Source organism: Scomber japonicus, chromosome 14, assembly GCF_027409825.1.
Source record: "Scomber japonicus isolate fScoJap1 chromosome 14, fScoJap1.pri, whole genome shotgun sequence".
Classification (NCBI taxonomy): domain Eukaryota; kingdom Metazoa; phylum Chordata; class Actinopteri; order Scombriformes; family Scombridae; genus Scomber; species Scomber japonicus.
The window spans coordinates 8,414,410-8,486,498 of NC_070591.1; the positions used below are offsets into that span (position 1 = coordinate 8,414,410).

At 39.5% G+C, this 72,089-nt stretch overlaps 1 protein-coding gene across 1 annotated transcript; it reads left to right on the forward strand.

Annotated features, from left to right (window-relative positions):
- Nucleotides 1–14,296: 14,296 nt before the first annotated feature.
- Nucleotides 14,297–42,783, forward strand: cdh11 (cadherin 11, type 2, OB-cadherin (osteoblast)). The gene is given in 15 exon segments (XM_053333607.1): nt 14,297–14,512; nt 15,247–15,276; nt 15,279–15,388; nt 16,148–16,442; nt 19,394–19,513; nt 21,493–21,660; nt 27,503–27,690; nt 34,301–34,414; nt 34,501–34,640; nt 35,650–35,786; nt 37,830–37,951; nt 38,105–38,222; nt 40,561–40,812; nt 41,646–41,797; nt 42,243–42,783. Coding segments are annotated over 15 exon segments (2,466 nt in total). The 5' UTR covers nt 14,297–14,358; the 3' UTR covers nt 42,609–42,783.
- Nucleotides 42,784–72,089: the final 29,306 nt, after the last annotated feature.

A 72,089-nucleotide genomic window follows, 5' to 3' on the forward strand; every position in this document is an offset into this window, starting at 1 on the left:
GTCTCATATTCTAATATCTTTAGTCTCTATTCATCATGTTGGAACAGACTCGCTGAGCTCGATAAAGCATGAACACACATGGCTAACCTAGCTGGACACAAATCCCTCTCTGTTGCTCTCTTTCTTCCTCTCTCTCTCTATCTCTCTCTATAGTTCCCCACTATTTCGCAGTTGATCTCTTCATTTCTCTGCCACCGTCATTTGTTTCCTCATGATTTCACGTGTTTGTTGTGGGGCTTGAAGGCAGCATCAATTCTTTTTTTTTTTTGTTTTTTTACCTGCCTCTTTTCCCTTCCATCTGTGGTGGTTTGGCAGCTGTTTAACTGTTGCACGGGGCCAATAACGCACAACAGCGCTCATCATTGTTGTGGTCGGTTTAACGAGCTTTGCTAATAAGATGAACGAGTTTCCTGCTGATCAGTTAATGGTGATTTCGCTGGTTGTCCGCAGCGCAGTAATTCACAGTTTTTTTTACATGAGAAACACTGGATTGAAGGTTGATTTTTATTATTAGTGTAACACCATTTGAAATGTCAGCCAGAATGGACGTTTCCAACCAATGTAAAGTTTGCCAACACAGCCCCCCCCTGCCCTCCCTCTTCACCCCATGTGACTCATGATCACATTTGTTTTTGATTATCTTAAAGGGCTTTTTGCTTGACTGCAATGCTGAAATACAAATTCTCCAAATGATCCTCAATCTGAAGGTTGTCAACTGGAAAATGAGAGTTATTTATGGCTCAACATGCTTTACTTGGTTTCTTTTTACGCTGTTATAAAGATCTAATTGCTGAAAAATAACTGATTTACAATCTTCTATACGACCACATTCATTGACTTGATGCTCAAGCTCAACTGACAGGAAATGCATCTAAAACGCAGCTATTGTATGATGAATAAACTGAGCGATTTGAAGTTATAAATAAGTTTTATAAGCAAAAAAAAATAAAGTTTCTGGTTTTGGCCCTTCAAATATAAATAGTAGATGCTTTTCTGTGTCACACATGATTGTACACTTAATGCCTTTTGATTCTGGACTATTGACTCTAAGAAATAAGAATATGCAGGGTTTTTAAAATATGATTTAATAATGACAAAATGATTAACTGATAATGAAAATGGTCATTAGTTGCAGCCCCCATGTCATGCCTTTGCTGTCCTTATTGTCAGCCTTCCAATGTTGTTGTCTACATCTAAAATCTAGACTAGTAGTGGAAACAAAGCAGAGCCATCATAATTCCCTCCATGTCCAGGAGGCCTGTTCAACCCTTTGTGTTGCTGCATTTTTCAAGAGGTACACATAAGATTCGGAGTCGCCCCGAGTGTACTTAAGGCGACCTCACAGCTACCTACAGACTTCAGTGCAGAAGTAGAAATACTTCTTTATGTTTACTTTATGTTCCCCTTTTTCTTTTTTTCTTTTTCTGTGGCTATGTGGCCTCACTATTTTCTTTCTCTCTCTCCTCCCTTCCTTCATTTCTTTGTGGTTGTCTGTCCCCGCTCCCCGAGCCTTTAAGAATCTCAAGTATTTTATTTTTCCTTTAGCCTCAAATCAATTCCAGACGCCACCGTTTCCTGCCCCCCCACCTCACTTCTTCTCTCCCTCCCTTAGGGGCTATAGATCAAAACCACACACACACACACACACACACACACACGCACACACACACACACACACACACACACACACACACACAGAAATGGAGTGATAAAGACAGACAAGAGGCATAGAGAGTCTCAGGTTTTGCTTGCTTTTCCATAGCATAAATTCCTCAAACTTTCCTCTCCCCCTCCATTATTCCTATTCCAGGAACTGTGTGTGTGTTTGTGTGTGTGTGTGTGTGCGTCTGCTCTTATGATTGAGTAGCATCTTTTCCCGATGACTTTCTTTCTTTCTGTGTTTGTCTTGGCATATCGCCTGTCGTACTCATCTGTCTTTTTATCTCCCTTGCTCCCTCTCTCAGTTTAAAAGGTTTAGTGACACTGTCATGAATCTCTTGTGATGGAGAGAGTGTGTGTGTTGCTGTGAACTCTGAACCTCTACAGATGTCCCCAGTGTGTCGTTTTCATTCGTACACTGTGCGTAAATGCGTACACACACACGCACACACACACACACACACACACACACATACGAAAAAGAGAATTTTGGACATTTCTACAAGTAGTGGAAGAAAATGGCTAGCTGTGTCTGAGGGTCATGAGCCATTTTCTCAAAGTGAGAGATTTAAAAATAAATAAATAAAAGTCACTCAAGGATTAAAATCAAACCTGTGATCTGCAGCACTGTGTGATTATCACTATTCATTTATATTCTTAAAGTCTTCCCACTTACGCTGTCATTCTATTACGAGAGATGAAAAAGAAATAAATCAGGAGAAAGTAAAAAGAAAGAAGACAAGATAAAAAAAACAGAAAGAGAGAGGAGAAAGACAGGAGAGAGGAAGATAGAGAGGAATAATTAAATTGCCAGTTAATTAAGGATGCCCTTCAAGACCACATTCATAAGGTTTCCATTAAAGTCAATAAAGCGTCAATTCTAACAGCCTTCACACAACACTTTTTTTCTGTAATTATCACACTATTAATTCGACTGTGGAGCATTTTGGAGATTACTCGCCGTAATTAACTGTGAACGTCTCTAATGTGGGAGTTCGTCAGTCCAATTGTCCAGAGTGAAAAGGCCTAATAGTGGCAGAGTTAAAGCCCTTAAAGAGGACATTCCCGGGCGAACCAATAGCATGTACTGTGGTCAGCAGGCTAATTAGAGCTGCATTGTTTTTGCCTCCAGCTTGACTGCATCTCATCAGCTCACCCGTTGTTTTACTGTCTATTTCAGCTGCTCGTTTTAAAACGCAACACAGAGGGCTGATTGTGCCGCTCATCAGCTTGTTTTCAGCCAGGGAGATTTTCTTTACGTATTTAAACGGTAAAAATCAGGAACAGTAGGGTGACGCACCCCGCTGAAACACTTACCCCATCAGCAGCTTTATGTTTTTATTATGTTGATAATACCAAAAAATATATTTCTCTTCCCTAAACCCATTGTCTGAGCTTCTTATAGAGGGAAGATGATATAAACAGTTTATGAATGGATTTTACTGTGTGTGCAACTATTTTCAATATATATGAACTATGAACGGTGAATCCATGCAACCCCTCTCTCTATGTGACAACTCATCATCCTGTCTTTTGAGTGACAGCAACAGGACTTTCTGCCCTCCCTGAGAGATGGTATGAGAAAACACTGTATCATTATACTTTGATGTTGTGTTCAAATACATATCCCGTAAGGTCTTACTAGTGTTTGCATGTCTCTTGCAAACCCACCTCCACCTCCTCAGGACGAAGACACAAAGCCAGTCCAGGCAGAGAGCAAGGCTAAAATGTTCAACGACAACAACTCAGATAATAGAAAATAAAGTGTCAAAATTAATATCAGCAGCAACGTCTGTTATTAAGCACAAGCTATGAGTGAGATCATATGCAGTTGGTCAGCTATAAACCTAGTGGCATTACTTGCTAGCTAAATAGCTTGTAGCTAACGTCTGCCGTCCAATCATAAACACCGGCAGCCAGGTCAAACACAGACAGATGTTTCACTGGTTTCTCTTCAAACTGACTTCCTGTCTTCAGTATGCAGTTTGTGGCACAGGCTGAAGCTGATAATAGGCTAGTTTTCCTTGCAAAAAACCTGTATTAGATATTACACAGCTGTGTACTTTATTTACCTGGAGAGAAGTACCTGTAATTATTCTCTATTTTAGTCAGTCTGTTATTGTTTTAGGCTTACTCTTATTAAATAAAGGCCTATCCCCTCCATTCCCCATTAAAAAGGCACAAAACATGCCTCTTAAATGATTTTACAACACTATCTCTATATCATTAGCAGAAAAAAATTGTTCTGCTTGCACATAATTTACCATAAATTGCATACTATTTCCATATCATTCTCTGCAACTGAGGAAGTTAATCAAAATGAGCAATATAAAAAACGTTCTCCAAACACAAATGTAAAGCCTGTTTATTTGTATGAAATAAAGTACTTTAAAGTGAATGATTCAGCTCTGTGTGTGAATTAGACTTCCCACAGACAACAATGGCAGTTAATTACACAGTTAATAAGGTGCTAGTTAGCTGAATGCAACAAATGGAAGTTTATGTGTGTTGTCAGCACATTGTTTGTCTTCTTCCATTATTGGCTTTGTTTATTTAGCATTCTTCAAATTAACATAACATGCTATAACTTTTTTGTTGTGCCAATAGCAGTGTTGGAGAAAATACTCGTTACTAATTACTTTCTCTTAATTGTAGGAATGGCTTTACTGTAATTTGTGCCGCCCTCTGAAAGTCGCTGTCCATAAGCCTCTGATCCGACTCGCATTTTGACAGTCAAATTACTGCCTTTTTTTTCTCCCAGTCGTGTCATTATACGCAGAGGAATGCAGGGTGACAGCATGACAGACTGTAAACTTTTACAGATCCTTGTCTGTAAATGACCTAAATACATTAAGGAGGATAACACGACGCAGAGCTAATGTGCTTCCTGCTCCGAGCTCTCATCGCTGGTGCTAAAATGCAGCGAAGTTGGTTAAACTGCTGTTTAAACAGGATCTCAATCGTCAAGTGTGATTGACTCTTCAGCTGACAGCAGGAGACGCTTCGTGCTGATTGTACCACTTAACTAATACTATGATGAAACACTTTTTATGTCTCACACTGTGTGGAAAATTTGAGTTGTTCATGTCACAAATGATGAACAAAAGCTTTAAAACATGACATTTGAAGGTAGAATTGGAGACCCATGCTGGCTTATATCGGTTTAGTGTGGAGCATGGATTGTACTGTAACTGTATGCATATTTCTCACGGGTGGTTGTATTGAACAGAGGAGCAAAAACAGCCTATAAGAATAAAACATACTGTGTGTAACAAGAGAAATATAGAGAAATATGGAAAGTGACAAACACATCCAGCATCCTACACAGGAAGTAGTGAATGGTGCCATATCTTCTATAGATGAGATTATAAAAAGGTCTCTCCCTGCAGCTGAACTGTCCCTGTGAGTAACTTTTCATGAAATCCCTGACCAGTTTTTTATATGCGTTAAACACACACACACAACTGTACTTATCTCCGTCCACGCTAACTGAGTCCATATCCACTCATGACGATCCACATAAGGGCATCGGTTTCGTCAAGGGAGATGTTTCTGTGTCTCCCAAAAGGGGAAACTGATCTGCTTCACTGAGGAAACTGATCCTCTTCAGACTGTTCACTCCATCACCTAAAACCTATCAAAGTGCCCCGGACACAAGGCACATTACCTTCACGAAAGATGTCTGGCAGGTGAGAGGATTTGGTTGTGACTAATGGTTGTCCCCATCACATCTACCGGTGGCGTTTCATCCAATAACCACCATGTTTTTCACTGACCTCTGCTATTAAAGCCAATAATCGCCAACTATTGTGACCATCAACTAATCATTTTGAGTAATCTTGAAAGAAAAATATCTGGCTCCAGCTTCTTAAATGTGAATACTTTATAGTTTATTCAGTCCTCTCTTGTAGGAAACTGATATTTGGGTTGTGGACTGTTGGTAATGTCAAGTTGGGCTTCAGGAAACAGTGAGCAACATTTTTAACCATTTTCTAACATTTTAAAGACCAAACAACTGATCAATTAATAGAGACAATAATCCACTTATGTATTCCACTCACTTCTACATCGTTTCTGCCCGACAAAGCAGGTAAACTGCACAGAGATTAAATCATTCAGCCCAGATTTCTATGTTCGGGACATTAAACAGAACATCTAGTACTTCATTCGTTTTCATGTAAAAGGATACAAATGATGTTAAACTGAGGTTGATGAGATTAGTACATGAAGAGATTGTGCATGTGCGTTTGCATGTGTGTGTGTATGTGTGTGGGTGCATGTGTGTGTATGTGGGTGTGTGTGTGTGAAAACAGCAGACGTGGGGTCTTGCGGGTGGTAATTAGCACTTGAATTTCACTAATGGTTTAACAGGAATCAGCAACCTCTATATATATACACACACTATCATTCTCTCACACACACACACACACACACACACACACACTGCGAAGACTAACTTTGCAGAAACTGTGAATCTGTGAGTGTCTGCGTGTGTGTGTGTGTGTGTGTGTGTGTGTGTGTGTGTGTGTGTGTCAGTGTAGCTAGCCTCTCATTAATACCTATTTTCGCAAATGCTGAGAAAGCTTTGTAGCGCTTTCTTTGTAATCGCTTCACCACACACACATACACACACACGCACGCACACACACACGCACACCTATTAGTTCCTCTAATTGAAAGGCAATTAAGCCTCAGGTTTCGTGGTGTGAGCTAAACGCCGGGTGTCTGTTTTCAGCGCCGCTCTGTTTTTAAGCTTTTAACAGACCACAAAGAGCCGGCCACCGAAACGAGACACCCCGAGTGAACTTTAATACTCTCCCACTCCCAGTCCATCAGTACATCTTTGTGTCTTTTACTTTTCTGCGTCCCACTCAATCCTTCACTCTGCAGTCACTTTTCCATCCTATCATGTGTCTCAGAATAAGAAAAAAGATCTGATAACTACTATTATTTCAGCCTGATCTTCCAACAATCGATTCAAACCCAGCGGATGGAAACAAAAACTACTTATGGTTAAATCATTGCAACATCTCAAAAAGTTGTGGAAAATTCACTTTGACAGTTCACAACAGACTAAAGCATTATCACTCTTTGTCTTTACTTCCGTTGCTAGTCGTCTCTCTTTCTTCTTCTTATGCTTTTGGTTGGTTCATTTCTCCCTCCCCTCCCCTTTATCAAATCTCTCTTCCAGAACATATCATCACTTGAAGGAACCAGACATTTAAAAAAAGGAAGAAGAAGCAGAAGAAGAAAAAAACGCTTACAGTCCACAGCTTTGCATCTACAGCAGAGTAGCTTGGGGATTTGTTTTGGAGAGTAGGAGTGGATTTCTACAGTAACAGAAAATCTCATTATAAAACCTCATATGACCCCCTTTTTCTCATCCATCCCAGCAAAAAAAAAAAAAATCACATCTGGTTCAAATAGTGTGTTGAGTTGTTGAGAGGTCCAGTGGTTGAAGGAGCTCTCGTGTGAGTGAAGGGTTACAGGTTTTTTCGGTCCTGGCAATGGGCCGTTGTTGTGTGTGTTTGCGGTGTCGTTGAGTGCATGTCTTCAGGCGGGAGCTTAAACCTATACGGCTTCATTTACTGTAAATCGCTCTAAGTACATTTTTAGCTCAAGACAGAAACGGCCTCATAACATCTTCACGCAATGATGATGAAACACTCTTTTTTTGTGTGTGTGTGTGTGTGTGTGTGTGCACTCTGATTCTTAAATATACAGATTTATTCCCATCTCAGCTTTCTTATTTCAATATAATACATTCAAGTCCAAACCAACATGGTGTTCCACAATTCCCTGCTGTACTGCCATCTTGGTTGATGTCAGAACAGACTCGCCACCATGCCGAATGACACCAATGTGGCGGGAACAAACGATGATACAGTGGCTGTGAGAACACAGACGGGACAAATGTCGCCTTCAGGCAACGCTGTGGGAACAAGCAACACATTCTGCATCCATTTCCTGCTCATGTCGGTCGCTAAGCTAATTCAGACATAATCCTTTAGTTCCACGGCTCGGGGACTGTTGATGTTCGCCGTGGTCATTTCACAACAGTGACAGCAACTTGCCAAATGTGTGTCAGCATTTGAATTGTGTAACAAACTGGGGGGAGGGGGGATTGAAATCCACTTTGTTGTCATTGTTTAGAAAGGTCAACATCCATTATATTGGCAGGGATAGAAGTGAAAATCCGCCTTTGAGATATACCAGCTTAATGGATAAAAATCTCTCCAAAAAAAACACCTGACAAAGCCGAATTCTTAAATAATAAACACCTGCAGCTTTGCTTTGTAGATGAATGTGAGGATGATGTGGGATCATGTTTGGTTTTCAAGATCAGACCAAGTCTATGTTTGAAGGGTTTTATCCAATGTGAAAAGAAAAGGGGTTGCACAGGAAAAAAAAAAAAAAAAATCACAATATACCCCCACGGATCCTTTCTCCTTCATTCCTCATATAGGCTATGTATTATTCCTTTTGTACACATTGTGCAAACAAGGTACAGTAAGACCATTGTTTGCCTGCACATCCCTGACACAGGCAATATGTGGAGACAAGAGGGAGAGAAAAAACAGTGAGAAAAGACACACACACACACACACACACACACACACACACACACACACACACACACACACACACACACACAGGTACATGTAGTACACAATCACACAGTGTGCCGGGGCAGACGGGGAAATATATCACATTCGCACATGAATGAACCACCTTTATTACCACTGACCCCAAGAGAGAGAAGGAGAGAGAGAGAGAGAAAGTTGGAGTGTATGGTCAAGTCTGTTTTTTTTTCCCTCTCTCTATAAAGTTTCCAGTTCTTTTTTCCAATGTTTTTTTAATAGCTGATGATTGTTGAAGGTTTTGGCTCACAAGGAGAGAGAGAGAAAGGGAGAAATGAAGCCGCAGTCCTGGGAAAGACACCGACAGAGTGAGTGCTGAGAGATTGATAAAAGACAGAGGAGGTAGAGAGAGGCAGCTATAGATCGAGATCAATAGAAAGACAGAGAAAAAAAGCAACAGTCTTAGAGAGAGAGAGAGAGAGAGAGAGAGGTTTAAATGATAATCCAATGTATGTTTGGTAAACATTGTTTATTGAAATCTGGGTTTAAAGAACCATTTTGATCTATTTTTGAAAAGGGTTTTCGGTGTCTTTGTATGGAGCGGCCCCCTGGGGTCAGCTGAGGAAAGAAAAAAAAGATCCATGTGTAAATCTGTACTCTGTTTAGAAATCTGTGTGCAGATTCATAATCCTTGCCCTCGAATGACGAATCAATGCCTTACGATCTTTTTTAATTTTTTTTTTTATGTTGTCAGTTTTGGACAGTAGAAGGCTACATTACCTGTGATCCTCAGCCACTGTTGCTATGGAGATGAAGCCAGTCTTTGCTTTACCCAAAACCGTAATTAATGTCAAACTGGTTAAGATTTTATGTGTGTGTGAGCGTTCATGGAGTCCCCTACACACACACACACACATTATTTTATTGGATAACGTGGCTCAATATGATGACAATGAGGAAGACTCTGTGGTGATGAGAATGATAAGGAATGATGATTTAATATTAAATATCCTCAGTCACATATTCTTGGAGATATCAAATTAAATCTGTGACTTCCTGTTTTGCATTTGAGCACATGGATTGTAAATCCAAGGGCACAGTTTACAAATCCATGGGCATGGATTCATAATTCGAGGGCACGGATTATAAATCAGAGAGCACAGTTTATAAACTGAGCACACAGATTTCTAAACCCAGAGTGCAGATTTACACATGGATCTATTTTTTTGTTTTCCACAGCTGATTTCTGCACGCTGCATATCTTTGTTAAAACGGTGTATAAGAAAAAGTTCTCACATTTAAATCAAATTAAAAAGTACAGTCTAGACCTGCTTTATGTGAAAAAGTGAACTGAGTTAAGTTTTGTTATGATTTTGGTCTACATAAATAAGATTTAATTGAATTACCATGCAGTTTCTAAGAGATTAAGTTCAAATATGTTATTAGTACTATTTAATCCGATTAATTTAAAACAGCAAGTTTTTAAACAACCGCAACCTGTTAGGAGTTTACTGCAGACATAATGTGAAACTTTCCAGACTTCAGCTTTTAACTGCAGAAATCTAAACCACAGCCTTTGATCATACACACCAGATTGTGCAACTTAATGGGTTGGAGAAACAGATTAGTAAAAAAAATGGACAGAATAGAAAGGCGCCATGAAAGAAAGCAAGAGTATAAGGTGGTGGTATACATCTGTGTGCTTTGTTCTGGCTCTGGAGATAATCACTGTGATTGCAGATTACAGCTCTTACTCTGAGTCTGAAGAGAGGCACAAGAGAGAGAGAGAAAGAGAGAGAGAGAGAGAGAGAGAGAGAGAGAGAGAGAGAGAGAGAGAGAGAGAGAGAGAGAGAGAGAGAGAGAGAGAGAGAGAGAGAGAGAGAGAGAGAGAGAAAAAAATCTTCTATCCAACTGCTATTTTCCTACTCAAACAGTCATTCACCGCAGACCCAGATTCTCTGTTAAACACGATTAGAGTGACTGTTTGCTAATCATCATACATTCCATATTTTAATAGGTTTTCAGAGCAAAGTAAAGGAATACAAGACGGATGAAGGAGATTACACGACTATCTGTCAATATCAGAAGAAATGAATAATTATATTTTTAAGAACAAAATCTAAAAATGAACTTCTTAACTTCCGAGGGTATCCTACACACTACCTTACTCAGTGCAAGAAAAGAGGATTGGTGGGGAAATCCACGTCTGTTTCTTACATGATAAACCCCCCCCATTCACTTACATACTAAATACATACCATATGAAACCATATGAAAGCTACTTAATCATACACAGACTTATACATTGACGTATACAGATGCTCACATGTAATATATATACTGAGTCACATGTAAACCACCACATGTTCAAAGACACGCTCAGACACTCTAAAAACAGCAGTCATAGTTACTCATAAACCAATACACACATGTGGAGTTGATTGGTCAGTTAGTAAAGAGGAGATATTCATATTTTAACCCTGCTGTACTGACCTCTACACCTCCTCTCACACACACACACACACACACACACTCACACACACACACGCATAGCTACCCTCTAATGTTAGCCAATGAATCACAGCAGTCTAGTCCAACACTTGACTCATGGATTCACAGCACTGCGACAAGCCCAAGGGACGGACACACACACACACACACACACACAGACAGAGACACACACACACACACACACGGTACGTACGCTGTTCTCTATTCTAATGTGACTCTTGAGTCATGTATTCTGACTGAGGAAGTGGTCTGGCCAAAAGGCATGTTCACCCCCGGGAGTCATTATTGCTGTCTGCTCAGTCTCTTGGTTGCATTTTCTGTCTCTTTTTGTTATTTTTTTTTCTGTCTCCCTCTCTTTCTCTCTATGTTAAGCTCTCTCAACCACTGGAAGTATCAGAAAAGAAGAAGAAGAAGAAAATATGTGGTCATGATCCTCAATCCATCATGGAAACACTGGCAAACATATTAAAACTGACTAAATGTGTCTCTTTGAGTGTATGAAAAAGAAAGTGAATGGACGGGAAGTTGTGTGTTTTTATCTTTTAATTCTTTGTCTTGCGCGAGAGAAAAATCATTTAGCGGTTAGCTTAATTTGAGTTTGACAGCGCGGTTATTTCATTGTCATCAAGCAAGTCCCACGATATGATATTCACAGTCACACTGAGTGTTTCTGAGCTGTCTCTGTACGCTGCTATCAATCTCCTTTATTATTACTAGGGTTTTTTTTTTTATACATTTCATTTGACATATTACACTGACAGTTCTTTTAGACAGATGACCAGTACAAGGATATCAGAGTTTTGGTGAAAGCAATTTATTTTGGACTTGCTTTATTTCTACTTTATAAATAAAGCTGACACTTCATCGCTGCCACAAAAAATGACAGTTTGAGAGCCCGTTAATAGATTCTGCATAGCAGGTGTCACAACCAGTGCCCATCAGGGTTTATAATTGTTGTGTTGGTGCTGGTTTTTTTAAAGGTGTCTTTTGAAGTTTTAGCTCATTCTCTGTTCAAAATTCACAAAATGATTTTTACCTGAAAGTGACAACTTCCAAGAAGATATTTCTACATTGTTAGCAAGTTATATATTTCTCGACCGTCAGCTTTTTATGGAAGTTAATATAGTTCTGTTCAATTTGTCACAGATTTATCTTCAATCCTTTTTTTCCCCCCGTTTGGTTAAGGTGATTTCAGTTTAGTCCCAGATATGCTTTGTCAGGCAGTCATCTTCCTATAGCAGTGGCAAGGACAACATAGCTTTGATGTTTTTTACAGATAGGTGATAGGCAAGCACAAACACACCCACACACATACCCCCCCCCCCCCCCCCACAAACAGGTTTATATATAGTCAGTCAATCAGGAGACTCAAGGATAATTAGCCAGATGATGATCCGGTATGGGATTTACTGTCAACACTGCTTGGTTGGCTGGTCATGTGGTCAACAGGAGGCCGATGAGCCCTGAGGGAATTTTCTACTGAAATACTGAATATTAACCACACACACACACCCACACACACACACACACACACACATAGAAACGCACACAAAAATGGTCCAGGCAGGGGGGATAAATAGCAGAGCACAGGTCAAGATGAAGGATAACCTGAATGAGAATAAAAGAGTGTACCCAGCTACAGCTAGAAAAAAAAGGAATTTGTTGTTGCTGTAAAGGGATTTGTGCCCACAGTTACTCTCTGTGTTTTGTACCAGAGACACATGTGAGGAATATAAGATGAGGTATGTGCAGTCATGTCCCAAATCTCCTGTCATGTCAACCACATCTAGAACCATAATGGCAGGTCACTGAAGGTTCAACAGCATTCAAAAAGATGTATCAACACATCACCACCAGGCTAGGAAAAGAAATACCTGATATACAATACAAGTGTGAATGTAGGTCAATGCAATGGATGTACTGCCTTGAATTAAATGTAATTAGATGAATTTGGGTCAAAGTAAAATGTGTTTTGTAAAGTCTTACCTTAACAAAAGTCAAAACAACTAATGGGAGTTATCATGATGCTCCAGTCATAATACAATATAACTGTGACTAATGTCTTGAGCTTGAATTGAGCCAAATAATTTACATATGTTAAGTCACTCTGCACGGTTCACTATTTTTTAATCTTCCTTCCAAGCAATCTCTCACATTTATGTAAAAAACTAGACAATTATTTATTTTTATTTTTATCGCACAGTAGCAAAGGTGGAAGTAGCGTGACGTTGATGTACTTCTGCATACAATTTTTGGGATGTGGTTTTATGGTTGGGTACACAAAGCATTTGAAAATAAAGGTTCACATTCAATCTCTAACCGATATTTAACGCTGCTGTCTTCTTCACTAATCTTGACCATGTGGCTTAATCGTGTGGCTTTAACTCTTAAACTTGATGACACCATGACCATGAGGATAGCAGATCAGGAAATAAAGGGACTGACAAACAACTTGCTGGTACTAAAAGCTTTCAACAGGAACCAAAAATGCCTGCTCTGTTCTGTTGAAGCAATCAAACTGTAGGATAAAAAATGCAGAGGAGTAAAGCATGCAACCTTTTATATAGCAGCTAGAGGCCCAATGACCTTTAGTCCTCTATTCACTGGATTGTGGCCATATTTGATTAATTCTAATATAACTAATTCATTATACAACAAGCTCATATGCTTAGACTCATCATTAAAGTTATTCTTTCTTTTCTTTTTTTTGACACTGACTGACAGAGCAGCTTCTTATTTCACAGGTCAGGGCTGCTGATGGCCATATCACATTTTGTCTCTGCATGCTGATTCATTCACTATAGATGCTGCAATCATCACCTGTGCAATGATCAGTGTGCTGTTTAATGGATCAAATTAAAAGCCAATTAAAGGGGTTTGAGGGAGAGTCGTGATACAGTATCTGACTTTAATGACTTCCATACATTCCCATGTTTGCTTTATGTTGTTTCATTTAATTTGAAAAGGGCTGCAAATTGAGGCGTACAGCGACCTGATGTCGTACATGAGCTGTACCTCCCACACCGAATCAGTCTCTGTCTAATTGAATTAAAGCTAATGAGTTTACAGACAACATTGTCTGGCTAATTAGAACAATGTCCTAATCAACACGACAACCATTTAAGAAGTCAGATCTCCAACTGCGGTCGATGAACATCACCCTCCGTAACAGGCGGGAAAGAATGATTACTAGACTGTTTGTGTTGTTTTTGCCGCGAGTGTTAGACGTCACTTTTATAAAGATTAATCTGTTTACAAGACAAAAATTTCATTAAACTGAATGTAAATTTGCTCACTTAGACTGTCATTGACCAAGCTGCTTTCTTCTCTGCTTTCATTTTTAGGCCGTGTGATCAGAGGAGAGAGGGAGTGAACAAACTGTGAGACGAAGGAAGGAGAAGAAGAAGAAGAAAGGCAGTGACGTGAAAGTCGGTGATGAGTATCCGCGGCAACAGGCACAATCTCAGCTAATGAGCTACGAAGTTCATCAACAAACATTTTGTTAGTAAAAACAGTGTATCACCTCAGTGGGGGCGGAGCTCCACTGAGAGGAACCAGAAAGAAGGGAGGGGCCGAGTGAAGCGCACGGTCGCTCAGGTTGGGCAAGATGGCGTCGCCGACAATGAAGCGGCACGGCGGCCTGGGGCTGCTCAGAGCCTTCCTGGTGTTACTGGGAGTTTCTGCGCTCTGTACTGTTGCATTAGCAACCCGGAAAGGAAATGCTTCCATGGATCATAGAGGCCACAAACACAGACATCCAGGTATGACAATAATTTGGCTTTGACATTTATAAAGCTGCAAAAATGTGTGTATTAAAAAAAAAAAGGACCACTGAGCCTTCTCTAAAATAATGCCATTCATGAATGAGTCACAATCTCTTACTCTAAAGATCTCATGAGATGATTTAAATAATCAGATTGTAAATTCATCTGGATTCATCTAGATTTAATGCAGTTGTGTTCTATGCATTTACAATTCAGTCACCTAGGAAAATGTTAATTCTCATCTCTTTCTTTTATTACCTTGACTTGTATGGCATAGACTTACCTTAGTTCAAAAAAGGCCTCCTTCAGAAAACACACTGCAGCTCTTCACTACAAATACAGGTTAAGTGCTTTGCAAAGACCCACCTTAAATAAAAAAAAAAGTGCTATTTGTTGACGAGTGTGCTATTCACATCACCTGACCACATCTTCTCAGCTGGGATTTGAGCTGGTGACCCATAATTTTTTCTTTGAAAGTAGGCCCTCTCGATTCAGGAGTCCCATACCTCCCACCCACTTTTGAATTCAGTTTATTGAATTTTTTTTATTGAACTGCAGTTAACGTGAATCCATTCATTCAACATAGAGTGACCGAAAAGAGCCCTCTCATTTTGCTTCTAGCCATTAAATAAATTGAGTAAAAGCCTGCAGGAAATGTGGAATTGCTTAACAGATTTTTTTTTTTTACCTTATTGGTTTAAAGAGATGTGTTGATGTGCTTGTGCCTGTAGGTCACTTGTCGCTGCACAGACACAAACAAAGAGCGGGCAAGAAGGACAGGTCCTCCACAGGTCCAAACGAGGATGGGTCTGGAATCAGTTCTTTGTAATTGAGGAGTACACTGGGACCTGACCCCCGGTGCTGGTGGGCAGGGTGAGTATAAGAAAGGCTTAAAAAACTAGATTTAGTTAGCGTAACTTGCTTTTTTAAATTGTAGCCCACATTGACTCTGCGGTGACAGTCATGGTGGGGTTGTGGAGGGTTGACAGGAAATGACTTGAATAGGTGTGCTTTTCCCATTCAGAGAGAGAGAGAGAGGGAGGGGAGAGAGAGAGAGAGAGAGAGAGAGAGAGAGAGAGAAGAGGAGAAGAGAGAGAGAGAGAGAGAGAGAGAGATGAGAGAGATGAGAGAGGAGGAGAGAGAGGAGAGAGAGAGAGAGAGAGAGAGAGAGAGAGAGAGAGAGAGAGAGAGAGAGAGAGAGAGAGAGAGAGAGAGAGAGAGAGAGAGGTTCATATTCACATTCAAGGGTGAAGATGATTGGTGATGCTTCTCCACAACAACAACATCAGTCAAAGCAAGCAGCAGCTGTCATAACAAACAACAAATGATGTTTATAATGCGTCATATTTCATAGTCTCGCGGTTGTAAAGGAAGAACAAGAGTTTAATTGAATGTTGAACATTCTTCAGTGTTTGGGATGACAGCGTTTTAAATCTCTTACTTATTAGTGTTTGCCTGTCTCACTCAGTACATCTACTAGCAACGTCTATCCCGATCTTTCAGCCGCTTTAATTTGTAGACTCGAGGATTAAAAGTCTTGCTCCGTCTTAGTTTTCCCATCTGGTTTGTCTCACTTTTTCCCCTCACCTCATCTCACCTCACCTCCTCCTCCTCCTCTTTCTCAAAATTCAGCTCCACTCAGATGTAGACTCAGGCAACGGCAACATCAAGTACATCTTGTCCGGCGAAGGTGCGGGAACGATCTTCGTTATCGATGATAAGACGGGCAACATCCACGCCACAAAAACCCTGGACCGAGAGGAGCAGGCCCAGTACACTTTAACGGCTCAGGCTGTGGACAGAGATACAAATAAGCCTCTGGAGCCACCATCGGAGTTCATCGTGAAAGTTCAGGACATCAATGATAATCCTCCTGAGTTTCTACATGGGCCGTACTATGCCAGGGTGCCTGAGATGTCCAATGTCGGTGAGTAAAAGAATGGGTTCAGGAAGAGTGGGGAAGGTGGGGGAAACTGTTTGAAAGTCTTAAATGTTCAAGGATAGAAATGATGACAGTATATCTAAACAGAGGATTCAGGAGTAGTTACAAATGGACACCAGCAATTTAATTATAATTATAAATATTCAGGTTTTGGACTGTTGGTCAAGCAAAAATAGGAAATTGAAGACATTTCCACAGGGTCTTAGAAACTGTGAATGCCATTTACAAAATGAATAGTTGATTAATCGTGATCAGTAGATTATTGATTACTTGATGATGAAAAACATCGTTAGTTGCAGTCACATTAACTTTTGAAATAATCCTTACTAAATTTCTTTTAAATGCTCTATTTTAGTTAATAGTTAAAAGTCTGGTTATATGTGTAAAAAACAGAACAACAGATTTTTTTTTTCTTTCTGCATATAATTCAATAAGTGATTCAGAAGAGATAATCACATCCTCATCGTACATTGAGTGACGTTTGTTAATGAACTCACTGATGGAGTTCATCATCAGTGAGTTCATTGTCAGTCTTTTTCATACATTATTAATTATCAGCGAAATCTGAACACAGGAAGTGTGACCGACAGGAAGATAACAGACAGCTCCATTAGCAGATGCTTTCACCTCCTTGAAAGACCTTTCTTATTGCACCTAAAAGGAAATAAAATGGGCTCGACGTTGCAGAAGGAAATATTTAACATCATACTGGCACAGGCAACAACTCCTATCATCTCCTTAGAGTCTCCTTACTTAGGGCCTGTGATCTTGATAGATTTTCTTTCCAGATTTTATGCGGTCTTGGAGAGTCTTCAACCCCTCCAGGCTGGCCTTAAATGAACCACACTGGCAGCGCTGCTGCCCGAAACTCTGAAAGCTGGAGAATTCCCTGCTTTGAATGGGCTGGACTTTCAAAGAAAGAACTTATCAAAGGACTTCTGAATGATTTCTGTTCAGGCTTTTTTTTTTTTTTTTCACTCATCCGCTTCTTAAAGCTGAAACCTGAATACAGAAGTCCAGCAGGGAGAGGCCACCGGTTGCCATCAGACTCGAACCGCAGAAGTGGAATAGAAAGAAAAGCTGTAATTTGACTAACGAGGTCCAGGTTCCCTTATGGATGTCAGAATGAGAACAAATTAACATTCCTGGTAATTTATCCTGTACACTTAAGGTAGCTGCCATATTGAGACCAAGGCTGAATGAAGCTTGATTACAGTTAGATACCCAGTGGATTTCCTATGGAGTAGGATGGTGGTGTTCACGGAACGGCAACTGGAAAATGTCCAACAAGCATATAGAGTATTGAAAAAGATTAAGTAGATAAAAGAACAAGTATACACTGCGTAATGATGTGGGGCAACCAAAGTCAGGCCCAGCCGATATCAGCCAGTTGCATAGAAACAGCATAAGCAGTTTCAGATCTAACAGCTGCAGTTCAAACTACAGCTATAAACTTGTTGATATTCATCTATTCAGATGAAAAAAGAAAAACTTGCACCACCTGCTAGAAATGAGCCAATTGCAATTACAGCTGCTTTTTTTTTTTTTTTTTTTTTTTTTTAACAGTGGCTGGTTTTGTGTGTTATTATGAGGTTTGGTGTTTTACATTTTTATCCAAAGCAAGTTTTCTTTTGTTTTGGGTTTTTTTCCTGAATACTAAGAATAGTTCATGCACATTTTTGAGTGTTATTATAGGTCATCTGTCCTCACTGTGCTGTTCTCTTGGTTACATCACAGGAAAGAGGACAATTTTATTTGTCTAAAGAATAAAACAGGAGTGCAGAAGCCAAGTGAGGGAAAAAAAAGAATAATAAAAAAAAACAGTAACTAGGCTGACTAAGATCTATCTTTGATGGTCTGATGGTTGAGTGAGTGAAAAAGATGTAGAAAGAAAATTGAAGGATTCAAAAGTTAACAAGGTGGTGGATTTCTCCAGGCACACGCTAGAATATGTTTTGATTAGAGTGAATGCTATAATGTTATGTTGTTTATTTTTAATATGTGCTGGTGAAGCCTTATAAAACTTCTAGAAATAGGAGAGATCGGCAGCTGCAAGTGTTGAGGGGGTATAAGCTGCTATTACTGGCTATAAGAGATGACAGGAGAGGTACTTTATACTTTCCTATATTCTTATTGATGAAGCTTAACACAATATGTGATTAGATATATATGTATACAGTGAGACAACATTCACATGACTAAGATTTACAACAGACAAGGGGAGACGAATAAGTGTGAGTTGACTTTAGTCTTTCTAACAGGTGGTGCAGGTTAAGAAAAAGTGATTTTGTGAATTTGTTAGTGACTAAGTTTGATGAGTTGTGTCACGCCTGAAAAAGGACATTTTAAACATTTATGCAAACTTAACAGAATGTATTTCAGGCTTCTGCTAATTGAATCAATTTGCCCTATTTGCTCAGTTTACCTGTGTCAAGTTCAGTTAAGAGAAATTTGCTGGAAATAAATTGCTGTTGGGTAAAAACAGCACATCTTTAAAATATCAATGTTTTGGGGGAGGACTTAGATAAACTACCTTGTTTTTGAGCCTGACAGCCATGCATTTTTCAGATTATCCAATTGCTTTTGAAATGGTTTCATAAATCCAGGGGTTGCACAACTATGTCAACGCATGGAGGAAATGTAATGTTTTATTTAAAACGTGAAAAGCTCCAAAATTGGAGAGTGGATGTCTTCACCCGACAATGATGAAATGTAGAGAAATAATAGCAGAGACCAGCCTCACAGGAGCAATTGAGCCGCAGTGTCTGAGAGGAGGGGAGTGTGTTTTTCATTTCCTTTTCCCATCCAGACGGTGCACGCAGGTGAATTGGCACATGCTCCCTGACAAGCTTGTTTGTCAAACTATTCTTGAACCGAATCACTGAGGTAGAGTCATCTCCTGACTTGTCTGTCGTGTCTGTGTGCTTGTTCCGCAGGTACGTCGGTGATGCAGGTGACAGCTACAGATGCTGATGACCCCACCTACGGCAACAGTGCCAGACTGGTGTACAGCATACTGCAAGGACAACCGTATTTCTCTGTGGAGCCTCAAACAGGTGAGGTTCAAAAACAGAAGCCTGATCTCAGTCGAGAGACATCTGCAGCACAATCTAACACAGACTTACAACTTACAATAAGGCTGATGTTTCATCACAGAGGTATAGAAATCACATGATTCTTCTGACACATGCAGCCACACTAAACAACATCCTGCAAGTAGACAGTATAAAGTCAGATGTTCAGCTTGTGCTACTACACATCCACACTTTGTAGCCAGATGGATGCTGCATGTTACATAAACCTGCATAATCAGTGGTGCAAACTGTGAGATAGTTTTAGTTTTAACAACTTCTAATCATCACAACATATTTCAAATGTGTCATGTTCATTTAGTGTCTCTGCAATTGACTCAATTTCATAAACTTCTCTCTTTGGATTTGCCTGCAGTTAGTAACTCAACTAGAGGTATGCAATGAGGAGAATGTTAATATAGTTAATATAATTACTTCTCAGAGCTGATATTTAGACATCTTGAAACTAATACTTTATTTATTAACCATCTTTAGTCCAACTAATAAATTTATCTATTAATTTAGTTTTTCAAATATACACAAAAGGTAAAACTTGAGGGGTGCACAGCAACATTATGTGCACTCAGCTCAATGTGCAAAATACAAACAGCTAAAACACGAAAAAACACGAAAAAACAACATGCATGCCTGACAGGAGCCAGAGTAGCCACTGCTGCCACCATCATTATTATTAAATGTATTCAAATGTATGATTTAAGCAAGGTTGTATATCACAACATAGTCATGCATCATGGGGAATAAATCTCAGCCTCTGCTCCATTCATTTGAACTATTTTTCTATTATATATTTGTTGTCCACTTCAGCTAGCAGCACTTAACATGTCCTTGTGGGAGCTGCTTTCTAATAAGACCCTACTGAAAACCAGCTTCTTTCTGTCATATATTTTTTTACTTTCTACCACTCTTGATATAAAATGCAAAGAGCTCACTGCTGCAGGGATCATGTAACAGCACAACATTTTCACTGAAATTGGTGAGGAAAAGAAGGCACTGCTGTAAGAAAAAAAAAGAGAAAAAAAAGAAGTGTCCCTAGAGGACATTCAGACTGGTCTCTGCTCAGCCCAGGCCTAATATTTGGGTTTCCATAGAAAGAAGAAATTGGATGTAAGGATAGAGGTTAGGGCAGACAGAGAGCTGAGTTGGGTCAGAGAGAGTGAAGAAGAAGAAGAAGGACAGAAAGACAGAGGTTAAGGGAGAGAAGGAAAGAGAGAAATTGGTGTAGAGAGAGTGAGTTTGTGGAAAGAGAGTGGTGGTTAGGGCATGGAGAGGGAGAGAGATTTGGGCAGAGTAAATCTGGCTAATCAAACCAGTGTTGGGTATTTGACTGGCTCAAATCCATAGCTCACATTTCTAATTGGTTTGGAGATTATCAGCTTTTCATGCTGTCACACACACACGCACACACACAGACACACACACGCACACACACACACACACACACATATGCAGTTGGCATAAAATGACAGTAGAAAGCCCCAGACTCCCTGAAACTGCAGCTAGACATGTGGAGAAAGAAAGAGAGAGATGGAAAGAGAGCAGTGGGTGATGAATTAAACAGAAAGAAAAGATTACTGGGGCTTGAAATGGAGAAAAATAAGACTTCACACATGTTTAACTAGAGTTCTTATTTGTACGGATGATGAGTGATGATGTGCTTCATCCAAAAATGGGCTATCTTGAAATAAATGGCATCTAAATATAACATATTAACTTCAGAAGTACATATGGAAACGCACACTTAGCCTATAGACAGGGTATACATACTGTACAGATACAAGCATGTATTATTAATAAATGTAATGATATGTAAGATTTCATTCATTAGCCTCCAGTTTTCCAGTTTATGTTTTCAGGTATTGACATTTTATTCAAGACTGCATCGATCAAACAAATAAGTACGATGAAAAACGAGCATTAATTCAATGTTAAATGTGTCCATCCAGGTATCATTCGTACGGCCTTGCCAAACATGGACCGCGAAGCCCGCCAGGAGTACGACGTCGTCATCCAGGCCAAAGACATGGGTGGTCACATGGGCGGGCTGTCGGGCACCACCGAGGTTAAAATCACCCTCACAGATGTCAACGACAACCCTCCAAAGTTCCCACAGAGTGAGTCTAATCACAGATCTATGTGTGTGTGTGTGTGTGTGTGTGTGTGTGTGTGTGTGTGTGTGTCATTGCCTTTAAAAGGTGTGAAAGTGTCAAATCTTCCACATTATAGACACATTATAGTCTATATTTACTCCCAGCACACACACTCACTTTTTGCGTGCGTGCATATTTGTGTGTGTGTAACCCAAAAACAGACTGCTAGCCAACAATATAGAAAAAAAAGAGGACATCACCGTAGGAGGCACAAAACATAACTTAACAGATCAATTATTAAAGCTTCTTACTGGCTCCCTGCAGTGTTGTTAGGCGTATGCGCATCAGTCGGTGTGTGTGTGTGTGTGTGTGTGTGTGTGTGTGTGTGTGTGTGTGTGTGTGTGTGTATGTGTGTGTGTGTTAAAACTCTCCCTGGGACATGTGTTAAATTACATGATTTGCTGAGCAATAAAAAAAAGTAGTTGAGATGTTTATCCTGGATTTGTCAAAATCTGTAAATATGATGGTTAAGGAGGAAACGAGACAGAGGGGGACACCACATGAAACTTTTTTTTTGTATTAGTAGTTCAAAAAATGTTCAATGAGTATGTATGAAAAGCAAATATGATGCTTAATATTTCTGACTCTCAACAACAATGCAATTAAGTAGGGCTGAAAAGTAGTTGTCAATGATTTTGTCAATGTGAAATTGAAAAAAAAGGAAAACTATATTTAGAAAAGCTGATATTCTCTGGTTCAAGCTTCTTAAAATTTGAATTTTCTGATTTCTATAATTGCCTATAACAGTAAAGTGATTATCTTTGAGCTGTGGACTATTGGACGAGGACTAAACAAGACATTTTAGGTTGCATCTTGGGCTTTGGGCAGCCCTGTAATCAAATAGTCAAATGGTGCTTTTCTGATTGGATTCACAGAGGGATTTGTTTCTTCCCTCTGTTCGGTTGGCTGCCCTACATGTCGCTCAATGTCAACGGTTACTAAAAAATAAGGTGCCAAAAAATCTAAAATATAGGAAGGAGAAAACTGAGGTTGTTTGTGACCCCAAAGTATAAAGTCTGTAGCTGCTCAGGTGAAATTCAGCTTCTCTATTTCACCTGATAGAACCGCTAAACTTCAGCAGTGATTTGCACCACTGCAGTATCCAGTCCACCTCTCTGTCCAGCACCCCTCCTTTCTTTGTATCTGCGTCTCTTCCCCCCATCTTTCCTGCTTAGACTTTCTTTTTTGCCTCTATGTGTTCTTTTTTTTCCTCTCTCTCTTTTTTCTTTTTGTACTTCCTCACACCACCCCTCCAAACCCCCCCTACCACCCTCCTTTAGCTCTGTGCAGAGGGAGTCCTGGCAGGGATTCAGCAGAGTAGCTGCAGAATTGGATGGCGAGAAGAAGGAAGAGAAAAGAGGAGACGGGGGGCTCAGGATTTAGCCCGGGGAGAAGCTGAATAGGCGAGAAAAGGGAGAGACACGAGCAGAAGCAGTGAGGGAGGGAATGTAAAAAAAAAAAAAGACGCAGAGATGCAAAGAAGGAGAGAACGAGACTGTCAAAACCATCACTCCTCTTCCTGTGTACTCCAACACGCAAACTGTGCATCAGTGTTTTCCACTGCAGTTATAATCTGCTTCTTCAGGCCATCACAAAAGGGCATTTTGAGGAAATTCTGAGTCTTTATGAGCAACAGAGAACACGCTTGTTTACGTTCCATCATAAAATATTCACATGTATATACTGCCACGTGCTCATTAATGAAAAGCATCAAGTTGGAACTTGTGTAAACCATCTCAAATAACTTCTGGGTACACTATGCACTTACTTGCATAGTGTGCATTTGTCGACAGGTTAGTGTTGTCTCAAATCAAACAGCCGTTGCACTCTGACCGGAAATGACGATTAGCTAGTTAGCTAGTGTTAGCAAATGTGTTGTCATTTGGGGTACCAAATCATTACAAACCTTTAAATTAGCCCAAGCATCTACTCATGGCTTATATGTGACAACAGTATAGTGGTGCTTAGTCCATTAAAAGCATGTATAAAGTGGGGATGTTCACCATACTTAAAACATCCTCAACTGACATTTCCAGATTGAAAAGTGGTCTCTCCCCTTCTGCTACGTACCTGTACAGTAGCCAAGATGGCGACTGTTGAGGCCCAGAAGCGTCCATAGTTACAAACTCAACTTTTTGAGTGCTTTGAGTGCACTGGTTACTTACAGTGCACTGCATTTTTCACACTTATGCACTCAAATTATTAAGTGTGAGTACAGAAGTGTGAGATTTGAGACACAGCACGAGTCAACGGAGCCTAAAATCGTGAAAGTTTGAGTTTGGTGGCAAATGATCAACAATAGACATAGTATTTATATTGTATTCATTTATATTAAGTTGCATTTACGGCAGCAGTTTTTTAAAATAACTATCCGTGAATGAAACAACTGTTTAGTGAAGAGGAACGGTCCCAAAGTTGCTGCTGTGGCACCCAGTAGATTTCTAGTAGCTTATTCTAAAAATGGTTCTAACCCAACGTGGATAAATATAAAACATTTTTAGAATAACATCACAAGGACAAAAAGAAGAAGCAGACCAAACGTTTTCAGTCTTAAGTGTTTACAAAGTGCCTCCTTGCATTACTTAAATGTCGGCTTTGCATCCCTGGCACTTTACATCTGTGATACAAGACAGCACACCAAATAGCAATATGTTGTTGTGGTGGTGAGGATCTTTGTTAAAATGAGGGGAAAAAAGTACAGACAGTACAAACACCTGCAAGAAAAGTGTCCCAGATGGTGTGAATGAGGACAGTGATTACTTATTTAGTAGTTGGGCAGACTGAGGGAAAGCAGAGAGAGAGAGACAGAAATGGGAAATGAGAAGTAAGAGTCAAGAAAGAAACAGGAGAGGCAGAAAAGAGACAAACTTATACAAAGAGAGAGAAAATAATGAAAGACATAAGTACATACAGAAAATGATATATGATAATCAGAGTATGACTCCCTCTGATGTGTTACAGCAGCTTTTCTTTCTTTCTCTCACTCCAAAGGCTTGATCTCTGTCTCTCCATCTCTTCCATGACTTTCTGTCCTTGTAATTCTCTTCCTGTCTATTCATTATCAAACATCAAATATCCACCACAGCACAGACAGAAGGAGGAGCAGAAAAACAAAAGCAAATAACAAGCTATTGTTTTATTGTTGTTTTGTTTTAACTCTGTCGGATTTTTATCTTTATTAGATTGACACGACAGAGATGTTTCTGTTAAATACTGTTAATATATGTCAGACAACGTTCTTCACAGCTAGCTGCCTCTGATTCTTGTTTAAACATGAACGAAAGCAAAACATCATAAAAAGCCATTTGAAGCTGTGAAAGATAATATTTTTCGTTGATATCTGCCGGCTTTTATTTGCATATATCAATTACCTGCAGTGTCTTTTAGGTTTGCTATTACAGAACTGTCTCTTCTCATCACCATAAAAAACATTAAAAAACAAACAAACTGGGATCCATCAATGAAAGACCCCTGACTTGACTTAACTTGAAAAGATGATTACCTTTCGGAGGTCATTTCTGTGTCACTGCAGGGATGTTAAATCCATCCTCAAAATTTGAGTTGAAGTTCTTCTCCCAGTGTTACAAATGAAAACAGATTAAACTTAGTGACTGAGACAACACATAGTGTATCAGTGGGCCAACAAACAATAGTCATAAGAATTGACTTCATGTATATAGAACTTTAGTTATTTCAATGATAACATGTCAATTTTGTGTTGAAAAGTAATGCTATGTCTTCATATAGTACCTCATTTTAAGTGTAATTTACATTGTTTTTACATTTACATGTAACTATACTACTGTAACTCTTGAATTATAATGTTGATATCTGCATAGTGACGTAGGGTCTGCTTAATGTACATTTTGCCATCACATGCTTACAAGGACCCATACAGTTGTCTTAGAGCCCAAAATCAGCTGTTCAATACTGCATTTGGTAAAATTATGGTAAAATCACCAAAGCACTGGTAGTAATGTTAAGTGTTTCAACTTTTAACAGCGTTTAAGTTACTACAAAAATAAGCTCCCAATGTTCCTCAAGTAACTTTTTTAACATAAGTTTCTTTAAATAATATGCTAACCCCAAGACCACACCCACCACAGTAAATAACACACACCACAGAGATATATCAGCTCTATGCATTAATAAACAACTCTCCAGACAACCACTCAAACTAATAGTCATTTAAATAAATTACAGGTTAACAGGTTATAGATGTGTTTTAATAAATTGTTGTACAGGATGAGCTAAAACTCTGCCTACCAAGTTCAGTTGCTGATAAATTCCCCACATTTAATATAAAAACACATTTGCGGTATTATCAAGCATCATGACACAGCAAAGACACCAGCGTGAGTAGTGACACATTACAAAGTAATGCATGATCACCATTATTCATTTTCCTACAGAAGAATAATATAATGTATTATTCTTCTAATTTCAGTCCTTACTTGAAAATTACTTATCTGGGTGAAAACAAATAGCACAATCATTCATGTTGGAGTTTAATGAAAGCACTTTCTCATTCACTTTCTCAAATAAACCGCTGTTTTTACAAAGTATGCCTGATTCATTAGGTTATTACTTGTTTTTTTTTAGCCTCACTGAAACTCACATTTACTTCCACTGTGGTCCCTGCACAAAAACGTACATTTCCTGTATGTGCTGTGCTTGATTTTAGCCTGCAGCCAGGTGTGCCGGGCTGCCTGTGTGTTCTGTCATACAATGTTTAACTCAGCTGCCAGAAGCCATTGAAGTTAAGCTACTTAGGAAAAGCAAGAATGGAACGACAGGAGAAGAGAGGGAGGGAAAGGGGCAGAGGGAGGGCAGGGATGAAATGAGCTTTTTAGCCAGAACAGGCATGCAGGGGAGAGAGAGGAGGAGGAGAGGAAAGATAGCTGTGAGACAAATAGGGCGGGGAGGAGGGAGGAAGAGGATGGATGGAGAGATTTGGAAGGATATTGTGGAAAAGGGGAAGGTGCAATTGAGAGTATGGCGAGGAGTTTAAAATGCAGGGACAGAGATGAAGAAGGAGGGATTTGGTGAGGATCGATACAGATGTGGCAGACAAAAGTGGAGGTTTTGGGTGGTGACAGGAGAGACCTAGGATGGATGGATCAAACCGCTCCTCCTTTTCCTCTCGCATCTGCCTTGAAGCCACGTGACAAAATGAATTTCATGACTCACAGGATTGCTAGACCTGGACGTGAAGGATAAACATGCTAACAGAGTACAAGTCATAAAATGATGAGTGCTACTCAAAGCCTAGAACCAGAGGAGGAGGAGGAGGAGGAGGAGGAGGAGGAGGAAGGGGATTGGGAAAAGAGTGGAAATAGGATGAAAGACAGAGGTGAGACATTGAGGAGGAGGAGGAGGAGAGCAGAGAAGGATTTAATCATAAAATGAGCAAAGACAGAAGACAGATGAGATTAAATGAGCAAAGATTTAAAGAGTAGTGAGGTGATAGGCAGAAAGTACACAAGAGAAAGGGAGAAAGGATAAAAGAGGAGAGAGAGAAGACATATGGTCCTACTGCTCTCATTCTGCAAGCCAGGTGTCTACTCCCTCAGACACACACATACACACAAACCTGACACTATAGGGGATATTAATATCCTTTAGGCCATATGAGACAGATGGTATAGTTCATATTAATCCCTCTCTGCCCTCCAAAACTGACCCTGCCTCAGATAGTAAACACAGTGGCAGACGGCCAGAATTCTCTAAAGACTCTTTGAGAGTGTTGAATACCAACTATACGTCGACTCCTAACATCACCATATACTATTTTTTATTTTTTTAGGTGTGTATTCCATGTCTGTGTCAGAGGATAAAGTGCCAGGAGAGGAGGTGGGCCGCCTTAAGGCCAAAGACCCTGACCTTGGAGACAACGGGATCGTCAACTACCGCTTGATAGACGGAGATGGATTGCCCATGTTCGAACTATCAACTGACTCCGAGACCAAGGAGGCCGTTATTAAACTAAAGAAGGTAAGAAAGAGATGTGGCTAAACTTAAACCCGCCTTAGTTGATTTTTTTTTTTTGGCCACTTGGGGGCAGCGTACACAAGTTAAGTTGATATGTTGAAGCTGCTAGCAAACAATTGCTAATGATTTCTGTCCACCTGGTGAATTCACTCTCTTTTTGCTCTGTGTTTGGTCTCTACCAAGTCCTGAGGGAAATATCTGGCTCTTTAAGCTGCTGAACTCTCTATTATGTTCACCAGCTCGTCTACAGCTAACTGTTTCTGTTTGCTAGTGCTTAGCAAGTAGCATACAGAGGATTTTTAGAGCTTTGCTGCAGCCAAAAACTTACCTATGAGAGTACTGACAGTGAACCAAAACTGTACATTTGCAGCTGGACAGTTAAAAAATGAGCTGAAACTCACTATAAAGCTTTATATAGCTGAGGGGAGGTGCAGACTAGCTGATAATTATGTGTAGGTTCATCACTACGAGCCACAACCTACACACTTTCATTTGATACTGTTGCCAATAAAATATTAATTACAGCTGCTTTAAGGAGAGGATAGTAGTAAGGATGGAATTGGGATGACAGGACAGATATAGTCAAGGCTAGTAGAAGTTGCTTGAATACAGTCATCATAGTGCACAATGTCCTTAATAATAAGTTTTAACACGTCCAAAGGAAAAGCGAGGTTTCCTAATTCATAGCTGACAGTTCACGGTGATGAAATCCACAATGGAGAGGGAGAAAGCAACAATAGAGATGTTGGTTATTGTTGCTGTGGTCGTAAAAGTGCAGAACATTTGATCAATTGAAGCACTTTCTGGTGAAAAATGTTGGTGTTACATACTGTTAGCTGATAGCAGCTGATTTAACAGCTACAGCACTTGTAAGGGGGAAAAAGTGTACATCATCACCCACTTTTTTCATTTTATCAGCAGCGAAATGTAGTCGAGACTGCACTTTTCCTTTAGACCAAGCAGTTCAGAGTTTGAGCCTCATCCAGTCCGCATTTAGGTCTGTGTCCATATTTCTGTGTTAATGTAATGTGTTCGGAAAGAAAGAGAGAAAGAAAGGAACAGAGTAAAGAAAAGGAGGGATGGCAAAAGACAGAAATATGGAGCAGTAAGGTGGGTGGAAGTTATGTTGTGTGTTTGTGTTTGTGTTTGTGTATGTGCGTGTGCGTGTGCGTGTGAGAGAGAGAGGGAGAGGGAGAGAGAGAGAGAGAGAGAGAGAGAGTGCATTAACTTCCATGCTTCCTGAGGCCAGAGAGCTCATCTTCTGCACTGTGACTGTAACCTACACCCATCACACACACACAAACACACAATAACTATGGCTTTCAGTGATGCAGCTCAGCACACGCAATTACTTTTTCATACTCTCTCTCTCTCTCTGTCTCTCTCTCTCTTTCTAATACACACACATACCAGACACATAGTCAGTCTATATCATGACATTTCTTTGCCAGATGATAAAAAAATAGCATTATGGTAAGATGCTTCTACTGGTTTTACATATTGTCTTTTCTTTTTCTTTTGTGTATGCTTATGCTTGCTTGTGTGTTTTGTGTTTGTGTTTGCATTGTTTGTTTGTTCTGTTTTGTTTTGTTAATACGCCTTTTAGGCCTACTCCCCTTCCTGTGCTATAATTACTCTATTTTCTATTGAATACATTTGTATCCTCATTACTGGGCAAATAAACTAAAATAAAACTAAACTAAATAAAATATGTTAGGAGGAAATGAGATTCAAATCTACTCCAAAGTTGGTCAGTTTTTTTCCCTCTCTTTTGGTTTGTGTCTAAGAAATTTGAAAGAGGATATTTTGTAAGACAATTTGAGGTTAATCTAACTTTAAACTTAATCAAGAGCCCACAAAATACCACCTGAGCCCGCATGTTAAACGGTATGAAAGATGACCAAGTGGAAAAAAACTGCAACTCCTTATTTGGTGAAAGAAAGTAACTCTTGGCATTCAAATATGTAATTATGTGCATGAAAATATGTGGTATTCGTGGCAAGTTACATTGCCAGTCCAGACAGCAATGACGTTACTCAAAAGAGGAGCCAGACTGACAAACCCACAGCTCGTTTTTACTGATGCTGTGGGAAAATCTCCGTCTGAATCAATCGATACCAGTCTGTTTCTTGCTTTTTTCTCACAGCCGCCTGCATGAGCGATTCCTCTGCTGCAGCTCAGTACTGCAACATGGCATTAAGACTGCCAGGGTCGGGGCTCTCTTCCCACTAGTATCACCAGGGCTGAGCAGGGAAATGATTTTAATGAATAATGTTCCCTCTCCTCTATTAGCAATGCCAATTTGTTTGCCCTGGAGCAAGGTGTGTTAACCCCTGTGTTCAGGCATCAGTCAACAGTTGCACAATATGTGGTTGTACTGGCCAGCTCTAAGGAGGGAAATGTATAAATGGACCAAATTTGAAAAAGAACTGAAGTACAGATAATACTATAGATAAAATGTGACAAAAAACAATGGGATCAGTTAAAAAAGAAGTTGTTAAAATATTCCAACTAAATGTGTTGATGAGCAAAAGAGAAAAGCCCAGTTAGAGTAATGAGAGCAGCTGATGACACTCAAGTGGGACACTGCCTATATATGTGTGCATATGTGTGTTGTGTGTGTGTGTGTGTGTGTGTGTATGTTTGACTGTAACACAGCCAAATGTAGAACTATGTACTTTAGAGGTATTGAATGCATATGTAAACATCTTCTGCTAAACTTAGTCAAACTGAAACTAGACAGAGCTGGTGACCTCACTGCACACACACACACACACACACACACACATACACACACACTTATATGCAGCTGAATGAATTTGACTGTTTGAAATCAAGTCAACCTAAAAGTTTCTAATTACAGTCCAAAGCTCACAACATGCAATCATGACTTAAAGTCTTGTGATTTGCCGATATGTCAGCACCACAATAGAACAACTGAGGCCACATCCTCATTACTGGCCTTAAAGTCCCTGTGAAATGGAAGTTAGCGTCTTTAGCTTTGGCGCTGTGACGTATTTGCAAGTGAAACGGAATATTTGAGCGGTGCACAGTTACAAGAGGGCTTTAAATCAAATCTTTCGCATTTTATTGGGCCTCTCTAAAAGTGAGCAAGGCTTAAAGTTAAGCGCAATACAGAGCTGCAGAGAGAAACACAACTATAGACGACTGTTGGCTCCACACACACACACACAGACACACACACACACACACACACACACACACACACACACGCCTCTTCTTTTGTTGATCAGGAAAATATATAAACACACATCTCACTCTATCTCTCTCCATATTGCTCTGTTAGCTACTTAGACCCACGGACGGTCGAGTGCAGGTTTTATATGACCGGTGTGGTTAGATACTCACATTTGAATGGATGAACTTTTGTAAACGCCCTTGAGTGCAGGATGAGTCATCAAAGTGCTTTAACAGGAAAAGAATAGACATGTAGAAATATTCTTATTCTGATTTTTGACATATAACAAGAGATAAATGAACAAACATTCACATAACTAGAGATCAGATATGAATCAGATCTAGGACCACATATCCAAGTGACCCAGATCTGATATGAAAAAAATCAATCTGATTGTGGTTTGTCGACACTTTTCTGAAGAAAAAAAATCAAATCTGAGTCATTTGGGGGAAAAAGATTTGGATTTGGGCCACTTCAGCATGTAATGTGAATGTAGCCTAATTAACAAACTCAACCAACTATTCAGTACTACTTCAGTTAACAGCTTGCTTATATTTTTAACTTGAAATAACTTGATGTTTTTTTTTATTGTGTGTGTGTGTGTGTGTGTGTGTGTACGTGCCATTGACTGACACCAGGAGCTATCACACAACAATCCTTCATCACGGATCCCTGTGTCTCTTGGAATAATAGCTTAATAGCCTGCGGCTGATTTGAAGTATGTGTCTGTGTGTGCACATGTGTGTGTGCGTGTGTGTATGTGCGAGAGAGAGAGCAGAAAATGAGAGCTGCTCGCACCATGCAACCTACTTGTACTACTCTCAATCTGATTATTGCATCTAAACTCGTGTGTGTGTGTGTTTGTGTGTGTGTGTGTGTGTGTGTGTGTGTGTGTGTGTGTGTGTGTGTGTGTGTGTGTGTGTGTGTGTGTGTGTGTGTGTGTGTGTGTGTGTGTGTGTGTGTGTGTGTGAGATTATTGTGTTTTGATTCCTCTCAGGGGAAATCATCACCTTTTGCCCCCTGAAGGCAGTGTCACGCAAAATTAAAGGCCAAACACACACTACATATGCACACACACACACACACACACACACACACACACACACACACACAAACATGTGTACAGGCTCACACCTAAACACACTTTCAAATCAGCATCAGGAGTAGCCTTCACTAATCTCTATTCTCCAACTCTCCTTCTCACAAACACAAACACACTCGCTCACACACACACGGGGATGAGCTTTAATCAGCTATTCTCTTTCAACTGTGTCCTGACGAAAGCAGTCCACGGAATATTAAGGAGCTGCGTGTAAGTGTGTGAGTGTGTGTGAGTGTATGTATTAGGAGCACAGGGGGGTGCGGGCATTATTGTGAATATTATTATCTCACACTGATTACAGAGGGAGGGAATGAAAGAGAGAATGCTCTGTAGAAAGAAGTGAAAGAAAGAAAGAGGGAGAGAGAGAGAGAGTAAGAGGGCCAAAGGAGACAGAGACAGAGAGAGAGAGACTCAGAGACAGAGGGAGCGTGACGAAAGAGGGAAAATGAAAGAACTGGGTCACATCCATCCTATTAGCTTTGTACCTGTCATCAACATGTTAAACACCTACACAGACACCAGAGTCAGATGTTGCTGCGACTGAATGAGAAGTGGAATAATCCATTGAGAGGAATCATGACTCCAGTATTGAGTCATTTGGCAGCTGCGTCGCATGAACACAGATTTAAATCTGATAGATTAAAGAGCATCGCCAGCTGTTTTTAGAGGAGTTACCTGTAGATGAAGAGGACTGGCCAACATGATGGATAAATGATGGCAAAAGGAAAGAATAATATAATATCCTTGCCTCCACCTTGGTCTTTATTACCTCTGCATTGGTTTAATATTGGTAGGACTTTTTTATCATGCTAAATATTGTCAATCAGCAGCTTCCATTCATAATATCTGGAGTCTTGGTGAGCTTCTGGATCACTGGTTACCGCTGATAAACTCATTCATTAATAGCAGCTTCACTCTGCTGCTTTTATAACACTTTACACAAGGCTTATGAGTCCTCTCTCCTCCCTTTGGGATTTCATTAAGCAATGGTAGCCTGGAGATGAAAAAGATCAAGTGTGCTCCTGGGACTTTGCCAGTTCAACATTCCCACACCAGCTGGAAAAAGAAAAAAAAAGAAAAAAAGTGAAGAAAAAAGTGAAACTTGTCATTATCTGGGTTTATAATATAGCAGCGATACCAAAAAGAGAGTGTTATTTACTGTGATTATGGCTACGACGGAGCTGCGGATGAGCCAGAGTCGCAGCCAAGCGCTGCTGGCAATGCTGTAGTCCTCATAATCGTGGCAAGGAGCGTCTCTTGGGTATTATGGCTTTTATAAAAATGACTGCCGACACATTTGTTGACTTAAAAGTTTCCCCTGCAGTAGCATATGCTGAGTACATAAGGATAGAAGTCAAGAGAAGGAGGAAGTGTCATAAAACACCCACCAGTGAGCAAGACTATCTAGCTGAGGGTCATCACTTTGTAATTGCTGTGCCATTTTCTTTATTGAATGAAAATGTGATGAGTGGAAAGCGTGTGATGGTTTCGATTTTGGCATTGACCAGCATACCTTAAAAACAAACAAACAAAAGGAACAACACAATTCAATAGCAAGCCTGTGATGAGTCAATAGGTTTTCTCCCAATATAGAGTAAGTGAATTGAAGCTCGGTTCAATCGGAGTAAATTGGATCTCAGAGTTTTACACTAGCCAGCCTGCGATATTGAAAACCCATGCTAACGATTTTAAATGATAATGAATTCCTAATTTACCTTTTTCAATTGTTAAGGTGTAGAAATGAAATACCATACAGGAAAAAGTTGTCAGCAGTTCCTGTGGCCTTGGACTTACATTTCATCCCCCACCTTGTGATTCTCACGGAGCCCTAAACCCTCCAAACCTAATCCTAAAAATCAGACTAGTGTTGTTTTCATCTCATAGTGAACAGAAATAACCAAATGTTTCATTTTTGTACCAAAATGATCATATCATGTAACATGCAATGCATAGTACCCAGAGGTATAAGTCAGTATTTGGGTTACTCTCTGGTTTTGTAGGTCTGTCATAGTGGTGGTGCTGCAGCTGTCAACACAAGTGATAACGTGCCTGTGTTTAATTCATGTAGCAACAGCTCCCCCTACCAGAAGACAAGGGTACAGAACTGGTCACTCACTGTATTCCACAAGGCCATGACAACCTCTGCAGTGGACATATGGCTTTTTTTCCCAGCATGCAGATATTAAAATATAATACACCATTTAAATGAGTTTCACAGTAAATGTTTGACAGGCATTTAATTTGAAGATACTGATCACATGACTTGTCCCCTCTCGCTCACTCTTGTCTGTCTGTCTGTCTGTCTTTCCCAGCCGGTTGACTTTGAGACTAAAAGGTCGTACAGTTTGAAGGTGGAGGGATCCAACCCTCATCTTGACCCACAATTCCTTGCTTGGGGGCCTTATAAAGATGAAGCCACGATAAAGGTATGTATGTGTGTCGATGTATGCTTAGATTTGTGAATGGGAGGGTTTATTGGCATCAGAAACTGAGTGTGTGTGTGTGTTCATAGATATCAGTGGAGGATGCAGATGAGCCTCCTGTGTTCATAGCTCCCAGTTACACTTTTGAGGTAGAGGAGAATGCGCCCGAAGGCACCCTGGTGGGTCGAGTCCACGCCAAGGACACCGATGTCGCTAACAACCCCGTCAGGTAACACAGACACACAGAGACACACGTGATGTACACACTCACACAAACACATTCACTCAGACAGGCTTGTACTGAGGATTTACACTAAAAATTTCATGGTACATCCCCAAAGAATAGACAAAAAAAAACACTATTTTTAAACAGTGTTCCTTCAGCTACACTGAACAAACAATATGACTTAGACAAGCTTGGCTTTACACTCATATGTTTTTCATGCAGAAACACAGATTACATAGAACAACATTTTCAACAGAAAGAAATGCACAATAGGATTACAAAAGCATAGCTGACAACATGTTATAAAAAAAAACATAAAAACAATCATTGGTTCTTTCAACATAAGTCCAGACACTGTAGGATTTGTGATGGAGAGCAAGTTAACCCAAAGTGAAGAACTTGGCAGGAGTTCAGGTCAGGAACATTTACTGAAGCTCCATCGAGGAAAACAGACAGTACAAATAAAACACTGCAGTCTTTAAACCCTTCACCAAATCCTCACCCTTACTACCGCCAGATATGGCTATGCTTCACACATATATGCCTCTATTGGCTACTGAACTATAAATAAGACACTATGCTGACTCACATCAACGAAAGTCACACATCACTTGTTATCTAAGAGGAGACCAATGTGACCGTCTGCACAAAGCACAGCATATCTCCACCTGACCTCAGTTACCACAGGATACAGCCAGCCTTATCGAGATAGCTGCTTAACCCAAGCTGACAGAGAGATGAACCGCTCTGAAAGAGACAGGTCATGACCTACTGCTCCCAGTATAGAAAATGCTCAGAGAATGACCCGGAGAATACAAATATTTCCCCCAACAGACATGCCTTACCGAATTATTTTCACTTTAATGCAACTGAAAGCTCAACAGATCCCTCCATAGTGCAGCTTCAGCTTTTTTACTCAGAAAATAGTGAAAAAATAGGGTGTAAGGGTACAAATCTCTTGATCCTAATGTGTTATAGCACTGTGATGCATGTGTGTTAATTCTCTGTACAGGTACATGATCCCTCGGTACACCGACGTTGAGCAGTTCTTCAGCGTAAACTCGGAAGACGGCATGATTACCACGACGAGACCGCTGGACAGAGAAGCACAGGCCTGGCATAATATATCTGTGTCGGCTACAGAGATAGGTACGTTTGCAGACTGGTACAAACCAGACACACACACACATCCAAATCTAGAAACATTTGGAGAGAACTGGGATTGAATCTATGTGTGATGAGTCTATCTCATCAAACATAGGCTATAAACACACACACACACACACACACACACACACACACACACTTCAAATCACAATCATGGTACGAGCTGGGAAAATATTGGGGATGTGAATCATTACTGTTATGTCTCCACACTCAAACCTATTACGTTTGAATGTGAAGTGACACGACGGCTATGAGGCTGTCAATGCTAATTTACTGATATTTTCAGATATTTCAGGAGAGCAGTTAGTTAAAAAGCTACAGTCTGCCTTCATTTTTTTTTCTTTCTTTTCCATCCTGGCTGCTGCGTGATTCGTGCTACTGAAATTAAATTAAATATATATTCTGATGTAGGAAAGAGAGACAAAGTCAAAGATGAACAAACAGATGGAAAAATCCCAGATAGCCACCAGGCTGTACATTTGCTGGCATCCAGAACCCAACCTGTCATTCTGCGGTGCTGGATACACTCCATGACATCTTATGTACAGACTCTAAGTGGATTCAAGCTGCTGCCTTTCATTTTTTTTCCCCCTCCGGGTGAGACCAAAGTCAGCATTTTTGCTGTGAATGTCAGTGAAGAACTGCCTAAACCTTAGTAAATTAATTATATGCTCGGTTTTAGCCATTGGCTTTCTGCAGACTGATATAGAGAAGACGCTTAGTGGTATTATTTTTGTTGCATGTGTCCAGCTCTTATCCTGGTTAATGTTCAGTGTTCAAGGCCAGTGTTCATTTGCATGGCTGCGTGGCATATCCTGTAGTCTTCATGAGACGTTTTTTGACAGAAATACAAGTTTAGTCAGTTCAGCTGCATAACTTAAACTTCTTTTTTTTAAACATGAATATATTTTTAAATCTGAAGACCACCAGAGAGATTTTCCCTTTTCATAGACTTGAAGAGTTGACTTTAACTGTTTATTACTGAGTAAGTGAGTCAGTTACAACACAAAACCTAAAAAGAAAACAGTTGAAGCAGAACTAAAACTTTTTAACTGTATCTCCACCACAAACACTCTTGCTAGCTATGGCAAGAAAGACAGGGAGAGAAGAGGGGAATACCAGTCGACCCACAGACCCTCTGGAACCCCACAAAGTCTTCAGCCAGCGAGCCACAGTGGCCCCACCCTGGTATTCTGTGGTTGGGGCTCAAACTAGCCGAGCGCCACGTGGTTTCCCTGTGGCATGCTAGACGCCAGACAGCCAGATGGAAACGGGCTCGCCGCCCACAAAGCTAGGACTATTGCAGGCTATGCTAACCGCTAACGGACTCTGGGAAGCTAAATACATGCCTCGTAATGACAGGGTAGTGGAAAAATCATACTGACTAGAATTGCAAATATGCAAGGCAGAGAGAACAGTGAAGAAATTGATGTTTAGTTCTTTTTTTAATTAGTTAGTACTCTTTTTTTAACAGATGAATGGACAGAAAAATAAACTGTTATCTCTTAGTCTTTCTTAGTTGATATTCTGAATGAATCAGACTCTCTCTGAGTTCATGTTTGCTGCATATGCGTGTCTGCTTTGACTGTTTAAACATCACTCTGTGTGCTTCACACCATTTTCTTCTTCAATTTATCTCCAGCGGGCATAACTTGACATTTGTCACTTTTGTACATCAAAATGGTTTCAGTGAAAAAGCGTGGGAGCAAGCTAACTAAGTGGCAGACTGCCTGACTGAATATTTTGATGTTTCTCACCCTCGTGTCTATAATTTTTACAAATCATAAATAACAAATAGCTGGGTGAGTGGCTGACTGACTGACAGGGAAGCTTGCTGGAAAATATTCACAGTTACTGTAGCTTTGTGGTCAGCCAGTGTTAAACATAAATTAGAATGCAAAACACACAAGCACAACACAAATGGCATCCTCTCTTTCATAATTTGACTCTGGTTTGAAATCCTGTATGCAGCACAATGCTAATGATTTTGCACTGTATATTTTGTGTGTGTGTGTGTGTGTGTAGGAGGCCACCATCAGGACACCAAAGTACGTGTTAACATCAAAGTGAAAGACGTGAATGACAACGCCCCAGAGTTCGCTACCAACAATGAAGTCCTCATGTGTGAAACTGTTGCACCAGGAAAGGTACGTCTGTGTGTGTGTGAGTGTGTGTTTGAACATGCATGTACAGAATAAGCATGTAATTGGGAGGATTATAGTAAACAAACCCAAAAATGTACCAAAAAACAGTTTAATTGATGTGTTCCTCTGTGTGTGTGTGTGTGTGTGGTGTTTTAGGTAATTGAAACCATAAGCGCAGTGGACAAAGACGAGATGGCTCACAGACAACACTTCACGTTCAGCCTTGCTCCAGAAGTCGCCTACAACCACAACTTCTCCCTCAAAGACAACAGAGGTAGATGACATTTCAAATTATATCTCCTTTTATTTCTCCCACTTTGTTTCTTTTCCCACTCTTTCTGTCTTTCTCTCTTTCTGGTTCCAGCTCTCTCTAGCAGCTAGTCAACACTGTTTCTCTCTCTCTCTCCCTACTCAGATTAGATCAAAGCATATCCAGATGGAGACTTACAGTACCTTGTAGAAAGCAGCAGGTGCTCTGAAATATCTCTCTCTCTCCCTCTCTCTCCCTCTCTCTCCCTCTCCCTCTCCCTCTCCCTCACACACACACTCATACACGAATGCACTCGTCCTTGGGGCTGTATTAATTGCGGTGGGGTCTCTGTCCGTCTGTACATATATCTTAGGGGGGCCCACTGATTGAATTAAGTTCTGTGAGTACTGGGAGAGAGACTTATAGAAAGAAAAAAAAGAAAAGAAGGAGAGAAAGAGGCTAGAGAAGGGGAATATAGAGAGAGAAAAAGAGGCTGTAGGAGACAGACTACAGAAAGAAAATGAGGAAATGTTAATTGTGTTGAGTTGTATATCATCAACAGGGATTTGAGGGAACTACTGGGCACTATAATAAAATCAGGGAGTGTATCTTAAGTAAACAGGACCAGATGCACCTCCCTGTTACATTACACATATTACAGGGAGAATATCAGAGCAGTTATACATTTATACAGACATAACAGGCAGATACATAGAGACAGACAGATAGATCTCACACAAACATGCACGCACACACACATGCACACAGACAGCTGTCAGGGAGTACCAGTGTTGGCAGGAGGCTGATAGCGACAGATGACAGTGACATCAGTATCAGAGAGATACAGGGTGGGGTTACCTTCTCGTTACCCTCTCGTTCTTCTGGGGTGAAAAGTTTTATTTAACCCTTTTTTGAGTTTTTTTGTTTCTTTCTTAGAATTGATTACATTCTGTCCTCTTTCCTTTCACCTGTAGTGCGAGTTAGTCATTTACCGCTTTGAATTGCTCAAATTTTGCTGGTATTTTAAATTGTACTTCATAAATAAAGATGGTTATTGCTGCTTTATGACAGGAAGTCTTACAGAGAGAGGTGGTTTGATCCCCAGCTGCTCCAGTCTGCATGTTGAAGTGTCCTTGTGTGTGTGTGTGTGTGTGTGTGTGTGTGTGTGTGTGTGTGTGTGTGTGTGTGTGTGTCTATGTGTGTGTGTGTCTATGTGTGTGTGTGGGTGAATGGGTGAGTGAGCTTTACAAACATCTGTAAAGCACTTTGGATAAGAAACACTATAACCACGCTCCTGGTAATGAGCAAGTTGCCACCTTGCATGGCAGCCTCTACTATTAGTGTATGGATGTGTGTGTGTGTGTGTGTGTGTGTGTGCATGTGTGTGTGCGTCTGTGCGTGTGTGTGTGAATGCGTGAATGTTAGCATTTGCTGTAAAGTGCTCTGAGTGGTCGGTAGACTAGTGAAGCGCTATATAAATGCAGTCTGTTTACCATTACTGGAGTATAGGGTCATTTGAAGGAGGCACAGTCATTACAGACTCAATTCTTGGAAAAGAAGAAAGTCATTCAATTTTTCTAGGCCTGTAGATGTGTGGTTATACTGTAGTTGCGAGACATCCATCTTCAAGTGAATCTCATACCTGCAATAAATAGATGAACTGTGTGTGTGTGTGTGTGTGTGTGTGTGTGAGTGAGAGAGCAAGAGAGAGAGAGATAAAAAAGCAAGACAGATAAATAAAAAAAAGCCTGTAACACTGGATGATGATGTTGAATTTGCAAAGAGCTCCAAAGCTAAAACATTATAGCTTTTGAATTTAATTAAAATTGAAATTAAAATTGGAATAAAGTTTGAGTTGAGGTCGAGATTAAAAGTTGAAACTAAAAGCTGAGAAATAAAAAAAAAAAAGCAGGACAGCACAGTAGCTTCTAGATGTATCCGCCTGATATTGCTCTGTAATGTATTTTTAATGTAAATGTTGAAGACTGTTTGCATGGTGATATGATCTTCTGAAATGCCTTCCAAGTTCCTCATCATCTCTTCCTGTGTTTGCAATAAAGCTAATGTGACAGTAGAAAAGAAGAGATGGAGACAGAAGGGAGGGGGTCTTTTTTTTTTTTTTAGGAAGGAGGGCGGTGGCTTTTGATTACATTTCCTCCTCAACTGATACATTGACCCACTGACAGGAATTTTAATATCACCAAAGTCACACCTCATTGGCTCTTGTGTCTACAATATATGTGTCTGTGTGTGTGTGTGTAGGAGGATGACAATGGTAAAGACAGAAAAGATGTGTATGAGTTCTATCTCATTGTTCTATCAACTTTCTAACATATATATTTCTCTCTCTCTTTCTCCACAGACAGTACATCCAGTATCTACGTGCTCCGTAAAGGATTCAGCCGCCTCACCCAGGACGTTTACTATCTCCCCATCGAGATAAACGACAACGGCGTCCCCGCCTTGAGCAGCACCAACACCCTGACCATCAGAGTCTGCTCCTGTGACAGCAGAGACACCATCCTCTCGTGTAACGTGGAGCCCTACGTCCTACCTGCCGGTCTCAGCACCGGGGCGCTGATAGCTATACTGGCCTGTATCGTCATCTTGCTGGGTAAGGAGCTAAAATGTGGTTCGAAATTGGAGATTTTTGTTTGGTTGTGAACACCGAAAAAAAAAAAGGGATTACTGATTTACATAAGATTTCCTGGTTGCTACATGGAATTTCAATTGGTCGAGATTATCTAGCGGTGTGTTTACAGAATAAGTCTTTTAACCCAATCTGTCAAGGCACTGTCCCAATAATAGCAAACATGCCTGATATTTGCTTTAGCACTGAGGTGACACACATTAGGAGTCAGTCTATCTCCTTTGTTGATGTCTTTCATGTGTTTTTGCACTGCGTCATTTGAGCTCTGGTTAAGATTAGAAGTCCTGGAGTCACTTCCTCCCTCTTAAAAGCAATCCTTGAATAATAATTCAGTGTGGGTGGATTATTGTCTGGGGGACTATCAGTCTTTGTTGTTATTTTTTCAAAAGTCTTCAGCCTTAGTTTTCTTCCTTAGCCCACCAGGTAACCCACATTGCAGCTGTTATCTGTCACCTTTTTCCTTTTTTTTAAAAACAGTATTGTATTTGCACATTGTATTGTCACAGCTGGAGACTACTCTGAATTTTACTCACAACACCACACAACTGAGAACATTTTAGAAGACGTGTTTATAACCACCTGCAATTAAAATGGCATGTTTGTGTAGCACAATACAATAATGATATTAATTAAACTGTCCGAGGTCTAATTACAGTATTTCCCACAGTGTGCGCTAATTATCTAATGCTCACTTTTTCTCTTTTTTTTTCTTTCTTTTTTTGCATAGATTGTGTGAGGATACTTATGTAATAACTGAATCCAGAGCAATATTTTAATTGTGTGTTTCTCTTTGGCAGCTATAGTGGTGTTGTTTGTTGCACTGAGGCGCCAGAAGAAGGAGCCTTTGATAGTGTTTGAGGAGGAGGACATCAGAGAGAATATCATCACGTATGATGATGAGGGAGGTGGCGAGGAGGACACCGAGGCTTTTGACATTGCTACGTTGCAGGTATGCAGAGGGGCATGGTGACTTTTAACACCTTATTGTTTTACAATAATAGTAAAAACAAATGTAGGTATCAGTCTTCATATGTGGCTTTGTCTTTTGTTGATATTTGGATGACATGATACACCTCATCCACCAGCAAATAAGCAGATAACTTTCTCAGCTCTCTCTTGTTCTGTAACACCTCTGAAAGTGTCTTTACCACCTTATCTGAGTGTTAGGTTTTAAAGCAATGTATGAAAAGTGGCATGGTGGCTTTTTAACATCTTATTTTTTTAAATAGTTAGAACAAATATAGCTATCTGTCTTCATATTTGGGACATCATGCTATACCTCATCCACTTGCAAATAAGTAAATATCTTTCTCTGTAACACTTCTGAAAGTGTCTTTACCACCTTATCTAAGTGTTGGGTTTTAAAGCAATGTTCTCTCTGTCTAACTATTCAGAACCCAGATGGTGCCAACGGTTTCCTGCCGAGGAAGGACATCAAACCCGAGCTTCAGTATCCCCTCAGGCCTGGTCTGGGCCGTACGGCAGCCAACAGCGTGGACGTGGACGACTTCATCAAGACTCGAATCGCCGAAGCCGACAGCGACCCTACCGCGCCGCCCTACGACTCCATCCAGATCTACGGCTACGAAGGCAGAGGATCACTGGCTGGGTCGTTGAGTTCCCTCGAGTCTGTGACGACAGAGTCTGACTTGGATTATGACTATCTGCAGAGTTGGGGGCCGAGGTTTAAGAAGCTGGCAGATTTGTACGGGACCAAAGACTGCTGCATTAACAATGATGATGACGGTGAAGACTCTTAACAGTAGTCTTAAATGAGTGGACGCCCCTGATTTCTGATGTATTGATTCCATGAGGATTTGTTAACCGAGGGTTCAAACCCCTCGATTCACAATTGTTACCGACTACCAACTGATCAGTTCACGCCAATTCGTCAAACCGACCGTTTAACAAGCTCTCCCTCCCGTGGCGCCTTCTTTGTCCTCCAAGACGATTTGTTTTAACGAACACATAATGAACGCTTGGACTCAAACTGCTCCCAAGTTATCCCCGAATCTATCCTTCCCCCCCTCCGATGTCTCTCTCTCTCTCCCCCTGTCTTTCTACAGACTTGAGCATTGCAGGGCTGGGAAAAAATCTGTTATGTCACCAGTTTGTCTGTTTGGAAGTAAAAACGTTGCTGTACGATCAAGATGACTTACTTATAGCAAACTGTTTAGTTTATTAGAGGTTCTATATACTTTTTTTTTGTGTGGACTGGATTCACATACTTCCTTGATGGTCCCTGAGAGAGATTGTATTCCCACAACAGCTTTCTTGAGCGGGGTGTATTTCCCCTTAGTTGCTCTCTTAGCGATGTACGTGGGGGAAAGAAAAAAAAAAAAAAAAAACACAAGAGAAAGAAAGAGAAAGAGATAGAAGCAAAGTCAAAGACTGATTAAAGTTAGTATGGGATCCAGCGACTGCGTGATGTAAGAAAGGAGAAAGGAGCAGTAATGACTCGGTGTCAGGAAGGTCAAACGGTTGAAACAGAAAAACGCTTTTTATCCACGTGTTGTTGTGTGCGCAGAATTCAGCAGGTACTGTGGTTTTAGATGGCGTGACAAGACTCTGGGTTGTTGATACTTTGAAGACGCTCACAGCATCTTCACAGTATGGTGGCCTTATAATAAATAAACAACAACTCCAGGGGTAAACACACAACAAGAAATAACAATGTGACGATTGAGACCACTAGCTTCAGTAGCTGCCCACAGACAAAATGAACACATGAGGACTGAGTATCTGTGAACAACGCTACTCAAATTATTGTTTTTGGTTTTTCTTTTGTGTTTTTTTAAAAATTCTACTCCCAAAAAGAGACAAGACTCAACAATGGATTCAACTTTTAAAAAAACAAAAGAAAAAAAAAACTGTGGATGATTCTTTGTTTTCCTTCTTTACTGCAGAGAAGACGTGAAAAAGAAAAGCTGCCCTTCTTCCACGCCACATCCCCCCCCGCCCCCCCTATGTCCAACCACCCATTCCCCTTCATTTTACAATCACTATCCCATAACCAAGTCCACCAATGAATGATCACTTCCTCATTCGGAGTCCACCAATGATGATCAATCACAACGAGTAAAAACCTGTGAGCTCTAAAAATCGCCTTAAACTTAAATGGACACTCTTGCAACGCAGTGCATTTTCTTTTCTTTTTTTTCTCCTTTTTTTTTTGTTTTTTTTTTTTGTTTTTCTTTTTTGTAACTTGAAAACTATATTCGGAAAGCAAACTACTCTCCATGTTAGGTATGTACAGAGCAATGTGCAGACGTGTGATATATCACTTTTGAGGATCCAACTTGCGCCAAGTGCACTCTTAAAAAAAAAAACAGGATGAAGCTGTTTCTGCCAGCACGGTAAATGTAGTTCAGAAAAAATATGATTGTGTTATTTCCCAGCAACCAAAATATGTTGGCAGCGACATCTGTTGTATCAACATATGTCGCTATTTAAACATCTTAAAAATACAAATGTGCACACTTGAAAATAACACAAGCTGTTTTTTTTCTGAGCCACATATACAGAGAGGCTGAAACCAGAACATCCTTTTTTAAGCGTGTTGGTTCTTGTTCAATCTCTTTTTTTTTATTGTTATTATATTATTATGATTATTATTGTTGTTTTTTTTATATTATTATTATTATTATTAATTATTATTATCATTATTACGACAAATAATTGTTCTTTCTTTTGCTGCAGCTACACAGGAACAAATTCATGTTTAACTCTTTGCGGTTCATATTTCATGTTCTTACGGTTGTCAAAACATGTCAGATACTACCCACGGTATTGGATTTTCATCTTTGGACAGCTTTAAGTTTACTGCCAAAAGTTAAACATCAGCTTCAGTTTCTGCCTGTGTACATAAAACCTCTCATTTCTTTTTTGCTTTTGTTTCTTTTTTTTCTTTTTTTTTTTTTGGTTTCATTATTTGGCGTTTATTTGTTCTTTCTCCCTGGTCAAGAGGAATACTAGCAATCTGTGTTTGTTGCAGTAAGAGAACGCCTCGTTTTTATTCTCTGTCAAGTTTTATGGTACCGATTTGTACAATTTTAAAAGTTCTTATTTTAGTATACATGCAGAATATTCCAGTATTACAACAAAAAAAAACATGTTAAGAAGATTAAAAAAAAATGTTACAGCATCACACTTATATTTTCTGAACATTTTACTGTTGCTTTACTATGTGCTTCAATCTCCGAAGCGAAAAAAAAACTTTGAAATAAATGCTCTTTTTATAAAAAGATTTTCAACTGCGTTTGTGAGTGTGTGTGCAAATAAACTCTGTATTAGCTTTGTGCACGACACTGCTTACATTTTTGTTGAAAGGATGCGTATTAGTAGCTGAAGGTGAAAGTCAGATGATCTTTCAGGAGTAATAATGTGTTAATGTTAGCCTAACAGCTAACTTCCACTGGATGTGTCTGCAGTCCGGCTCCGCTCCGGCAGTGGATCCGATCCGTTTCCATTCTAGTCAATGTGTGTACTTCCACCGGCTGTGGAACGGCTCCGTCATGGCTGCGGAACAGCTCTGGCAGTCCCGAGGCCTCCGGAGCACATACACAGCAATTCAGCACAGAGCAGATCGTGGGGGACAGGAAGTCAAGCACAAATACAAAATAAAAATGTCCGGTTTCAAAATAAAATACACCGGCAGATCAACAGGTCAGCACCCCTACTACTCCTCTCAATGGATGTGTTGGTTTTGTGGTTATCTATCTAGAAAGTACATCCCGCTATATCGTGCAATTATCCGTGATTTCGGGGGGTCTCGTGGGTCGTCACGGCTCCCGCTGCCCGCCGGAGCCGCAACACAGACGGAGGCGGTGCGTCTTGACGGACGGCGGAGGACGGAGCCGGAACGCAGCGCAGCCGTTCCGGAGCGGATCCAGATCCAGTGGAATTGAGCTGTAATATAATGTTGGGCGGTCTCCACTCTTCCCTCTCACAGCTAACATGAATTTTGTGTTTTAACTGAAAAACTCACATTTTAATACTGTTGTTCATCATACGTGATGCAAAAACACCAATTTCCAGCCAGTCTCCTGCCAGCTGCTGACAGCTCTGTCAGCCAAAGAGTCGATCAAACTGAGCAGTAAAAACACAGATAGCGTCTGTTTAAACAGTAGTTTAATTAACTTTGCTGCATTGAACTCTGGAGCTCACAGCAGGAAAGAGTTGTGTTGTTCTCAGTTTCCATCACAGTTGTGTATTTATGTCATTTAGAGGAACGCCTGTCCTTTGATGCTATGTTACTCTGAGTATAATTACGTGCCAAAAAAAAGGAAATGATTCAACTGAGAAAATGTGAGTCAACTCAGTGATTTTTAGGCACTATATGCGGTTTGTCACATGTGGACGGAGATTCAGTCAAATATAAGTTTATACTGTAAGACAAGCAAACACTGGGACTTTTTGGGACAGTTTCTTTGGTAATTATAAAGTGTGTGTTCAGACAAAATGTTCAGCTTATTGTAAAGGCTGTACAAATGCATACAAAGTTGACTGAAAAACTCAAATAAACACAAATTCATCAAACACACACAGACAAACTTCCTCACATACACAGCTGGTTTGTCGTTAGCTAGCTTAAAGCTGGCTAATGTCTGTACAGATGTTTCATTTACTGTTTGGGGTGAATAAAGCAATTAAATTCACATATAAGAGGTGAAAATGAACTTTGCTCACACATGTTGACGTTTAGTGGGTATAATGTTTAAAATTTTTCAAATGTTGCTTTTTAACTCATGCTTAATGACATTTTCTCAGTGTCACAGAAGCTTATTTCTTGCTTATCCAGGTACAAGAGATACAGGAGGTAAATGATTCAGGAACCTGTTTTTATTTGATTACTTCACTTTTACCAATTAAGTACTTTTGTCTGATTTCACAAACACACCTTTGAGAAGATATTACAATATTTATTCACCCTCAACCATCATACAGAAATGTCACGAGCATGTGCAAACACATTCACCCGAGTTATACCGACAGACCACACAGATTTCATTCAGTCACTCCGAGGGGAACAACACTGAGAAAGGTCAGGCTGCACTTTGGATGAACAACAAAACAGGTGATGTAGAAAGGGACAGACAGTGAGAAGACACGAGGGAAGAAGTGGGAAGAAGGAAGGGAAAATAGATCAGTGTGTGCAGGAAATGAAACATTGATGAAGCTAAATTATACCTTATAAGCTTTTATTACTCTAATGTGTGGAGGACATGAGGATGTGATGTTAATATTTATACTGAGCTCACTTTAAATACATCTTTCTCATCTGGCTTGAATTACAGTATTTAATGGAATTACAATGAATCAGGCCTGAAACTAATAAGTATTATTGTTTTATCTTCTGATTCTTTTCTACATATATCACTCTATACAAATGTCAAAAAGATATACAGTATAACAAATTTCCAACACAATTTCAATTTGCTTTTATTTATTTATTTGGTTATTTATTTTGTCCAACCAAAACTCAGTGCAGCATGTCTCGGCTAAAAACAAAAACCTGTCCAGCTGGTGAGCATCAAACAACCTGACTAGCAGCACTTCTTTCTTTCTGACTTTTTCACCTCATCTCCTCACATCTCCTCCTCGCTGTGACTGACTGCACTGTTTCCTTCTTCTCTTTCCAACTTGTAAGAAACTTTTTTTTTTTTTTTTGGGATGTTGCAACACTCTGCTCAAATTTCCATCATGAATGACTGAGCTGAATCAGATCCTGTCGTGACTCATCTTACGGTCAACGTAGTGATGACAGTGTACAGGGTCTTTGTTGTGTCTCTAAGTGGTAAATGGTATGGTAACTACTGAGGTTGTTCCATTTTTTAGTGAGTGGACCCAGCACCAGTGCCTGATCCATACTGGAGTTTTGCTGATACCGATATTAGTGAGTAAAACGATACTTAAAGACACTTTTTTTGTGTAATGATCCCTCAAATGTGGTTATCAAATGCTCATGAGAAAGATATGTAATGAAAGCAGTTTAACAATTAACTTCAATGTAGAAAAACTGCATCAGAAACAGTAAACTTCATTTAATTATATTACTTCATTATAAATAAAATATAAATTAAAAAAACAGAACAAAAAATGAATATGCATGCATATATCAAAGTTGAAGTTAATCAAACATATAAAATATTGCCTATATAACTTTAAGAAATACAAATATATGTATTGGTGAATATCGGACAACATATTTGATACTGATATATTTGTGACAGGCCAATATCGATCGATATTAGGTGATCAATATATTGGATTGGGCTCTAGTTTCAGTCATGTGTGTTGCTCTACATCAACACATCACAACACAGTTAATATCATAATATGCTAAATTCTTTATCACATTAACAATATCATTATGAACATTATACGGCACAGCCTTATTACCAAACTATGTGAGATGGAGGAAACAGATATTTAAATTAAAGAGGCAGATCAAAAGGAAAGGAGAGAGAAAGAGAAATGAACTGGTGCACCTCCTGCTAACTGTGTTCCCACAGGGGAAGGAGGAGGGAGGAAGTGGAGGGAGGGAGGAAGGAGGAGGGGGGAGAGGTGAACTTCTGCACCTGACTGAACCTTTTTTACTGTTTCCCAGTGGGAGAAGGAGAGGAGCGACAGAGGGAAATCGAACAAGAATCAATCAAGAAAAAGGAGGAGGACAGGTAGACTATTGTGTGTGCCAGCTGGAGGTGACAGAGTGAAAGGAGGGGGCCACTGAGGAGACACAGGAAAGAGGAGGTGTAAAGGAATGAGTTAGAGAAGAGAAGGGAGGGAGAAAACAGAGGATGCAGTGAGCAGGAAGGAGAAGAGGTGAACTTATGCACCTGTTTATGCAAACTTAACATCTCTAGCTGGGAGACAGACACATGTCAATGCAAGGACAGTCATGTTTTATTGGTTCAAAACAGTAAAAACAGAATGTTTTAATAGTTAATGACCAAAAGTGATCTTCTTAAAGCAGGAAATCTGATATCTTGCAACTTTAAACAGCCATCATAACATCAGCAGGCTGTTGGACCAACTACAGTACATATCATTTAAAGATTAGATTAGTCTGTATGGCTGAGATAGAGACTATTCATAGAGGTCTGTTGATAATGTTTTCAGTTATTCTGTCATTTATGGTCACACTTAGTTTCTCTCCTCTCCTCTGTTTCACCTCAGGTAGGACGCTCCACCCACACATGGAAGACAGACAGTGAACTAGGTAAAGTAGTCAACAACAATTACACAAGTTAAGTTACTGCATGTGCAATAAAAGCCAAGAAGTTTAATTTAATTCCAAGTTATAAGTCTTGAAGAAGGGGGTGGAGTTGTGCAGATGAGATCAGATGATCCAAATATTTTCCATCATTGACTGACTTTTTTAAACAATTACGGAAAAACCTTAAGGCTGTCCATCAATATGACCGATAATACTAAGGATGATCTACTGTAACTGTAAGTAATTCACACCCCTGTCGAGTTGTTGTTTAGTGGGCACATTAATTAATTATCACCTAACCTCCTCTTTGGTCTCACGTGACACTACTACTACTGTACTACTACTACTACTGTAGAAAAAAGTCACAACAGCTGAGTGTCAAAGTACAGTGCCAAATAACTGTGACGATTTTGACAAATGAGGTGAAAAAAGAAGGACTGATGCAGTTGAGGATACAAAACACAACCGTTAATGTGTGGCCAGAGAAGACCTGATGAATGTTCCAGGTTACAGCCATCAATCAATCAATTAATCAATCACTCAATCAATCAATCAATCAATCAATCAATCGGACAATGAGAAAGTTTGACTCAACCACTGACGCTGCCTTATAATCAGGGTGGTCTTATATTCGGGTCAATACGGGAATGTTTCTTTCATTGATTTTTAGATATGATACCAATACGAGTGGTTCCATATTTCTCGTTGCACACAGTACGTTTTAATAGCATATTCAATCAAAACTGTTGCACTGTACAGTTCTGTGTGTTTGTGTCAAATAGCGCGCAAAAGAAAAATCATTCAAGCCAAAATCATTTTGCACTCAGGTTGTTTTCTTGTGTTTGCATTGAGTATTTATATGTGCTACATCCTACACTCAAGCGGCATAATCAGTATTCATGTCAAAAATGTGCTGTGAGGCAGTTGAGAGAAATTTGCAGATCATGCTGTTTTTGCCGCCTCACGTTGAGAAGGCGCCGCTGCTTCGTCCCCGTTCGGTAATTCCAGTGTCGGAGTGTGTTTGAGTTACGGCTTGTGTGTTTCTGCATCCTGTTGTGCTTCTGCCTTCGTGACGACCGCTTTTACACAATAAATGTGAAGACACTTTTGGAAAGTTAAAGACTTCAGGCCTTTTTCTCAATCTGTATTCTTGTTTTTAACTTCTTGCTAAAAGTCATCAGTCAAACTCCTGAGTACTATTCCTACCAGAGCAAGAGTTTTATCAAAGATACATCAGCATCTGACCTGTGTGTAGTAACAAATCCAAACTAAATAACATAATTGACTGTCTGACTCAATTATTTTGTCCCAGTACAGTCAGGTACATGTATGTTGAAGCTTGTGATGTAAAGAATGCTGTAGTTTCAATTATAAATGATTGTAAGGTGTCCTCCAATTGGGTGTTGGGACTTGGAGTTAAACATCCATGTCTGAACTTGGCATACTCTGTATTGTTACACCATCTCTCCAGTTATCAGACCATCTACTAGGGGTGGGGGAAAAAATCGATTCATGTACATATTGTGATGTTTTTATGGGGTGATTTTAAAAATCGATTCTTCTCCCCAGAATCGATTTTTTTTCTATTTTAGAGGCTCTATTTTGGCCAAGTGTTTTATTTTATTATCTTACAGCACTACCTTTTCAGCACCACTGCATGGTGACTGTGACGTTAACTAGCAGCTAGTTAACCATACAACTTCGCTTTTGGCTTTGGTGTAGGCTTCATAACACAACCAAAGAATTTTGTTACACCATCTCTCCAGTTATCAGACCATCTACCATCCAAACTTCACTGTGTATGAGGGTAGAAATTTATAGGGTAAACAAGTATAATAGTACAGATGTGAATGCTTTTATTGCTATCGCTGAAAGGGCCAACTTTAATTTCAATCCATTGTATTTGATGCTGTGAGGACATTTTAGTTGGTCATCAATACGTCAAAGTGCTGTTTGTACTCCTTATCCTCTTGTTAAAAGACTACTATCCCAATCCCAGTTACAGGACCATTATAGGACCAGACCGACTAAATTACATAATTGACTGCATCTCAGTGTCAGTCAGAGGGTGAGTTGAGATAATTTTGTCACAGTACAATCAGGTAAAGGTATGTTGAAGCTGGTGGTGTTTCAATTACAAATTACCATACAGTGTCCTCCTGTTGACTGTCTAGACTTCTGAGATGAGCCTGAACATGGTATACTCAATATTAACCAAATGAATTTAGTTATTGAGAGCCCTTTCATTCAAAACCCCAATCAAGACTGCACTTATCCAGTTATCAGACACCTACCATCCAAACTTCACTGTGTTTGAGGGTTAAAACCTGGTTCTAGGGTTAGAAGTTACATATCTACCTCCTCTGTGTGTCTCTCTACCTCATTTCCTGTCATCTTATCCACTGTCTGGCTGCTTTATAACACCCCTTAAATACTTTGAGATGAGGCTTGTGTGGTTGTTGTTAAATTTGGGATAAGGGACTACAGAAGGTTCTTAAAAGTAACATAGTACCGACTGTAATTGGTGTCTCTGAAAGGGCCAATTTTAATCTTAATCCATTGTTTTTGATCCTGTGAGAGCATTTTAGTCAGTCATCAATATTTCAAAGTGCTGTTTGTGGATTAAAATTTAGTTTTGAGGTTAAGGTTAGAATTAGGTGTGTGGGTTAATTAATCTGCGTCTCCTTTAATGAGATGCTCTCGCTTTCTGTCTGTGTTTTTCTCTCTGATGTCTGCTCACCTGCAGCCTATAAACCTCAATATGATACCCTGACGCAAATATTATTTGATTATTCTCATCTTTACACATAAAAAAGCCCCCCAAAAGTATTGTTTGATCCTAATGAATAAATCACAAGCACTAAATTGTCAATTTTCTAGATGTAATGAAAAAGTAATATAACAACTATGTGACAAATCACTTCTCCCTGGAAGAAATAATTGCCATTTTGCCACAGTCTTTTTTTCCCCAAACAGATGCCCTTGTGCTATAATACCTTGTGCACTTGAGCATTGTAGGAAGAAACAAAAAAAGCATGATTCAGCAGTTTGAGAGAAGTAATTTGAGCTGCAGTACTTTTTAGCCTCACAAATCTGTTTTTTTTTCTTCTCTACCTTCCGTCTTTCTTACTCTTTAAATCCACTTTTAAACTTTCCAGCTGAGCTTGTGACCAACAGGAGTAGATTAAGTTTTTTTTTCCGCCAGGGGTCTTTTAAAATTAACAAATATATGATGTCACATTTGATTCATGTAGAGTCACAACTTGTGGCTTAACCGAACAGAAAGCAGCCTCTGCTAATGCCAAATTAATAAGGCGAGGCTCAACTCTCCTGCAGCTGAGAAAAGGTAATATACGCTATGTGGATTTACTGAATTAACAGCTATTAACAGTAGCAGCTCTTTGTTTATGATATTTATGACACTGCTTCCGTTATCTTTCTTCCTTCTCCATTTACTCTATGATTCCCCACCTTCCCTTCACTCTTGTCTTTTCCCTCTTTCATCATCCCTCTCTCTTTGTCCATGTCTCTTTCTGTCTCTCGCCCCTCACTCTCTGTTAAGATAATTACAGTTCATTCTGTGTCAGTGTGTAGGGGGGGATCCCAGGCTGGCTGAAGCCTGATTAGTTTTTAATCATGAAGTGGCACTTGAGTAAACAGGGAAATATTCTTCCCGTCACTCGAGAGAGGATGTGTGTGTGTGTGTGTGTGTGTTTGTGTGAGTGAAATAGTTTGTGTACAAGCTGGATGGATGTCCTTGGGTGCACTACAAACAGACAGTAAGTTAATTAACCAGTCAGACAGCCAGTCAGTAATGTAGTTATTCATTCAGTTTGCCAGTGAATCTGTAAGTTGGTTAGATGCATGGGGGAATGTGTTTTTGTATCAGCTGGATGTCCTTGAATGCACCGCAAACAGAAACACAGCAAGCGAGCGCTCACACGGTAAATTAACCCATCAGTCAGTCAAGGTAAGTTAATTAGTGAAATGGAAAGTCAGTGGTTTATTTAAGGAGTCAGCCAATCTCACATTAAGCGAATAAGCTTCTATGTCATTCAAGTCATTCAGTTTGGTAGTTAAGAGATATCTTTCAGTGTGAACCTTGAATTCAACAGGCATTTGACAGATGGTCAAATGTGGGAGGAGAGGGCCGTCATTCAGTAAATTCAACTTGAAACGTGTTGAATTTGAACTCATCACAAGGATGTTTATGAAGGTCCATCATTATTTGCCAACCTTGTTCATTCATTCAAGTATTTCAGTCTATGTTTTACACTAAAGACACGAAGGTGCTTACAGACACCTGTGGAGTCAAATAAAGAAAATGTGACCAAACATTATGTATTTATTAATATAATATCAATCTTAATTGTTTTGTATTTTGTGTATGTTTTATTTACAGGATAGTGTGACAGCTGTATAAATTAAAGGGCTAGACCACACACATTTATGCAACCCGTGTTTCTACAATACGATAAACTGAGATCAAAGCCGATTCAATTCAGCGTGTGTGGCTGTTTACCGATGTAGCACTATCTCTGACTTATGTATCAGTTTATATTTAAATCCTTATATAATGAAAGCATAGTTTGCCTGTGTGCTGTATGTTTGGAAAAGTGTCATTTTGGCAGTGACTAAAAGTTTTGTGTTTTTTTATTTGTCAAACAGCAGTATAAACTGAACAGTATATTTTTATTTTTATTTTATTATATCAAGGGTGCCAAACATAAGGGCCAGAGACGGCCTGTCAAGAGGCCCGCTGGATAACTTATCTTTGTGACTAAGCTTTTTTTCTGTGATGAACATTGAACAAAACTGGGTTCCAGGCAACTGTCTTTTAATCCAATATTGATGCACTTGTGAAGGCAAACAATGAATACATAAATACATATTTAAACCATTCATATACTTAAGAATTCTCAGTCTGTTAATCTGTTTTGTAAATAGATGGTTTATTATGGTAAAGTTGAGCTCAAATTGGGCTGTATGTGTCCCTTCAACTAAAATGAGTTTGACAGCCCTGGTTTATATATTTTCATTTGGGGTTAAAGTTTGCTGGAATTTGAGTTTGTGCTTTCTTTTTAATGTACTGTGAATTTCCTTCAATAAAAGGTAAAGGGGATTATAAAAAAATAAATAAAAAAACAAAAGATGAGCTCCAGTTTAAGTCTCGACCAGAAATGCTCAAACTAAACAAAATCCATCCTTAAAATCCAGTCTGGTTGATATATGATTTCTTGAATGTATAAAGTTTTAACTTGAAAGACAGAAATGTTTACTGGTACTGATGTTGACTGCAGACACTGCCAGGTATGCCTTCAGGTGGGAAACTTTTTTTTTATTTATTTTTTTATTCATAGGGATCATCACAGCAGCCAACTACTGCAGAGACTGAATCTCAGCTGTGTGCTGCACCTGCTGCATGTCCTGGGGAAATATGAGAAAGTTAAAAGCTTAGTACTGTTTGAAGCCACCAGCTGGACTATTATATGTCAAAAAATGAGTTGTTACTCAAAGCTGTGTCATGGGAAGATTAAATAGGTCCCTGGATGATTGAGGACAAATTGGTATTCAAGCCTACTGGCAGAATTATTTTGAAAATGGTGCAGTGTGAAGGAAAAGCCCACTTTGTTCGAAATGTGTCTGCAAGTGAGAAAATGGCTGTGAATGTGCTGCAAAGCAACTTTACGTGGAATCAATGTCATTATGAGCGTAATGAGTGATGAGTTAATTCTACAAGACGTGGTGTTGACACGCAGGGTTTAGCTGCACAAGGAGGAACATTTAGTCATGTCATTTAGCACGTCTATCTGCAGACAGGTGACACATTTAAGGACAAACTGGGAAGCGTCTGAATACTTGACTCGTACAGTGAGGGGATACAGTGGCTCTGTTATATTGACATGATTTGGGTCTACTTGTCAAGGGTCACTGCATATCGCTTTTATCCTATGATGAAACACTTCTATCGTGATGGGAGTGGACAGTGCCCCCCATCCATAGCGTACGAGGGCTCACTGAATGGTTTGATGAGTATTAAACATGATGTGAATCATATGCTATGGACTTCACAGTCACCATACTCAACCACCTATGGGAGACCACAGTGTTAGGCAGTGCTCTCCACCACCATCACCAAAACACCACAAGACAGAACATCTTTTTGTCTTTCATCCCTCCAGTAGAGACTTCTCGAATCAATGCAATCTAATATAATCTCATCTATCAATCTATATGTTAATTTGTCTTTCTTCTGGTGATCCTCCATCTCTAATGTTACCTGTGGACTCCTCTGTTGTTACGTTCAGGGTTCTTGTCACACAGAGACTGCTTCACCTTCATTATATTAGTGGTAGTTCGCCAGCTGCCAAACCACAGCTGTTTTGATGTCAAACGATGGGCAACTCCATCATCTTTGATATTTTAATACAGCTTTGTCTTGTCTTTCCTAGGTTAGGGTTAGGTTGGTCTCACATCATGTTACTTCCTGTTACTGCTGAAGCTTCTGTAGATGCTGCTGCTGCCTCCACTTGCTACATTTTGAGCTTGTTAACTCAGCAAACATTAACAGACAATATACAACGTAACTGTCATAAAGCAAAGTGATGAAACTGTTTATGCATATGTTAACTAACTGTACAGAGACACTCAGCACACTTTCTCTATAAAAATAGTTTAATTACAGTCACAGCACATGCCGGATGTCACATCCAGACTTCATTAACTCACATTATGGGTTGAATGTTTGTCGTGCTAAGATTAGATCAGTACATAAGGGACTGTAGTATGTTTCTCAAATTACATGTTTTTCTGTTTTATGTAAAGCACATTGAGTTGCCATTGTGTATGAAATGTGCTATATAAATAAAACTGCCTTGCCTTGCCTAGTAAACAGGCTTATAGTGTTTTACTTTTTACACTCAAAGCGGTTTCATATTATAAAACTAAAGATTTGTATTGTAATCTAATTTTCTATTCGTTGAAATGGATTTTATAAGATTGGTTTCAAGGAAAGTATCATTCAGGAACCAGTATCAAAGTTAAGGTAATAGTACCAGTATCAAACATTTTTGGATGATATCCAGCCCCATGCACACACACACACACACACACACACACACACACACACACACACACACACACACACACACACACACACACACACACACACACACACACACACACACACACACACACACACACAGAGAAGCACCAGCAGGCTCTCTGATGGAGAGGTATTGACCTCTGGGGTCTGATGAATCAAACCGCAACTCTGGTTTTGTGTGCATGGCTGTGTTTTGGCATGTGTCTAAAGCTAAATGTAACAAAGGAAAGGTTGTGGAGAGGGCACTTTTACACAAGAGAGACAACAGACTGAGCCGATGTGCCTGTGTGTGTGTGTGTGTGTGTGTGTGTGTGTGTGTGTGTGTGTGTGTGTGTGTGTGTTTGGAAGTAAAGGAGAAAGGGACAGAGCAAGCCCGAGTGTCAGTGAGTGAAGGTTATGTAAAAGCAATCAGTGGCCTGTTTAATCTTTCAGAAAGAAGAGCTTGCTCATTTCCATAATCATCATCTCTCTTTCCCTGATCCCCCACACTGCTTTGCAGCAGAGCCACCAGTCCAAGACAGTGAAACAAGTCTGTGGAGGGTCTAGTGAGACCATCTCATCCCTCCCCTCCTCATCTCCTCTGGTCCTCCGATGTGCACTCATAATTCTCTTCTGGTCTCATCACCCGGCTACGCTTAAAGGCGGGGTGAAAAGTCTGCCTTCATATAGAGGGGGACACGCTGCAATAACTGTTTAAAGTCTGTGTAAAGCAATAATAAATGCGTGTTCTGACTTTGTCACACCACAGAGAAAATGTGCAATTACCACCCAGCCATAGTTAAATGATTAAAAAGATCAATTATATTAATTTAGGTTTCAAAAGCATGTAAAAATAAGCAGCAACTGTGAGTATGTGTGCTCTAGTGTATAGTATATAGTGAGCCACCATTTCAAATCTTACTGTCATAATAAACTAGCCCCAACTTACAACAATAACATAATCATTTTAGTTTAAATGTAGAAATACATTATGTCAAGATAGATATTTTATTCTCTTAAATTAAAGGATTTCAAAAAAAAAGAGAAAAGAAAAAAACACACATTGTGATGAAATGTGACATGTTGCTCGTGTATATTTGTATGATCTAAAATAAACACTGGATTTGTTTATGATTGGACCAGTTTCCTGTGCCTGGATGAGTTTCTCGGCATGCAGGAGTTCATTTGAAAATGTGTGCGAGGGAATGACCTCATTGTCTGCCGCCGGTGCCGTGCACGAAGATAAGAATAGGTGCGTGAAAGAACTTGTCTCGCATTTCTGTTTTTTTCTGTCTCACATAAACACAAATTGCCTCGCTGTCTCCTCAGGTTACTCTTTTCCTTTATTAACTATGACGTCTATCATCCCATCATACCTGCATATATTAGGAGACAGGTCCAGAACCACAAAAACTGTTTTTTGGGGGGGTTTTTTTTGCTCATATTGCTATTGGATTTCCAAAACCATACATGAAAGAAGTCCCGTTTGTATTGTGATAAGAAAAGTCTTGTAGTCTGGAAACAGTCTGCCATAATGGAAGGAAGGGCAGGAGACACACCACTGAACACAATAAGCCAAACTGTTGTACCACCAACAATAATCTCTGAGATATAGATTGATAACAGTGGAAAGTGTCACCAAATGAGCATGTTCAATGTTGGGGGTGGGGGGCTGGGGGCTGGAGCCAGGCTGTCTTTACCAGTAATAGCCGACTGGGCAAACAAACCATATCTATCACCTGACTGGAACTGAAACCTCTAATAAAGATCTCGAATGGATGAACAGGTTTGAAAGGACACCTCTGCTCCACCACGGTTACATGCGACACTGATACAAAAGAAGATATTAAAGCCATTTGAGGTGCAATACTGCAGGGCCAAGAAAGACAGAAAAAAGCTGTGAGAAAGGGGAGGGGAGGGGGGAGGTGAAGAGAATATAAAAAAAGGGGCACAGGGAAAGAGAGACAGTCTAGATTAACCCCCCTCCAACCCTCACCCTTCTTCCATTTAGCATCAACTGAACCCGCTCATATTTAATGCATTTTTAATGAACTGATCTTTCATTGCAAATCTAAAGCTAATTTGGTGTGTTATGAATCCTCTATGCTGGTTAGCCAATGTGCTAAAGCTGGCGGTTGCTGTGAGGTTTGTGCATGTGTGTATATATATATATGTGTGTGTGTGTGTTTTAATGGGAGATTGCTGCAGCGATATGTACAGGCTTACATGTTGCAGCGTGTCTGTGTTTTCTCTGTGTGTGTGTGTGTGTGAGTGTGTTGTTGTTTGTCTGCGTGACAGTTGTTTTGGTGGTGTGTATTGGTGAGAGGAGCCTGTGTGTGGCTCACAGATGGGTTGGATATGCAGAGTGGGCACAGAGGGGCTGGCTGAGCTACAAGCCGTATCAGCCAATAGCGTCATTACTCACAATTAGACCCTAAACAGATTAAAGAATAGGGTGACAACCAGCCAGCCAGCCAGTCACACAGAACAAAAGAAATGGTATCATTACTGGCTCTATTTTCTACATTTTATTTTCTCGTACATTGCTCTTCCCTTCTGAATCCAAGCAGCATGAAGTGTTTGTATGTTGTTTCCAAGTCGTATTCTTTGGACCTGTCATCATAACTTTGACTTCACCTCTAGACCGTGGAGTTGCTTTACTTCTAATGGTTACACATAAATGCAGACTGAAGCCTCTCTGGATATTAGTATTACCGGGGGAGTCTGGTAATTTGGTTTTGCCCGTGCACACCGGTAATTTCAATCAGTCATCCAGATGGTAAAATAATTTACTGGAGGGTTATGGTAAACCAGGGACACTGCACACCACAATACTGACAGTAAAGCAAAACAGCCAAAAACTCTAACCCTGCTCTATATTGACACTGTTCTTTACTGTATTGATATATTATGGTGATAATGGAGGTCAGTAAAAATGAAACGATGCTATAAGTGAAGGTAATCCCAAAATATAGTTGTAGGCCTACATATAGTGTTTTCTATACATAGCCTATACTTCAGTGAAAGTATATTACAACTCATATTACAAAAGCTACATCAACACAAAACCATAGATCCAACGTAAAAAATATGTATGATTCTGGTCAACAAATGATAATAATGTCACAAACCCATCTTTTCTTCTTTACCCCACCAGAATAAATGGTAAATGGACTTTTTCTAGTCTTCTCACCACTCAAAGCACTTCTACATGACATGTCACACTCACACATTCATACACTGATGGCAGGGGCTACCACACAGGGTGCCAACCTGCTCATCAGGGGGGAAACTACCATCCACTCACACATCAATACACCGTTGGCACAGCCATCAGGAGTAAATTGGGGTTAAATATCTTGCCCAAGGACGTACCCACACTCATACGATCCACTCTACCTCCTGAGCCACAGCCATCCAACCATATTTAGCATGGGTGTGATTCATGTTGGTCTGTCAGCTGATTGTGATCATTCTCTCTCTGCTTTTTATTGTGTAGATAGATGCTCAAACTGCAAACTAGTCTCCCACTGGGCTACCTATGTTCTCTAGTCACATACATGCATTTCAGTGCAAAACAAAGTGTTGAACCAACCAATCATCATCCCCAGAGCCATACCGCTATAGCATGGCTAAAAATCTAAGAGGTGATGAGGGAATAATGTTTCTGATTCCTTCTCTATTCATGGTTTTTTGTGTCATAAAACATCAACTTCAAATTCAAGGCTGACTTGTCTGGAGAACATTAGGTTAAAATTACATTCTTCTGGTCTATTCTGGTTCTGGCACATGGCATGGAACACAGTGCGTCCCTGGAAAACCTGTGTTTTCCAGGGTAGCGCAGAGGTAATTTCCTCGACTATGTCTGTTTGGTATCCGAGTGACCTGCCGTGCACTACAGTTGGAGTAAAGGTATAGTAGAAGGGTGTGGCGATGTCAATCCAGCAGTGCACTGTAATCTTGCTGCCAAGAATAAGTGTGGCTCATATGCTCACCTCTACTCCACAGGATTCCCACACTGTCATGACAGGAAAACCTTGTGTTTTAACCCTTACATACTGTTCAGGGTCAAATGTGAGCCATTTTTACATGCGAGAGTTGTACAATCACACATTTCTATTAGCTGGACTTTCCCTAATGTGACCCTGAGTATACAAGAATTGAAATAAAATGTGTTTTTAATTTTTAATTTTATTTTGTGCAGCTGAATCACATTTTCATATATGCAAATGTACAAATTTGACCTGCGTTTATTTAAAATGTTTTCATCATGTATTTGTCATATTCTATAAAATGTTCTCCTGGACCATAAAATAGTGATTGTGAATGTCTTTTTTCTGCACGATTAATCAAATGGACAGATTCATTAAACAGTTATTAATGACTGTTGGGGAAGTTATGAATGTGAATTGGTATAGAGACTAATTATGGGTCAGAATATGAACAGTATGTAATTGTTAAAGTGATGCTAGCATTTGCCACTTAAACCATATGACCACAATTGTAATAATGAATGATAATGTATCGTTCTGATTTATCTCCAAGTGTCCGATAGGTGCACACTTACATGCAATTGTGCTCAGTTCAAGTAAAAGGGGCCCATGATTTAACTTTCATAGTAATTTTCCTTTTTATAAAAGAATCCCTCACAGAGACAATTTCACCACTGCTGAGTCAATACATAAGAAACACACGGCTTATTCAGATGTAATTGAGAATGATCACTCTATCATGAATAAATGTATTTTCCCTCTCAGAATTCACCAATCTAGGCTTTATATGAAAACGTTTCCTTCAAAACACTATCATGTCTATTTTAATGAGAATGACAAGCATGACGCCGGTTTTATGGGATTGAGTCCAGCCTCATGCTCGTGTCTGCTAGTGTCTGCTCCGTTTGTCATATTTTGATGACACAATAAAACTATTTTAATTATTTCTTACACTGGCTTAAATTTCACCATTGAGACCAAGAGGCAATCAACTTTCTTTCATTTTCTCTCCACTTTTTTTTTTCTTCATCGTTATATCCTCACAATAAAAGGAAAGAAAAATGTCCCCTCAGTTAGGCAGATTAATTGAGCACATGGTGACGTCTCTGGAGGTTTTGATGTGGCAGGTTATACCACGGTGCATAATTGAAGCTTCAGGCACACAGTAACTGCAGTTAACACATTGCTAATTGATTTGTCAGAGAAAACTTCAGAGTAAATAAAAAGTATGCACAGAATGGGGTAAAAATTAAAAAAAATGACGTGGGACTGCCTTGTGTTTGCCACTGCATTAATTAGTCAGTCGGTTAAGTTCAGGGACGTCCACTCGACACATCGCAGCTCGTCTTCAAACACGTTGTTCAACAAATTCAAATATTTTACAAAGTTATTTGCTGTTTTTTCCCCCTGACACCCTCTTTTTCCTTCAACTTAAACCAGATGTAATAGAAGTAGACAAGAGCCACATGGAAAAATAGGTCTTTTAAACATGAGGCACATCATAAAATGAGGGATAATGTGGTATTAAAGGGAAATTGTGCTAATTTTACACATCAAAGTCTTGCATCAAAGTTTACAGGTGTTGGGGAATATGACTGCATGTGGAAATAAAGTTGTATAACGGCTTTTGTGGGTCCAGAGGGAGTCGCCCAAATCTGATAAATGATTTCAAGTGATGTCAGCTGAGGCAATTTCAGTTGGAGCTGAGCAGTGGGGTACAAAGAAGTGGGCTCACCAGTCCTCTTTAGCCCATTGTTTGAGGCTTGCAGCTACTAGCATAACCAAATGTCTTACCGAACTGTAGGTGGTCAAATTGCACTGTGGGTAAAGTAGGAATTTGGTTTTTGACAAGAATAAAGAATACAATGGGTTTGCCAAATTTGAGTTTAAATTGATGATTTTTTGTGAATAGAAATGTAACAGTAAAGCCCTAATTAAAATCTCAGGTACCTTCAGTGTTGCCTGCCTTCACATTTCTAGTGTTCAGCATGTGTTTGAGATCAGGATATCAGTATATACATGTTAATTATATCTGTTTATAGGTTAATCATTATTTCAGTCAGGGGCATTTAATATGCAGATAAACAGTTTAAGAAAGGCCTTTGAGATCCAGATGAGACTGTGATTAAATACTTTGCTTACATTGTTTGATGACAGATTTTCCATAACACCTCAAGAACTGTTTGATACAGTTGTCATCAAAGCAGCAAGTCTGCCACAAATCTATTTAAAGAGGAAACCAAAGCACTACAACAATAAAAAAATAAAAAATAAAAAATCAGCTCTAATGCACAGTAAATTCCCCTGTGTCAAATTACAGTCAGTTATTACAAAAACAAGCTCAGTATGATTTCCTTAAATGTTTGGTGAAAATGAAAAACACCTCAGTCTCATCAGCTTTACTTTATTTTGTTCATGTGGAAGAGAGCTGGTACTAAATGGTTTACTAGTAGTTCACCACATGAGGAAAAGCCTGATAGCTGCTAAAGTCTGTGAAGTGGACATATGCGAGCAGAGTTTTACACTTAAATGTAAACTAGACAAAAAGTTTAGGACGTTTCCAAATTAAGTTTATATTTCAATCCCTCTCATCCTCTCTATACCGAGCCGAGGCAGCCACAGACTCATCCTGGTATGTGTCTCAGAGTGTTTGGGGGGGCTCTTTAATACCATTGGTCATCACTCATCAGACTGCATGACACCACAGCTCCCAGTATCTCCCACTCCCACTAAAAAGGATGCTGATGCGGTCCTTACTATGTTAATTAATCCCAGGAACACTGCACACATGTATATAATCTCAGAAGCTTCTGCATATTGCACATTTACATATTGCAGGTGTAATTACATTTAAAGATTGTTTACTGTATATAGTATTTCATTTTATTCATTTTATCACTTTCACCATTACGCTGTTGTGTCAATTTGAATTTCTCCCATGGGGGATTAATAAAGATACATCTCATCATCTTTACATCTCTACAACTTTACATGTCCCACCTGAATGATACCCAAGGCTACATTGGTACCTGAAGCTCATGTCCCGCCCCCCAAAAAAACAACTTTGTGTCGTATGTCTGTAAAGTCTGACAAAAATCCCCATCATTGAATGCCCCATTCTGCTCAAGGGCACCTTGGCACTTGCCCAGATTGCCCATATGTCAGATCCGGCCATGGTGATACCCTACTTAATAAGAGTTGGTGGTAAATTCAGGATCTAAATACATTTTCACAGGAAGTTTCTAGCAGCAGACAGCAGCCTGCCTGTTTGTGTGTATGGATGCTGTGTGGCTTATAGAGTAATAATTATAGTATATGAAGAAAAAGAAGGAGCAAAGGGTATAAATTCACCTAATTTCCTTGTTTCCTTTCTTGTCTTCATCCTATTTTTCCCGCTACATTCTTTCCTCTCTTCTTTTTATCTACCCCTTATCACAGGAGACCGTTCATTTTCATTTCTTCTCTTTTATTTCATTTCTTCTATCCACCCATCTTGTCCCTCCTTTCCTCTCCTCTCCTCTCCTCTCTTCCCTCTCCTCCAACCGTCTGTCCTCGACATTTTCCCCCTCTCCTCTTCTCCTCCTCCTCCTGCTCCTCCTCCTCCTCTCCTGACAGCGCTATGAATAACAATTAGAGGATATACAAGTCACAGAGAAACCGTTTAAAAGTTTGAAATCACTTCTGTGTAAAGTATCAGCCTGTTTCAGCCTCAGGGAGGGAGGACGGAGGGGGGGGAAGGCGGGTTGTGGCTAAAATCAGGTCCGTTACTGAGGATACTGAGAGAAAAAAGGGATGGAAATTATTATTTCTCCTCCGCCCTGCTGTCTGCAAGTCCTCAGTAAAGAGGAGATTATTTATCAGCCGTTCCTGTCTGGTGCCCAGAGAGTTCTAGTTATCATGTGAGAGGCGCTTGAACAGCAACACAAAGAAACTCCTCTGATTGTTGTCGTCATGCCACTGCGGCTTTAATAACAAGCTGGTAACAAAGAAACGTCTTTGGCTGGCTGCTTATTAAACAAGCTGCTCTGACAACACGTGTGAAGCCGAGGTGAAGGCGGTTTTATTTTATTTTGGGAGAGGATCTGTGATGTAGTCGCACACCTTTCAGCATGTGAGCAGAATACATTATCAGGTTTGGAAGCAGTGAGTGAGTTGATGACGGGGCTAACATGTTTTCACCTGACAACAATAACAACAATAATACTACTACTACTACTGATAATAATAATAATAATAATAATAATAATAATAATAATAATAATAACTTTGGATTTTTCTCCCATAATAGATAGAATATTAATCAACACTACAAATTGCTAAATAAGATTTGAATTAAACATCATCGTTTTTGGAGTTAATTTACTTTTATTAATTAATTACCTCATAATAATCAGGACACCAATTCCTTTAAGGGAAATATTAAAAATTTGGTTGAAAGAAAAAAAAAAAAAAACTTGCTCTGTTTGATCAGTCTCATAATTTTGTTCTTTTCAAAACAGTGAACTCAGTCTGTTTTGTTCAATGTAACCACAATAATGACTTCACATAAATGACAACATTTAACAATAATAATGATAATAATAATAACTTTATTCAAAAAAAGAGTTTACGAAGCACTTATTATTCATAGCTAAATGTCTCAATGACATCACAAAGCTTAGAGTTATAAAGCAAAAGAATAATAAGCCCTTTAAATGATAAGCTGACATACTTCTCTAAAGAAATTATGTTCTGAATCATATTATATATACATTATTGGACATGAACCCTTGATCACTACACAGCTCTCAAGTCTCACGCACTGACCGTGAGACAAGCATTTCAAGCCATTTACACGGTCAGATGCTGAGAAGTGATAGATCCCACCACACAGAAATGAATATATAATATACAGAAATGAACACTGAGGCGTTCATAGCTGTCCCGAGTTAACGACCTGCCAGCCAATCATAAAATAGTATTTCTTGTTACCAGTGTGACCTTCTTGCTGTGACACCAGACAACTACTGTAGATTTGGGTCCAGATGTGCTGCTATATACTGCTATCAGCAAGCTAGTCTTTGTTTGGTCTTCTTCAGAGTAACATGTCAGTTTGAGTTGAGGATTCAGGCTTCCACTGGCTTCTTATAATCCTAGTTTAGTGTCCAATAAATTAAATCTGACAACAATCAATGTTCATTTAAGCTCGGGTAAGACTTCACGTGGGTCGCCGTAACTTCAAAGTAAAATACGTTAACAAGAGATTGTACTATGTGATGTATGTATACTTAGTCACAAAAGAAAAATAGATGTCATGAGAGAAACCAGAACTATCTTAACTCATGAGGTTTTGGAGACTAGCTCAAAGGGAAATCCCTCTGAGGTTTGATTTTTATGAGCCTGGACATGACAGGCAGAGTTTGGGGGTTTTACACATTTCATGCCAAAACACTGATGAATATTTTTCTTTGTTTGGGACTTAAATGGTGTGGCTGATGGTGGGTTGAGACATCAGCCAGCTATTTGGAAATTAGTGACTTAGTAAGTTTGTGTCCATGATCACACTTAGAGTCACATTGTCTGAATACTTCATGTCAAATTATAGATAATAAAGTCTATTAAGGAAAACAGTTTTATTTTGCATTGTAGATTAATTTGTAATTTAATCATAATTAGTCCTTTCTATCAGCATTGGAGATGGCATTATAAACTTGTCATCTCTAAAAACTTAGAAACTTAAAAACTTAAGAACACAGTGTGTATTTATATATGCATATGTATATCTATAGATCAGACATTAACATTCATTTTATCACCTATCTCATGACATTTAGACATTGAACCTTCATTTATTTAACTTCTCAAACAATCTAGATGACTACATTAAAGTTAAAGCAATAACTATGTGGCTAGATCAAGAGAAATTTAGAAACATAGTTTTAAATATAACTCTGCATGATTTTGTTTGAAATTAAACAAATTAAAATGTTCAACCTGCAGTTCTTCAAACATTATCTCTAACATTCTTATTACTTCAGAAACTTTCTGTGACTGTCTCATGTGACTATCCAAATATAAATGTCCATCAGGTTTGTAGGTAAATTTAAACATCTGGGTGATTTTAAACTACCAATGTCAGCCTTATCAATGGCAGGCAGTATTGTCATATGCTGTGAAATGTAAAACAATCAAAACTTTATATTTCATCAATGGATCACCGCACAGTTACCAAGGTTACAGCATTATGTATGCATTTTTATAACAAACTACACAGTATGGTTCATATGCGGATAATCAAGTGACATTTATTTCACATTTATGAAATCAAAAGAAGGAATGTGAACTACAGTTTATGATGGTGGCCTGTGGAGACAAAAAAAAAGTGAGATTTCTGTCCATATTTGTGTGGATCTGAGTCCTTTCTCCAGTTCAAATGACCCCAAAGGTCATTTATGCTTTTAGTTCAGACAATAATCTGAGTTATTGGTCAGAAATTGTCTTTTAAACCTCTATTTTGTCAGTGTTTGGCTTTGGTCAGTGTCATAGAGGTCCTGGGTGAGATATTCAACCCTCATCTCCTCACTTTGGAATTAAAGAAGAGTCGTTTTAAAGAGAAAAGTATTTGTCCTACATGTACAAAGTATTAATAATGGCACAAAGGACAAAAAAAAAATTAATTCAATATCAAATAATGAATTCAATTTAAGCTCAGTTTTTCAGTTTAGTAAATCCTGATGTGCTTTTATTGTTTCCTCCCTTTGTAAATACCATGGATTATCTGCTATCCAATACTGCTAACAAGCTGCTAATCTCTTCCTGTCTGTTAATAAGCTAATGATATGCTACTGCATGTTCTGAGCATTGTCATATAAGACATGAATCTTATAGTTTAGCTCTTAGCACTTTCTGCAATGCAAAAAGAGTCTATTAGGCTATGTGAAACTTGATGAGAAGAGCCTAGTTGGAACTCCATATGTCAGCCTTTAAAGTCGCCACGGCAACATTTTCCAAGCATTTTGAGAGGAATTCAATGGCTCATGTGGGACAGCTATTTACTATTGGTTTGGCAACACGTAGCAAAGCTTGAGATGTTCAATTAAGTGTGGAAACCACATGGAAAGGGATTGGTCATCCACCACAGTAAAATCCATGGTTTTGTTTCCGTCATCAGCTTTGCTTTGTTTTATTGTTGTCTGGAGGGAGTTTCTCACGCTTTCGTCTCTCCTTCCATAGAGTTTGTTTCCCCAGCACATATTTTTATTGATTTGTTCTCGTAGATTTTTATCACATTCCTTTATATGATGTTTCTGCGAATGTTTTATTGAGTTTCTGGTGTTGAAACTTACAACAACAGACCTTTTTTTTGTGCGTTTATATTAAATGATGTCATACTTTTGTATTTTTCTGGTCGGGTTTTTCCTCATTCAGTGTAGAATAACTGCACAGCTGATATGATGACAGCATGAATGTGTCGCTACTTCTCATTACTGCAGATCACATGCAGGTATTTATGTATACTTATATAAACTAAAACTTTATAATACTAATTCCTAGGGTTAAGTTAGTATGAAATTATAACTTTTATGTTATATGCAATGTTTCTGTAGCAGATTGAGCTGAAATCTATTTTATGCATGCAGTAATTTGATCCAATTAAATGTAGTCTGTTCAACTTCTCAATCCTTTTTTTCTTTTCTTTTTTTAATGAACCAAACCGAGCATGAGCGTAGCTTTGCTCTGAAGTAACATCATTATCTATCTCACAATGTAAAGCTCCACTCAAACATCTGCACAACAGCTTCAGATGACAACTTTTTATTTTTTTATTTTTTAGAGTGACTTCAAACAAATAAGGGAGCTGCAATAATTCATAAACAGTCTCACTTAGGAGAGGTAGTAATAAAAAAATAAAAAAATAAAAAGAGGATTACAGTTTTTAGAGCAGCTCTGCTTTCCAAACACACACCTCCACTACCCCTCCCACCGCCAACCCTATTTTTGAATCCCCCCTCCACTAACCAATTTCCACCGTCGTCACCTCTGTCCCCTGCACTGCCTCTCGCTGGCTAATTGAAATTGGCACATTTAATTTAGCCCCACAGCCAGCTTCATTCCAGTGATGGATGGCAGTGGATGAGTGTAATTGAACTTTGGAAAAAAAGAGGAAGGAAGCAAAGGAGGAGACATCAATTAGCATAACCTGACTGGCCACTTCATTTATCAGTGGGGACTGATGGCTTGGTATAGAATAGAATAGAATAGAATAGAATGGAATGGAGTGGAATGGAATAGAATAGCATGGAATGGAGTGGAATGGAATAGAATAGCATGGAATGGAGTGGAATGGAATAGAATAGCATGGAATGGAATGGAGTATAATAGAATAGAATAGAATATAATAGCATGGAATGGAATGGAATAGAATAGAATAGCATGGAATGGAATAGAATAGAATAGAATAGCATGGAATGGAATGGAATGGAATGGAATGGAATGTTATAGAATAGAATAGCATGGAATGGAATAGAATAGAATAGAATAGCATGGAATGGAATGGAATGGAATAGAATAGAATAGAATAGAATAGAATAGAATAGAATAGAATAGAATAGAAATCACTGAGCTGGTACAACACAATAAATACAGTTCAAAAGGAAATTGTACAATTAAAATATCTGGATTTTATTTTAATCTCGTGTCTTTTAGCTTCTCTACTTCCTTTTATATAAAGTTTTATTTTTTGAGTGTTGACTCTTGTCAATAGGAACGGGGCTCGAGCTTAAGGACCTGCCATTGTCCTGGGCTGATAAAAATAGTATCGAGTGGAAGTAAATTAATTTTGGGAAAAATCTGGGACTACAACTTAATTGAACAGCAATGAAAACACACACGAACACACACATACAAACACTAAAAGGTAGATGATGGCAATGTCGTCCAGTGGTGGATTACGTCAATTAACGCTACATCATGTAAATACACAGCAGAGCCAGAAGAACCTGAACTGCCAGCTTATACTGCACTTCGTCCCAGTGTGTGTGTGTGTGTGTGTGTGTGTGTTTGTGTGTGTGTGGGGAGCGTTCAACAGTTTGTCAACAGCTCTGGAAAAAAAAAAAAGTGTTTTGCAGTCTGTTTGTTTTTGCACGCAGGACCCCGAGCTTGCCTGAGGGGAGAGTGGAGTGGTGAACATGGAGAGAAGGCAACTCGAGTGAATGTCTCTCAAGTTTTGGGAGAGGAGAGCCGACAATCCACGGTGCTTTCTTAATGATCCGCTGCAGGTCTTTGTGTTGTGATGCAGGGCAGCTGGAGGATCAATGTGCTCTTAATGGTGCAGCAGTAAAAGTTCTTTAAAAAGCTGATACTACTTTTGTTCTCTTGCTTGCTAGTTAACAAGTCAGCAACCGACAGTTGGATTTAGAGTGAGCTGACAATAACATTAACATTAGGACACAATGTAACACACTTTAAATGATTTTCATTTTTATGGGTTACACTGAGTGAAATGTTCCTTCTATTATTTTATCACAAAGCTATACAGACAGGACAGAAGCTCCAGCAGGTACAGCATGAGGTCGGACCTGGAAACACCTCAACAGGAGTGAAAATGACCATTCCACCTTCAACTCAAGAAAGCAGCTATACCTCATCAGTGACCTGTGTAGGTTCCTGTGTAGGTTTTCCATCAAACCAAATCAAAAGGCTGAATGCCCTTTGGGAATATTGGGCTGGGATTTCTGAAGGCAACCTCCACCATCTTTGATCTGTCTAACAGGCCAGAAGACACAGCTAAACTGGGGACATTTGGCAATGCTGAGCTCATCGAATTCATGGAGCATTTCCAATCCATCATTGCAGCATGTGGGGACTTTACTTCTGTGGCGGTAGTTAAGAGTGTCTTGACCTGAAAGTCCTTGTTTGGCGTCACTACAGGCATCCTAAATCCCGGGTGCTGTGTCAGCAGCTACTTCAGGGTGCTGTTGGAAGGAAAAACCACTTGAGGACATGGAGGTCATAGCCGAGATCACATAAGTGTTCCCCATGATTTCATCTTGATGACAGCGTCAACTTGCCAGCATGAAAAGAATGAGAGTTTTGCTTTTATAACAAGATACTTAGCATCCTCCTTCACATTATCAGCTCATAGATCTCATGCACACCAACAGAAAACAATCACTAAGTGGTGGAGTAGTGGCTGCAGGACCAGAAAGTTAAAAGGTCACTTTGAATGATTTTAACGAATGATAATGTAGAAAAACAAATATTTTTGAATTCCAGACAGTCCACATTAACTTTGGGAAGGTTTAGATTGATTGCCTGTCAGGCCTTTGCTTCAGTGCATTTTAATAATGTCCCTTTTCCCTTTTTCCTTTTTTTTTATTCCCCTCTTATTTTTACAAGCAGTAAGTCACTGCCATCAGACCACACTTCTACCACTCTATATATTTGTGTGCTTTCATAACAGCTTATTTTATTTTTCACTCTGTTTATTCCAGACTTCATATATGCTCGTGTCTCTCCGATGCTCTCCATAGTCTGATATTGTGTCATAACTGGCACTATGCTGTATTCTACCTGTCAGCTCTGGTTAAGTTGCATTAACAGCAGATATATGACAGGTCTGCATGTCGACTCTGTTTACTCTGCACTTCTAAGACAGAAGCATCTGCGCTTATAACTAAATAACAGTTCATGTTGCATGTGACCAGACTCTATTTCTGTGTTGGGGTTCTTTTGGTGCAGTAACACAATCTGAGCCTGAACTCATTTAAACACTCTGAACACATTTAATTTAAAAAAAGCATAAACCTGACTAAGTTCTTCATACTCTGAACATTTATCTAAATACTATCAAAGCTAATTTATGCCACAAACTTTCCTTTCAGTAACAACTAAACACATTTTTCCAGATTCTGATATCCTCTTAAGTTATATCATATATATATATATATATATATATATATATATATATATATATATATAGTTAGCTTCATTGGTTTTTATGTGTTAACATGTGTAATCCTGGGTGAAGGAGCATAGCGGCAGTTTGCATCCTGCGGTCATGACATTTTGTTTTTAATGGCTGACAAGGAAACATGTACATCCTGGAGATTATTATTGACATGATATGCAATCATAAAGGGATATTGGGATTTCATGCAAATGATTTTCCTGTCAAAACCTGAATGTACCAAACTGTTGATTTGGGCAAACCCACTAACTTTGATATGTCTGACAGATTTCTCCCTTTCTTTTCCCTGCCTCATTATTTTCTTCTTCACTTGCATGTACACCTCTTCACTCCTTATACTGACAGACAACTTCCAATCAACTCTGAGCCCTACACTTTGGGCATAATGACTTTAAAGTGGTTCATCTCCCACACAGTTCTTTCTATACAGGTGTAAGACTACTTAAATGAAAGCTGTGACTGGACACCGTCCATTATTATATTATACACAAAAATCTTACAACTGAACCACATACTACAGAATGAGATTATAAAAAACATCCTCTTCTCTCAGCTGCTCCTGTTCCGGATGGCCACAGTGGATCAACGGTTTAGATCTCTTCCTCTGTCACACCAACCATCTTCCCTCATTTGTATCCATAACCCTCCACTTGGTCTTCCTCTCTTCCTCTTGCCTGGCAGCTCCATCTTCAGCCTCTTCTTCTCAATATAACCAGCATATCTCATCCACACATGTCCAAACCATCTCAGTCTCACCATCTTCTTCACTTTGTCTCCAAACTGTCCAACCTGACTTGTCCTCCAAATATACTCATTCCTGCTCCTTCCATCTTTGTCTAATGAAAATCTTAGCATCTCCAACTCTGTCACCTCCAGATACACAATAAATATGACGTCTTGAAGTTGATGAGTTACCAGTTTTCAAACATTTTGATATTTTTGAACCATTGTTGCTGGGGGGGGGGGGGGGGGGGTTGAATTATTGGATCACTGATCTCA